Source organism: Hyla sarda, chromosome 4, assembly GCF_029499605.1.
Source record: "Hyla sarda isolate aHylSar1 chromosome 4, aHylSar1.hap1, whole genome shotgun sequence".
NCBI classification, from domain to species: domain Eukaryota; kingdom Metazoa; phylum Chordata; class Amphibia; order Anura; family Hylidae; genus Hyla; species Hyla sarda.
The window spans coordinates 305,123,585-305,195,673 of record NC_079192.1 but is presented as its reverse complement, the minus strand read 5'-3'; positions in this window follow the sequence as shown (position 1 = coordinate 305,195,673).

The following is a 72,089-nucleotide window of genomic DNA, read 5'->3' as shown; positions in this document are numbered from 1 at the left end:
AACGTAGTGTGAACCCAGCCTTACTTGTCAGAAGTCATGGCAGCCACTACTGCTTACTGAATTAAAGTATCTGCCAGGTAAAGATCAGGCTGCATGGGATGTGGGAACTTAAGAACAATGACCAGTAGCTGCTACAGTGGGCAAGTGGGTCAGTTCCACAAGACACATGGAGACGGCCACTGACACACTAAAGCATTGCAGCACATAGTTTGGAAAGCTCTGTGTTAGAGTAATGGCCCACACAAGAATTCTCTGGTACTCTGATAGACCAGCCTTCTCTTGCTCAGGGATGAGCACGGAGGTTGCAGTACCAATGCTTCTCAAACTGTAACAAGATCTTATTGTTGACATCTGCCATTTGTGATATGGAACAGCTGTAGTAAGCACCCACTAATTGCTCTTGCTGCACAGTCCTTTTCTCATAGCTGTTTCTTAAGAAAAGCACTGTACAAGAAACGAGTTACCTGTGAGCAGCAACACTGTGAATGGATCATACAATAATAATAACTCTTTATTTATATAGCGCACACAGATTGCGCAACACTGCACACTCAGATTGGTCCCTGTCCCCATTGGGGTTCACAATCTAAACCTATCAGTATGTTTTGAATTGGAGGAAACCAGAGTACCTGGAGGAAACCCAAACATGGACAGAACATACAAACTCTTTGCAGATGTTGTCTTTGAAACCCAGGACCCCAGCCCTGCAAGGCAACAGTGCTAATCACTGAGCCACTGTGCTGCCCATGTAAGCCAACTAACAGTAAAACCTCTCTAAAATACCACTTCCCTTATACAAACCATGAGATCACCTCCTTATTTAGACCAAATTTCATTTGACTGAAGTTCAGTCCATTTTAGTCAGTGTCTGTCACATGGCTTCTTATCCTGTATTCGTGTATCTAGATTTTAGCCTTGTTATGTTTGTACTTTGTTCTAAATTTTAGAGTTATTTTTTGTATATTTGTAGTGTACCTTGTTTAGACCCATGTTCACATTGTATTCTGTTATCAGTCCTGTTTAGTTTTTGTCGTCAGTCCTGGGATTGCTACAAGTTTATACTTAGTCTGCGGTTCTCCTGCGGTTTTATCCTGCGTTTATTTTATTTCATTTTATTATTTAAACATTTTATATCCTGCTTCCAACATTGCTAAAAAAGATCATATACTGGCCACATTCAGATCCAAAGGTCTGTCTATATATATTAGATTAAGGACTAGAACTGCCAGCAGACCTTTACAATTCACTGAATCCAGAACGTGAATCATAAGATCACGACCGGACCTTACACTATCCTGAATCTCCCGCTAAGTGGATTTAAAACCTCCGAGGCATATTGGGACTCTATACAGCCGAGGTCAGCTGACCTGCAATCAGCTGACCGATTGCATCACACGCCGCCGATACTACTTGCCGCTTCTATCGGGCGCCATTTACCTGCATATCGGAGCAAACATCCACGACATCTACGGCAATCACCGGCGGGCAGTGTTTTAGGCTGCAAGAAGGGGCTAGACCCTGACATCAGGTGTCGCCACCTCCAGCCAGACGATTACCATCCCGGAGAATCATCAATTCCACTAAAGGGCGGTGAGTGGCACAGTGTGCCGAAACTTCTCCCCTAATAGGACTCTTACCAACATAGATATACTACATAGGTCCTGCTTGGCTTGAATCATATTGCAAAAATTGTATCACTTGATCAAGTATATTGTAACAATTTGATTGACAGATACAACGGCAGTGTTTGAAGAGATTTATACCCTTTTAGGATCTATAAATCAAATTGGATTTATTTACAGGATATATTTTGGACTAGTATACATTTCCATTGGACTTACCAATATTATTTCTTTTTAAAGATCTGGACTTTGTTTTGCAGGATATTTCTACTATAAAATCTTTTATAGGTTATTTTTTGCCAAATTATTATTTTTTTGCTACATTACCCTTTGTTACAGGACAATTTTTTACAGCGTTTATCATAATTTTTTCTGCTGCAGGATCATCACAGGATTATTTCATATACATTGTAATTAATACGACTATAGAGGTGAACCGCATTATTATATGGTCTTAATTTTTACTGTTTCTTTTATCTATTCTCTGAAGCGAGCCTACACACTGCAAGGGCCCTGCGGAGGCAGACTTCTAGATATATTTTTAGAACTGTGTAATAAATATTATGTAATTTTGAATACTAACTGGCTTTATAAGAATTAATTATCACCAGATATCCATTACACACTCATTTGTGAGTGGAACACTGAGGACTGATCTTTTTACATTTTTCTCCCTATCCTTTGAGTGAAGGAAATCAGTTAACCTCGTGTTCCTTAGTGTGAGCTCCACGTCTCTTTTAACCATTGTGTCTATTTTAAGTCAGACTTCTCTGCACTCGGTGCTGGTTATTGAGTATGTCTGTGTGTGCAATACACTTCCAAGTTTGCTTGAGCATTAGCTGAGTTTTAGCCATGGTTAAATAGTCTTGTTTATTGTTGATTTTAGTCTGTGTTATATTAGTCGGTTTTAGTATTATGTCTGTTCAGCTTTGTAGGTGTTCACACTATGTCTGAGTTTGCTTGTTACCTGTGCTCTGTATTTTATATTCCTGTTTGGTATCCTGATTCTGTGTCCCAGTGTGAACAGTGTATTATATTTATATCCTGTTTGGGTGATCCGATCCTTTGTACTTGTACCTGCTTGTGATAGTTCTTAGTAACTTGTTGTGTTTAGTGTTTTGGTTCTCAGTTCTCCTGCTATCCCCTTCATCTCCTGGATTCTGCTATATACTCCTATCATGCCTAGTCTTGTTCATTTTATCATGTCTGCCATAAATCTGATATCTGGTTTAGTGACCTGTTTGTTTATTCACTATATTCTGCTCTGTTTGTGAGTTTATATTCTGCCCTCTTAGTATTTGTATTGTCTAGTAGGTTTCTGTTTCTGACCTGTGACCGACTATGTTTATTATTTGTTTTTACGCCACAACACTTTAGCGCAGGAAGGGACCGGCACCCAGATGTCGACTCACTGTTTAGGGTGAATGGGCAAGTAGGCAGGGTGAGATGTTTTAGGATCAGTTTAGGGCTCACTCTCCCTGTCTCCCCGGTCGGTCCCTGACAACTTCCTTTTTTTTAAACAAAGTACATTATTTACCATAAGTAGTGCAATAGCAAAAAAACATTTTTTATGAGAGTGCCCATTTAAATAATGGAAGACAAAATGATGTGGTCATTCACATTAGGCACTCAAATCTCAAAACAAAAAGGTTTACAGGATTATGTAAGTACAAGTTATAAGAAGCTTGTGTTTGTAAATGACATACTAGTTCCTAGTTTAACATTATATCCAGTTCTTGTTGTCATAATCATATTCACTTCTGTAAAAATAATATTCATTTAGATACTGAAACCTTGTGGATATTTACGTATGCACATTTCAATTTTTTCAGCCATTATACTTTGCTGTTCTTTTTAACACTTTTATTCTTATATCACTAAAGAGGCAAGAAAGAATTTGTTGTTTAAGAATGTTCGACCTATGAAAGAATGATTGTATGTCAATATAATGGGAGAGATTTACTTAGGTTTTCATTTGCCAGCCTTATTTAAAACTCTGCCCATGTTCACTGCACTAGATTTACTTAGATGCCAGGCACAGCTGGAGCTGGCATAGTTTTCTGCAACAAGTTATGCCTTTGTTGAAACCAACCATATTCTACCTTTTACTAGATACTCTCACTTGCACCTGACAGTTAAATTAGATTGGTTAACATGGGTGACAACATGGTTCTTGTTTATATTCATTTTTACGAATCCCTAAATGTGCAAGTGCCATAGAGTCATTTTCAGTTTCATAATCCTGCATTATAACCTGCAGTAACATCAACACCAACATTACTGGGAATAAATTAGTAGAAGAGGTTAAAAGAACATATAGGATCCGTGATTACATACTCATCAGATCTGGTGGAAGCTACGGCAGACAAGATCCAGAGAAGAGGAGGCATTAGTACCCTTAGGTTCCAAGGAGTGATGATCAACTAGAAAACTGCCCTGAATCTAAATTAACCCCTAGATTTCTATTTTGACTGCCACAATTGCAAATGGACTTGCTAAGTTTAGCTTACAAGTAGCAGCTTTGCAGATATTCACTTGCATACAGGGAATACGTTGGCTGAGCCAGACGTGTTTGACAGACAGCTCAGTCCACTCTCTTAAAAGGTAACCTGTCACCATGAAAATGCTATCTAAGGCTACATTCACACTAAATTTGCAGCTTACGGCTGCCGAGTCTGACTGGAAATTTTCAAAACCGGGCGCTCCCATATCCCAGCCAGACCTGCGCAGCTTCTCATTCACTTGTATGAGCTGACTGGAGTCAGATAGTGACTCCGGTTGGCTCATTTTTGCCCCATATTCGGTTTTGTGACCGGACCTAAAACCATGGTACAGTGAGGGGGGGGGGGGGGAGTATGTAGTCAGCCACCAATTGTGCAAGTTTTCCCACTTAAAAAGATGAGAGAGGCCTGTAATTGTCATCATAGGTACACTTCAACTATGAGAGACAGAATGGGGGGGGGGGGGAGGAATACAGGAAATCACATTGTAGGATTTCTAATGAATTAATTGATAAATTCTTTGGTAAAATAAGTATTTGGTCACCTAAAAACAAGCAAGATTTCTGGCACTCACAGACATTTAACTTCTTCTTTAAGAGTCCCCTCTGTCCTGTTTGAACTTGTTATCAGTATAAAAGACACCTGTCCACAACCTCAAACAGTCACACTCCAAACTCCACTATGACCAAGACCAAAGAACAGTTGAAGGACACCAGAAACAAAAATGTAGACCTGCACCAGGCTGGGAAGGCTGAATCTGCAATAGGCAAGCAGCTTGGTGTTAAGAAATCAACTGTGGGAGCAACTATTAGAAAATGGAAGCCATACAAGACCACTGATAACCTCCCTCGATCTGGGGCTCCACGCAAGATCTCACCCCGTGGTGTCAAAATGATCACAAGAACGGTGAGCAAAAATCCCAGAACCACACGGGGGACCTAGTGAATGACCTGTAGAGAGTTGGGACCAAAGTAACAAAGGCTACCATCAGTAACACACTACGCCGCCAGGGACTCAAATCATGCAGTGCCAAATGGTCCCCCTGCTTAAGCCAGTACATATCCGGGCCCGTCTGAAGTTTTCTAGAGAGCATTTGGATGATCCAGAGAAGAGGATTGGGATAATGTCATATGGTCAGATGAAACCAAAGTAGAACTTTTTGGTAAAAACTTAACTCGTCGTGTTTGGAGGAGAAAGAATGCTGAGTTGCATCCAAAGAATACGATACCTCCTGTGAAGCATGGGGGTGGAAACATCATGCTTTGGGGCTGTTTTTCAGCAAAGGGACCAGGATGACTGATCCGTGTAAAGGAAAGAATGAATGGGGCCATGTATCGTGAGATTTTGAGTGAAAACCTCCTTCTATCAGCAAGGGCATTAAATGAAAGGCATTAAATGAAACGTGGCTGGGTCTTTTAGCATGACAATGATCCCAAACACACCGCCCGGCCAATGAAGGAGTGGCTTCGTAAGAAGCATTTCAAGGTCCTGGAGTGGCATAGCCAGTCTCCAGATCTCAACCTCATAGAAAACCGTTGTTGCCCAGCGACAGCCCCAAAATATCACTGTTCTAGAGGAGATCTGCATGGAGGAATGGGTCAAAATACCAGCAACAGTGTGTGAAAACCTTGTGGAGACTTACAGAAAACGTTTGACCTCTGTCATTGCCAACAAAGGATATATAACAAAGTATTGAGATGAACTTTTGTTATTGATCAAATACTTATTTTCCACCATAATTTGCAAATAAATTCTTTAAAAATCAGACAATGTGATTTTATGGATTTTTTTTCTCATTCTGTCCCTCATAGTTGAGGTGTCAAGGATAATTTTTTTTGGCATAATATCTCCTTTCTCTCAGCATACTCACTAAGGAGCTGCCCCAAGTAGTTTTAATCCATTTAATCCAGGAAGTTCAGTTGGTTTTAACATTGTACTTCTTATACAATCTGCATCTTCCTCAAATGTTCTTTGTTCCAAGGTTACTTAGTCACGAGCAGAATGCAAACTCAGGAACATGGTGCATAGTTTCGGACTACACATTTCGGAGGGGCTCCCTCCTTCCTCAGGTCCAGAATTTGGACCTGATGAAGGAGGGAGTCCCTTCGAAATGCAAATTCTTTATGTATTACACTTTTTATGCTAATAACAAAAAGTTTGATGGAAGCTACTCCTGAATCCCGTGTCATCACGACGTCGGTGTATCGCACACAGTGCCGAAGTCGGTTTTTGCTCAAAGACCAAGGTAATCCCTGCCAGGATTTTCATCCTCCACATCTGTATCCCTGCATTCTCTACCATCCTCGACGGGACCGACGGCCAGCTGCTACTGACGGACCTGCTAAAAGAACCTGCTCAAAGCGCTTCTGTTACGCCTAGCGCTCCGGGTCCCCGCTCCTCCCCGGAGCGCTCACGGCGCCTTTCTCCCTGCAGCTCCCCGGTCAGCGCTGACCGGGAGCACTGCCCTGTCATGGCCGTTGGGGATGCGATTCGCACAACGGGACGCGCCCGCTCGCGAATCGCATCCCAGGTCACTTACCCGTTCCCGTCTCCTGCGGTCATGTGCTGGCGCGCGCGGCTCCGCTCTCTAGGGCGCGCGCGCGCCAGCTCCCTGAGACTTAAAGGGCCAGTGCACCAATGATTGGTGCCTGGCCCAATTAGCTTAATTGGTTCCCATCTGTTTCCTGGCTATATCTAGTCTCCTCCCTTGCACTTCCTTGCCGGATCTTGTTGCCCTTGAGCCTAGTGAAAGCGTTTTTGTGTGTTTATACCCTGTGTACCAGAACTTTGCTATCTCCCCTGACTACGAACCTTGCCGCCTGCCCCCGACCTTCTGCTACGTCCGACTTTGCTTCTGCCTACTCCCTTGTACCTCGCCTATCTTCAGCAGCCAGAGAGGTGAGCCGTTGCTAGTGGATACGACCTGGTCACTACCGCCGCAGCAAGACCATCCCGCTTTGCGGCGGGCTCTGGTGAAAACCTGTAGTGTCTTAGAACCGGTCCACTAGCACGGTCCTCGCTATCCCTCTCTGGCACAGAGGATCCACTACCTGCCAGCCGGCATCGTGACAGTAGATCCGGCCATGGATCCCGCTGAAGTTCCTCTGCCTGTTGTCGCCGACCTCCCCACACTGGTCGCCCAGCAAGCCCGACAGATTGCCCAACAAGATCACCAGCTGTCGTACTTGACCACCATGACTCAGCAACTCCAGTCGCAGCTACAGCAGATTCAGTCTCAGCTACAGCAGCAGCAACCATCTCCTCCGCCAGCTCCTGCACCTCTTCCGCAGCGAGTGGCCACTCCTAGCCTCCGCCTGTCTTTGCCGGACAAATTTAATGGGGACTCTAAGTTTTGCCGTGGCTTTCTTTCCCAATGTTCCCTGCATCTGGAGATGATGTCGGATCAGTTTCCTACTGAAAGGTCTAAGGTGGCTTTCGTAGTCAGCCTTCTGTCTGGAAAAGCCCTGTCATGGGCCACACCGCTCTGGGACCGCGATGACCCCGTCACTGCCTCTGTACACTCCTTCTTCTCGGAAATTCGAAGTGTCTTTGAGGAACCTGCCCGAGCCTCTTCTGCTGAGACTGCCCTGCTGAACCTGGTCCAGGGTAATTCCTCCGTTGACGAGTACGCCATACAATTCCGTACTCTTGCTTCTGAACTATCCTGGAATAATGAGGCTCTCTGCGCGACCTTTAAAAAAGGCCTATCCAGCAACATTAAGGATGTTCTGGCCGCACGAGAGACTCCTGCTAACCTGCATGAACTCATTCATCTAGCCACTCGCATTGACATGCGTTTTTCTGAGAGGCATCAAGAGCTCCGCCAGGAAAAGGACTTAGATCTCTGGACACCTCTCCCACAGTCTCCACTGCAATCTACGCCTAGGCCTCCCGCCGAGGAGGCCATGCAAGTGGATCGGTCTCGCCTGACCCTGGAAGAGAGGAATCGCCGTAAGGAAGAGAATCTTTGTCTGTACTGTGCCAGTACTGAACATTTTTTGGTGGATTGCCCAATCCGTCCTCCACGTCTGGGAAACGCACGCTCGCACTCAGCTCTCGTGGGTGTGGCGTCTCTTGATGCCAAGTCGGCTTCTCCACGTCTCACGGTACCTGTTCGGATTTCCACTTCAGCCAGCTCTCCCCTCTCAGCCGTGGCCTGTCTGGACTCTGGAGCTTCTGGGAATTTTATTCGGGAGTCCTTTGTGAATAAATTCCATATTCCGGTGACCCGTCTTGTCAAGCCACTCCACATTTCCGCGGTCAACGGAGCCAGGTTGGACTGTACCATACGTTTCCGCACGGAGCCCCTTCTTATGAGCATCGGATCTCATCACGAGAGGATTGAACTTTTGGTCCTCCCCAATTTCACCTCGGAAATTCTCCTTGGACTTCCCTGGCTTCAACTTCATTCCCCAACCCTGGATTGGTCCACTGGGGAGATCAAGAGTTGGGGGTCCTCTTGTGCCAAGAACTGTCTAAAACCGGTTCCCAGTAACCCTTGCCGTAACTCTGTGGTTCCTCCTGTATCCGGTCCCCCTAAGGTCATTAAGGACTCTGCCTGCCACAGGAAATGCCCCTCCCCCCCTCCCAGTTCCATCAGGCAAGCTTCTGTGTCCCCTCATGGCCCTCGTCCTGGTGTCACACTGCCCCGTGCCAGGTCTCGCCCTCTGCCCTCTCTCCCCATTCCTACTCCTGCGGTTCTGCCTGCCGTTGAGGAATCCCTCCATCCTTTCCCGGTGTCCTCATCCCAGGGGAGGCAGTTACCCGATAAAGAGAAGGGGAGACCTAAGGGGGGGGGTACTGTTACGCCTAGCGCTCCGGGTCCCCGCTCCTCCCCGGAGCGCTCACGGCGCCTTTCTCCCTGCAGCTCCCCGGTCAGCGCTGACCGGGAGCACTGCCCTGTCATGGCCGTTGGGGATGCGATTCGCACAACGGGACGCGCCCGCTCGCGAATCGCATCCCAGGTCACTTACCCGTTCCCGTCTCCTGCGGTCATGTGCTGGCGCGCGCGGCTCCGCTCTCTAGGGCGCGCGCGCGCCAGCTCCCTGAGACTTAAAGGGCCAGTGCACCAATGATTGGTGCCTGGCCCAATTAGCTTAATTGGTTCCCATCTGTTTCCTGGCTATATCTAGTCTCCTCCCTTGCACTTCCTTGCCGGATCTTGTTGCCCTTGAGCCTAGTGAAAGCGTTTTTGTGTGTTTATACCCTGTGTACCAGAACTTTGCTATCTCCCCTGACTACGAACCTTGCCGCCTGCCCCCGACCTTCTGCTACGTCCGACTTTGCTTCTGCCTACTCCCTTGTACCTCGCCTATCTTCAGCAGCCAGAGAGGTGAGCCGTTGCTAGTGGATACGACCTGGTCACTACCGCCGCAGCAAGACCATCCCGCTTTGCGGCGGGCTCTGGTGAAAACCTGTAGTGTCTTAGAACCGGTCCACTAGCACGGTCCTCGCTATCCCTCTCTGGCACAGAGGATCCACTACCTGCCAGCCGGCATCGTGACAGCTTCACAGTGTTGCGCCTGCACAGCGCAACCTGCAAAGGTAAGCGGATTCCCTACCTACTATCCTAAACTCCCGGTAATCCAGGATAATCAGCACTATATAGCGCCATCTCTGTCCCCCCCCCCCCCCCCTCCTTTTTTCTTTTCTTATCGTACTACTCTCAAACATTGACATTGCTGTGCTGCTGATTCTTGTTACTCCGCATATTAGTGGGATCCTGGAAAAGTGCCTTAAGACCATGTTCACACAATAGAAATTGTGAGTGAAATCTGGCAGAAAAATTCTGCTTGGAAATTCTGTTGCAGCAGAGTCTCATTGTTTTCAACTGGATTCTGCTGCACCGTGCACACTGTGGAATTTTGATTCCATTCTCCACGAAAGAATGAACATGTTTATTCTCTCAGTGAAATCTACTCGGAAATTAATTGCTGCCTAGGGAGACAACGAATTTCCAAGCAGTCCTAGCCTTTGCAGAATATGCTATTTGCGGAATGCCCGCCCATGTTTTCCGGGCAAACATTCCTCAAAAATTTTCGCCGTGTGAACATTGCCTAAGGGTAAAAAAATGAACAGACAGAAAAAAACACTAACTTAGTCAGGGTGACTAGAATAACATGGGCTGAATTTGTAGAATACTTGCCAACCAGCTGCCAGTACTCGAACGTTTTAGTTGTAATCACCAATGCTGGACATTAGCTCATTTTGAGATGACCTCCGTATTCCCTTTGAGATACAGAGATGAGAACATTCCCCATGCTGTGGTCCTGTTGTTCTAAGAACTAATCCAGCCCTGCGGTAAGAAATGCCAGCTGAATAGTTGTGTCTATCCTCACTGGATACCAGGGTGCAGATACATTGTAATGCTGTCACATTGAAGCAGGTAGACAGACACCAATGTGGCGTGTATGAGAGCTTTATTGATCAACATCGCTGTGTTCAGAGTTTAGTGGGAAATGACCTGGATCACAATGGACTTGTAATGTAAATGGTGACTGCATGTAATTCTAATAAATTTCACTAGGGGAATTAAATGCATAACTCATGAATTTTGGAAGATTTCCTAACAAAGATCTATTTTGTATGGTTTATACTTTCAACTGTACTGTTAGACTTCATGCATTATATTTTGGTTATAAAGCCTTTATGGCTATATTTATTAAGTTTAAAGAAGTTTATCCCTAAACCAACATCATTTGAGTTGTTGTGTAGGGGTGAGACCACCACGAGAGGGTTGATATCCTACATTTACAATATTTTACATTCTTTCATATATCAAGATAATTGGAAACACCCCTACATGACAAAATGGGAAGAATATTTAGGCTATGAAATTCCAAGAGCCACATGGCAAACTATATGGGATAGAGCAGCGAAGTCTTCTTCCTGAGTAATACATAAAGAAAATCAATACAAAATTCTCTTTCAGTGGTATCACACACCGGAAGTATTAAACAAACTTTATCCACAAAATAATTCTAGTTGCTGGAGGTGTAGTATGGAGTTAGGTACACTACCACACATATTTTGGGATTGTCCCTCCCTGCGTCATTTTTGGTTGGAAGTGCAGTCTTTAATAGGGAAGATACTGAAACTGAAGATACATCTGAACCCAATCAATTATCTCTTAAATGTGCCCCCCCCTGGTATTAGAAAAAATAAACTCAGATTATTCCATTCCATACTCACGGCTGCAAAGTGTTTGATAGCCAAAGAATGGAAAAAGCCTACCCCTCCATCCGTACAAGCCCTAACCAATAGGATTCTGGAAGTTAGGTGGATGGAATATCTCTCTGCAATGACAGATAACAGGCTTTCTCATTTCTACGAAACTTGGAAGGAATGGGATGATTATATAGAAGACGATAACCAACACTGAATGGAGGAGAGTCGGAAGAGGTCGCATAGGCATGGACTTATTCTATAGTTCACATCTTGGTCAAACAGGTACTTTATTTTTATTATTTTTATCTTTTACTTATTTTTTCTTTCTTTTCCGTCTTCTTTTCATTTTCTTTATTCCGTTTCTGGAATCTAACCAAAATAATATAGATTGCTATGTTCCTACCTAATACACACTCACGGATTTGAATGTATTGTAGATAATCTATAAATCGGCAACTCAATTCCTATAGAAACATGGCAATTGCTTCAAGCTACCTAGTTGTAGTGTTCTTGTTACAATATTGCATATATGCTTTGACAATGAACTCTATTCTTGCTGCTGCAAGATTTTTCTTTCTTTGTTATTTTTATTTTTCTACTTTACTGAATTGAAAATTGTATTGATAAAACGATAAATAAACAGTTAAATAAAAAAAAAAAGTTTAAAGAAGTTTGCTTATAATCAAAACTACTTACCTATCCACAGGACAGTTGGCAGGTGTCTAATCAGTAGGGATTTGACAGAACACAAGAACAATGGTCTCATGTCCCCATAGACACATGGATCTACAGTTCAGGATGTGCACTGCCACTCAATTCAAATGCTAAATGAGAGAAGGGCTGTACTTGGCTATTTTCAGCAGTACCATAGTCTTGTAGTGACATGTAGAGACAGACTCATGACCTATGTTTTTTTTGTGAATAGTGTTTGGACCCCCACAGATCAGATATTTTTATGTACATTGTTAATAGAATATACCGTATTTTTCACCGTATAAGACGCACTTTTTCTTCCCCAAAACTGTGGGGGAAAAGTTGGTGCGTCTTATACGGCAAATACACATTAAAACCCGGTCCTATCGCGGCGGTCCCTGCCGCCATCAACGGCCGGGACCCGCGGCTAATACAAGACATCTCCGATCGCGATGATGCCCTGTATTAACCCTTCAGATGCAGCGATCAAAGCTTACCGCCGTGTCTGAAACGGAAGTGACACTAAGCTCAGTCGGGCTGTTTGGGACCGCCGCGGTGAAATCGCGGCGTCCCAAACAGCTTACAGGACACTGTGAGGGACCTTACCTGCCTCCTTGGTGTCTGCTCCGTGCCAGGATCCCCTGCATGGCCGGCGCTCTCCTTCGTCGTCATCACGTCGTTGCGCACGCCGTCTCATCATCCAATAGGAGTGGCGTGCATAGCGACGTGATGGCGGCGACGGAAAGCGAGGATACCGGGCAGGAGAGACGTTCCGGAGTGGCGGGTATACCCCGGGGACGCGGCGACAGCGATGGAGGGCCACATCCAGGGCAGCGGTGACCGGTCCGGAGCGGCGGGGACATGTGAGTATTGCCTCCTATACCAGTGGTCTTCAACCTGCGGACCTCCAGATGTTGCAAAACTACAACTCCTGGCATGCCCGGACAGCCAACGGCTGTCCAGGCATGCTGGGAGTTGTAGTTTTGCAACATCTGGAGGTCTGCAGGTTGAAGATCACTGTCCAATACTTTACATTGTATTTGGTTCAGAATCTTTTTTTTATAGATTTTCATCCTTTAAAATTGTGTGCGTCCTATGTGCCGGAGCGTCTTATATGGCGAAAAATACGGTAAGTTTTGGTTTTAGGAAAGCCTTATGTAGAGTAATAAAAAACTGCTGTTAGAACAAAATAATTTAGCATGTACAGAATTATCAGAATATATATTTAGAATATTCATATACTGAAGAACTATCATCAGAAAATATAACTAGTGGCACTATTGTTATGAAGTAGTCAGGGTCACTGGGCTGCGGTACCTCTCTCACAGTGGGAGACCGAAGTCCTGAGTATGCGGCTCTGGCGGTGCTGGGAACCAGAAAGAACTAAGGGGGAGATTCATCAAGACCTGTGCTGAGGAAAAGCTGACCAGTTGCCCATAGAAACCAATCAGGTCACTCCTTTAAATTTTCAGAGGCCTTTTTTAAAGATGAAAGAAGTAATCTCATTGGTTGCTATGGGCAACTAGTGGACTTTTCCTCTGCACAGGTTTTGATGAATCTCCCCTTAAGTCACTAAATACAAATAGCATAGAAGAGACAGGGTTGCCTGGGCAGTCAAGGCATGCTGAGAGTTGTAGTTTGGCAACATCTGGAGGGCTACTGTTTGGGCACCACTGTAACAGTGGTCTCCAAACTGTGACCCTCCAGATGTTGCAAAACTACAACTCCCAGCATGCCCAGACAGCCTTTGGCTGTCTGGGCATGCTGGGAGTTGCAGTTTGGCCCCCTAGTGGTTGCCACAGTAAAGATTGATTTACTTTCACTTTCAATCCCCCCCCCCCCCCCCCCCCCACTGTCGATTCCCTATCTAATCAGGATCCTGCAGGCTCCAGCGAAGATCCCAGGTCCCCAGGCATCTTCTCCTGCAGGTACGGCCTCCATCTTCTTCCGAGAGCCCCTCGACATCCAGGGGCGGGCAGAACGGGGGGTTGCCATGGCAACCCCCTGTCCTGCGCTGCCATTGGTCAGAACTCCGATGGCAGGGGATAGGAGTAGATCGCAGCTTTGCGAACTCACTCCTATCCTTTAGGATGATCGGGGCTGTTGCTGACAGCTCCGATCAGCCCTATTTTCCGGGTGATCGGGTCACCAGAGACCCGATCAGCCCGGAATTGGAGAAAATCGCATGTCTGAATTGACATGCGATTTTCTCCGATCGCCGACATGGGGGGGTCTCAGGACCCCCCTGGGCGATGTGCCAGGGTGCCTGCTGAATGATTTCAGCAGGCATCCGGCTCCGGTCCCCAACCGGCTAGCGGTGGGGACCGGATTTCCCACGGGCGTATGGATACGCCCTCGGTCCTTAAGGACTCGAAATGCAGGGCGTATCCATACGCCCTGTGTCCTGAAGAGGTTAAAGATTCAAATTATGCAATGATCACTGAAACCCAAAATGGGTCAATGTTTGTTTGCTCTGTGCCCAATGAAAAAAACGCAAAAATTTAGATACATAAATTTATACTGCATGATTTGCTGCTGGACATTGTATTTGTTTTCCAAATATTCAAATGACTGCCTAACCTATATGTCATGGAATGAAAAGAAACACATTAAAATATCGTAGCAAATACTTCTGCACTGGTTAAAATATGTGACTTTTAAGAGGTTATTAAATTATTTTGATGTACAGATTTACTGCTTATGACAGGCAGTAAAATGCTCATTTCATGGTTATTGGCCTTCATATGCTTGGTCAATACTTGTGTTTTTATTGCATTTAGAAATGGTCATGAAAACAGGCGGTTTTCTTTTTGTTGACTACCAGGAAGTTTTTTGGGTAGTAGACAACTGGAGCATTTGTCAGACCTTGTGGTTATTACAGAATGACCTTTTACAACATCTGGCAAAGTACCACAGGGTGATAAGTGTAGAATATTGTTGGTGTTAGTACTTGAGTCACTTGGAGTAGAATAATGTTGGTGTTAGGTACTTGAGTCTCTTGGAGTAGAATATTGTTGGTGTTAGGTACTTGAGTAACTTGGAGTAGAATATTGTTGGTGTTAGGTACTTGAGTAACTTGAAGTAGAATATTGTTGGTGTTAGGTACTTGAGTCACTTGGAGTAGAATATTGTTGGTGTTAGGTACTTGAGTCACTTGGAGTAGAATATTGTTGGTGTTAGGTACTTGAGTCTCTTGGAGTAGAATATTGTTGGTGTTAGGTACTTGAGTCTCTTGGAGTAGAATATTGTTGGTGTTAGGTACTTGAGTCTCTTGGAGTAGAATATTGTTGGTGTTAGGTACTTGAGTCTCTTGGAGTAGAATATTGTTGGTGTTAGGTACTTGAGTCTCTTGGAGTAGAATATTGTTGGTGTTAGGTACTTGAGTAACTTGGAGTAGAATATTGTTGGTGTTAGGTACTTGAGTAACTTGAAGTAGAATATTGTTGGTGTTAGGTACTTGAGTCACTTGGAGTAGAATATTGTTGGTGTTAGGTACTTGAATCTCTTGGAGTAGAATATTGTTGGTGTTAGGTACTTGAATCACTTGGAGTAGAATATTGTTGGTGTTAGGTACTTGAGTCTCTTGGAGTAGAATATTGTTGGTGTTAGGTACTTGAGTCACTTGGAGTAGAATATTGTTGGTGTTAGGTACTTGAGTCTCTTGGAGTAGAATATTGTTGGTGTTAGGTACTTGAGTCTCTTGGAGTAGAATATTGTTGGTGTTAGGTACTTGAGTCACTTGGAGTAGAATATTGTTGGTGTTAGGTACTTGAGTCACTTGGAGTAGAATATTGTTGGTGTTAGGTACTTGAGTCACTTGGAGTAAAGATTTACTTGGAGTAAATATGTATGCGCATGTCTTTTACTACAAGGACATGTTAAAAATACTGTATACTACAAAAAACTACCATTGTCATCCAAAATGTCATCTTTTCTAGTTGGTATAAGCTTAAAGGAAATATGTCATCAAAGTGACCTATTGCTTAAATCAAGGTTTTATGTTAACCATATGTCATGTCAGGCAGGGAATAATAAGGCCTTGCTTTCACCCAGACCACTGTACCTGCCTACTTGACAATCTGCCGTAAGTAGCAGACTCTCAACTGGGCAATGTTCCTTGCGCTGGACTAAAGTGCAGAAGCGTCACAAGTCAAAATAATCAAGCAAACACAGTACATAGGTCAGGGAACACAAAGGGTTATCCAAAGCAAAAAAACAGGAAGCAAAACACAGGCAATAACTAAACTGACAAACAAATAAAGAGTAGTCAAAACAGGTCAGGTCCAAAACGAGATAGACACAAGAGAATAGTCAAGTCACAAGCAGAGGAAATCAAAGCAGATAAATAGGAGATCACAGATATAAAGCCACTAGGCTTTAAAACTAAGCTGAGACTTTCTGTTCTGGACAGATGACATCCCAGTAATTCTTCTCTTTTCACCACCAGACCGGATTACAGAGAAAGGTGACACCAGTAGAGAATAACACTGGATCCACCACCATTTACAGCAGACATCAGCACCGCCTTTTATAGAATTGTTGTCTATGGTCCATGGGTTCTGCTGTAAAACATATATGGAAATGCTGTTAAAACAGCTTAGGCAAGATAATGTACAAAAAATGAAATTAAAATATGACAGTCATAAAATAAAAACTGATTTGAAATAAAAGAACATGTTTCAGTATCTGTCTCTAATCAGGAAAAATAATTCTAGGCTACACATTCCCTTTAAGTTGTCTCAATATACAAGTTACTTACCCCCAGTTAACATCAATGATGTCAAAGCATCAAGAATGGCCATATCTGTTATGGACGGAGATAACAGAGGTGACAGGAAAAACTGTGGAATTATAAAAATTAGCAATGGTGAAAATACATGTTTAATTTGCACAGTGATCCCTGACCATATGAACAGTTACTTTTGTTTAGTATTTTACAAGGTGTTCTTTAAAGTTGTAACATGTTTGGGCACAGCATTACCTTAAAGGGGTACTCCAGCGCTAAGACATGTTATTCCCTCTCCAAAGGATAGGGGATAAGATGCCTGATCGCGGGGGTCCCACCGCTGGGGACCCCCGTGATCTTTCACGCATCACCCCGTTACCATCTGCCCCCGGAGCATGTTTGCTCCGAGTCTGATGACTGCCGATCACGGGGCCGGAGTATTGTGATGTTACGGCCCTGCCCCCGTGTGACATCACGCTCCGCCCCTCAATGCAAGCCTATGGGAGGGGGCTGATGGTAACGGGATGCTGCGTGAAAGATCACGGGGGGTCCCAGGGGCGGGACCCCCGCGATCAGGCATCTTATCCCCTATCCTTTGGATAGGGGATAAGATAGCGCCGGAGTACCCCTTTAAAAGGATACTCCAGTGGATAAAAACATTTTTAAAAATCAACTGGTGCCAAAAAGTTAAACAGATTTGCAAATGACTTCTATTTGACAATCTTAATCTTTCCAGTACTTATCAGCTGCTGTATACTACAGTGGAAGTTGTATAGTTCTTTTCTGTCTGACCACAGTGCTCTGAACAGTTCCTGACGTGGACAATTTACAAATCTGTTCAACTTTCTGTCACCAGTTGATTAGAAAAAAAATAGTTTTCCTCCAGAATACCCCTTTATGTTGTATGTGATCAGCCTCAGTGGTTTTGGACACTGATCTATTCAGTGAAATGGTGCAGGTGGCATTGCTGACCATGTTGCATGAGGGCGGTGCTGTGGACATCACCTTTCATTGTATGAGTTGTTTAACTTTCTGGAGAAAATTGATATAAAAAAAAGTTTTTTCCTGGATAACCCCTTTAAGGTTGTTCTTTTCTGTCTAAGTGCTCTCTGATGACACGTATCTCGGGAACTGCCCAGTTTAGAAGCAAATCCTCATAGCAAACCTCTTCTAAACTGGGCAGTTCCCGAGACACGTGTCATCAGAGAGCACTTAGACAGAAAAGAACAACCTTAACTTCAGAAGCTCATAAGTACTGAAAGGATTAAGATTTTTTAATAGAAGTAATTTACAAAACTTTCTGGAGCCAGTTGATACATATAAAAAAAATAGTTTTTTCCTGGATAACCCCTTTAAAAGAAGAAAAACTACCACAAGAGGACATAGTTTTAAATTAGAGGGGCAAAGGTTTAAAAGTAATATGAGGAAGTATTACTTTACTGAGAGAGTAGTGGATGCATGGACTAGCATTCCTGCAGAAGGGGTCGCTGCAAATACAGTGAAGGAGTTTAAACATGCATGGGATAGATATAAGGCTATCCTTCATATAAGATAGGGCCAGGGAATATTGATAGCAGTCAGATTATTGGGCAGACTAGATGGGCCAAATGGTTCTTATCTGCCGACACATTCTATGTTTCTATGTTTTTTTTAGCTGTAACATCACTAGTTTTTTTAGGCATCAAGAAGTTTAAGTGACATCTGAACAGGAATATTAACATTCAACATCACAAATGCTAGTATTGAGCATTGAGAATTGACAAGGTCCATGCTTGATGGGTTAAAAGGGTACACCACTAAAAAAAAAAAAAAAAAAAAAATTTAATCAACTGGTGCCAGAAAGTTAAACAGATTTGTAAATTGTTACGTTATGAGCTCCGGCCGCACACGCTCGCTGTGAGCGCATGGTCCCATTACCTGCTGCCAGGACTGGGATTCACATCGCGGGACATGCCTGCATGCGAGTCCCAGTCCGTCACTCACCAGGTGCTTCTCCTGCCCCTGCCTCAGCCTTTCTGCTCCGGCATGCGTGCGGCACACGCCAGAGCTTTAAGATTTAGTACACCTGTGGCTCATTGATAAATTCCTCTTCCTCCCAAACTTCCCTGCCAGATCTTTGTTGCCTTGTGCCTGAGAGAAAGCATACCTGAGAGTTGCCTTGCCGTGTATCTGATCCTTTGCTCAGTGACCTGACCTTGCTCCTCTGCCGCCTGCCTACTGACCTCCTGCTACGTCCTGCCTACGCTACTGTGCCACCTGCCTTGACCTACTGCTATCCTGACTACGAGCTGCCTTATCCCTCCTGTGCCTCGCATCTCCTCAGCCACAAGTGTGGTCGAGCCATGCCAGGGGTAGCGACCTGGGTGCCGCCTGCCACAGCAAGTCCATCCCGCTTTGCGGCAGGCTCTGGTGAAAACCAGTGGCACCTTAGACTCTGCTCCCTAGTACGGTCCGAGTCATCTGCCACACTGGCCCAGCGGATCCATATCCACCAATGTTCCTGTCTTCTGAAACGTGAGTGTTACATAAGTGACTTCTATTTAAAAATCTTAATACTTCCAGTACTTATCAGCTGTTGTGTGATCCACAGGAAGTTCTTTTTACATTTCCTTTCTGTGTGACCACAGTGCTCTCTGCTGACACCCCTGTCCATTTTAGGAACTGTCCAGAGTAGGAGCAAATCCACATAGAAAACCTATCCTGCTCTGGACAGTTCCTGACATGGACAGAGGTGTCAGCAGAGAGCACTGTGGTCAGACAGAAAGGAAATTCAAAAATAAAAGAACTTCTTGTACTGGAAGGATTAAGATTTTTTTTAATAGAAGTAATTTACAAATCTTTTTAACTTTCTGGCACCAGTTGATTTAAAAGAAAATGTTTTCCTTTGGAGTACCCCTTTTAGGCCACATGGTGAGGCCTCAATGAAGCTATTCTGTGGCAAAAAAAAACATGACGGCAAACGAGAGGAACACATACTTTATACACTTTGTTGACAGTAGGTATGTTGCATGCTTTGGGTGTCCTGGCATTACATATGTTGGCTGTATATAAATAAATGAACACCATGCATGAATATTGCATAGCATACAAGGTGTCCCTGGTAGCAGGTGTGTTTAACCCTTGGGAATGCTGTTCTCTGGATGTTTTTGCAGCCTTATTTGTGTCTTTGTCCTGGCAGATTGACAGATTGCTCTTACCAGAATTATTTAACAATTGAGACATAGGCTGCATTCACACCATGTTTTTGCAATACAGTTCCCGTATACGTTTTCAATTTTAAAACCGTAAGAAACAATATTGAAAACCGTATGCATTGACTCTCCATTGAAAACCGTATGCCAAACAATGCATCCAGTTGTGTACTCTTTGCATCTTGTATGGTTTTGTCCGTTTCTTTCCTGTACCCAAAACTGTAGCCTACCACGGTTTTTGGTCAGGATGAAAAACCGTATTTAAACTGTATATAGTTCTTTTAACATGGGAGTCAATGTGAACTGTAGAGAACCGTATGTGCGTACCGTTCCATCCGATTTGCACCATATGTTTTTTTTTATTTGCACATGCGCTGTGCACGCCGAAAGTTTGTTTTGGAATTTCATTCAAACAAGTAAAACTTTATTCATAATGGAGTGAAAAGTTAAAAACGTATGCATTTTTTTCTTATAAAACGGATGCAACCAGACATTATTTTTCAAACCGTATACAGGTTAATTTTTGCACACACGTTTTGATACAGTTGAGTCTGGTTTGGTGGAATCCGTTTTTCATCAAAAACCTGATACAGGAACTGTATTGCAATAACGTGGTGTGAATGCAGCCTTAGACACTGTTTTACTATACTTCCTGACGTGTAATAATATACACTGGGGGAAATTTATCAAAACTTGTCTATAGGAATCCATTAGATTGCTTCTTTCATTTTTGAAAAAGACCTCTGAAAAATGAAAGAAGCAATGTGATGATAGGTTGCTATGGTCAACTCAGCAGCTTTTCTTCTGAACGGGTTTTGACAAATCTCCCCCTTGGTGTCTACCTTGCTGTTGGTGGTTCCAGCATTAGAGCCAAAGGAGCATTAGAACCAATAGGAGCCATGATGTCAGTAGTACGGTACATGACCGCTGATTAGTTTCGGCGTTCCCTTTATGCCTGCTCCAAAAGGAAGACCATCCTGGAGCTCAAATTAGTGAGAATCTGAGTAACTTTTGGTTTGTTGTTGTTAATGCGTTTGGGGACCTTTTACATAAAAATATATTAATAAATAAAAATTTGGACCCCTGCGATCTCCTGTACGGGGCCCCCGGCAGTCTGCGGGAAGGGGCGTGTCGACCACCTCACAAAGCAGCAGCTGACAGAATATACCTCCCAGCATACCCTTACGGTGAGGGCATGCTGGGAGTTGTAGTCTTGTAGCAGGCGGGAAATGTGCGGCATGGGCGGGAGACAGGGGGGGATGCAGGGGGGAGGCAGTGTAGGGGTGATAGCATCAGATGGAGCCCGGGTGGCTGCAGAGTGATGCCAGCCCGGGCTCTACACCGGCGCCGGCGAGTATCTCTATCCATATGTAATTCCCCATTTCCCGCTGGGTCCCGTGATTGTCAATCACGCTGAGGGGGCATCATTACTGCCGATGCAATGGGACCAGGTAAGTATAGCTCCCTACAAAGGGGACTACTTATGGGGCAGCCGGGGAGATTTTAAATTCATATCCTCACGATCCCTAGGGGCTCCCAGGGAATGTCTCGCAGGGATGGTGAGGATAAAGGTTTTACCATATTTAGCGTGTTGCCAAGCTTTAAATGTGGTAAAATCTAGTGCTTGGTTACCTTCAATGCTAAATACTTCATACAAATGACTGGGTAGAATATATGTAAACTCCTTACCTTTGTGGGGTATCAATATAAAAACAAAACAAAAAAGCATGATCAAAGACAATATACAATCAGCAGCATATTAATATATACCTAGTGAATAATTATCCAACATTTATACCATTAGTAAAATTAGTACTGATTGAGCATTGTTTAAATGTAACATCCTACTTGAGTATTGTTGTTGACCATGTCCATTCCATGACCACAGTGGGCCCATCTTCTGATGGCTCCTTCCAGCAGGATAATGCACCATGTCACAAAGCTCACAACATTCCAAACTGGTTTCTTAAACATGACAATGAGTTCACTGTATTCCAATGGCCTCCACAGCCACCCGATCTCAATCCAATAGATCATCTTTGGGATGTGGTGGAATGGGAGATATACATCATGGATGTGCAGCCGACAAATCTACAGCAACTGTATGATGTTATCATGTCCATATGGTCGAAATATGAGGAATGTTTCTGGCACATTGTAGAATGTATGCCACGAAAAAAGGAAATGCAGAGAGAGACTTTGACGGGGGTGCCGGCTTTGACGGGGGTGCCTGATGAAGCTGCAGATGCAGTGAAACGCATTGCATGCTGGGAGAATAAACTACCCTTGCTTTTACCTACCTTGATTGTCCTGTGACCTGCGCCTACTAAAGCTGGCACCCCCGTCGAAGTCTCTCTCTGCATTACCTCTTGTTCTGCCGGCCTGGCTGCGGACACTTTATACGCTCACCATTGTTGTGTATGGGGGTACACAACAACACCAGGTGAGCCTCCTTGTTAGTATATACTTCTCCACCTCACAGGTCTCCCATTTATTACACTATGGAGCGCTGTATCTTTTGTCTTTTCTAGTTACGAAAAAAGGAAGGCAGTTCTGAAGGTAAAAGGAGGTCCAACCTTGTACTAGTAAGGTGTACCTAATAAAGTTAGCATATCAACAAATGCAGATTTGACAACAGATCTACACTTTAACAAAACCTTAATAGACTCTACTGTACAAACTTTTGGAAGGATTAAAACAGAAAATGTTTATTATGGAGTCATACTTAAAAAATAAGTTGAATCTAATAATTCTTTAATCTTTGTTTCCTTTACAGAGGATGTTGATCAATTGGGGCATAGGAAAATGTAAGAGGAGCTGATGTTGTGCATCTAACTTCTGTTTTAGCTGAATGCCCATTAATATGATGAAAGTGTTATCAGATTGTCATGTACTTTTCCCACTGGCAGCCCTGTAGAGAAAATGGTATTTTAATAGAAGATTTAGCAACTGAGAACAATCTGGAAACATCTGGCCAGTTGCAAATGTCACCGATTCCCGACCAGTAAGTCTATAATGTTAATAAACTGTTAATGAACTTAGACGCTCAATGTTTGCTAAAATATTGACTTTTTCTTTATCCTTGAGACACCTTGAGTGCAGTAGGTGTGTGGTTACTGAACAGACATACCGGCACCAATGCCGATAATGCAAGGGTTACAATAAAGTAATAAACAACTTCTAGCACGTGTAAATGGAACACTAGGTGAGAGATAGCAAAACCTAAGCAACACCTACACTGCACTGATGATGATGATATCCACTGCATCAGCCAAATGGTGACTTGGCAGTAGTATTTATTTTTTTTATTTTTTTTTTTAATAAATATTTTTATTGAAATTTGATTTCAAATTTTACAATCTATTGAAACAATTACTGAACAATCTAAAACCGCTCTTTCCTTCCCCCAGTCCCCCTTTTACAACTATGTGTATATGTATGTGTATATATATATATATATATATACACACATATATATATATATATATATATATATATATATATATATATATATATACACACATATATATATATATATATATATATATATATATATATATATATATTTATTGGCTGGGGTCTCAACCTCCATAATCAATACTTGATCAATTCTCAGAAGGGAAGAAAAGGGGGGGGGGGGGACTAAAAAAACAAAACAAAAAACAAAGAGAGAACAACACTATGGCCTTCGTCTCTTCCCCTCTTCCTTCCCAGAAAAAAAATATATTTATATATTTTTCCTCAAACACCGTATTGCTTACACTGGTGAAAATGTAGTTTACTTTCTTTTCTCCATCTTTATGGATCCTTTTTGCTTGAACTTTCTCTGTCTTGCTGAAAAAAGCAGGTACCTTTTTCCAGCCCTGGTTTCTCAAACTACCTCACCACTTACCTGGGCTAAGTATATAACCTACCTCAAGGATCGAGTGTGGAGGAACCACATCAAAACCATTTTTACAGCTTACCACCCAACTTTCCCTTACTTAGGGTTAAAGGAGTAGTCCTTATCCTAAGGGGATAAGTGATTTTTATTAGGGAAGAGGTTAAATCACATTTATTAACTTTTTTTTACCTTTTTTTAAGCAGTGTTATAGCCCCTCTAGGGGCTATAATATAGCATACACTGATTGCAGGCACTGTACAATGCATTGCCATAGGAATGCATTGATCAGTGTTTTTTGCGCTTGATTGCTCAAGCCTGGATTTCAGGCTTGGAGCAATCAAATGCCGATTGGACAGCCAGGGAGAAGATAAGACACCTCCCGCTGTCCTCTCAGCTATTCGGGACGCCGTGATTTCACCGCGGCGGTCTCGGACAGCTCCACTGAGCTAACCGGCAGTGTATTCTCCCGTTTTAGATGCAGCGATCAACTTTGGTCGCAGCATCTAAAGGGTTAATACCGGACATCAGCCTGATCGGGGATGTCCGGTATTAGCCGCGGGTCCTGGTTGCTGATAGCAACTGGGACCCCGCAGATACAAAAAAGCGCTCAGCTTCTGAGCGTGCTTCACAGATCGGTAGCCGGCCACGGACGTAAATATATGTCCGTGGTCGTTAAGGGGTTAAATAAAAGTATTCCTCCATTTACATCTTATCCTTACTATATTAGGGCACTTACAAAGAAAAGGAGGGACATTTATCAAGGTTTGCTTATGTATTCTTTTTTTTAGTAATTTTTTCCTTACTTTTTTTTTGCTTATGTGTGACTTATTTATCAACTGGTTTCAGCCTGTTGATAATTTTCTTTCACGTAAGCAATTTTTCCTTTTTTACTTTGGTAGTAGCTTTTTCTGCTCCATGTTTGAGCTGGAGTAAATTTAGTCAATTTTTAACCCTGTTGCGATTTTTTTTTGCGCAGTTGCGACTGTCGCAGTTAGTAAATACCTGACTACCCATAGTCCATTTTAAAATTATTACTACGTAGTTAATTTTTGGAAAACTTGCTTTTCTCGCTTTCCAGTCAAAATGTTGCATGAAAAATCGCGTAGTCGCAGTTGCGACAATTATAGTAAAGAAAACCTGACTAAACCCGTTGATAAATGTTCATAACGGTTGTTTGCAATATTGTGTCCTTTAGGTAATAATCATAACCAGACAGAGCAGTGTGACCAATGATGTAACTTTTAGGCTTTCATACTTACCAGAAGCCTCAGTCTCTACTGGTAGCTATGCAGCAAAAGCTTTTGGGTGGGTATAGATGCTAAGTTGATAAACCTTCCCATACGGCACCGTGCTCAGTGCTTGGACTTCTATTATATGGAAGAGTGGCATGGACTTCTATCATACGGAACAGTGGCATGGACTTCTATTTTATGGAAGAGTGGCATGGACTTCTATTATACGGAAAAGTGGCATGGACTTCTATTATACTGAACAGTGGCATGGACTTCTATTATATGGAAGAGTGGCATGGACTTCTAAGGCTCATTTCACACTGTGTGTAAGAAATGTCCTTTGGACATATGCATTGGGATACTCCCCATTGTATTGGGCCAACATATACCTATGATGGATGCCAATTAGTAGTATCCATCATATATAGGGTTTCTTGTTATGATCCAGCTCAATAGAATAGTGTAGAGGTCTGTGCTATTTTGTCCAGCTAACTGCAAAAGATATGACCCAAACAGAGGCCAAAATGACGAACTTGTGGCCACCTAAAGGTAATAGGGATATATGGATCTGTTTAATGTAAGGTTTTAGCATTTGTATTAAATGGACAATGCCTAATTCAGTGTGAGAACAGCCTTACACTGCAGAAAGATTTTTGTAATTGCTATAACATGGTAAAAGTTACTTGTAATAAGACATGGACAGAGCCCATGCTCCATCTTTATGTAAAATTATATTATTTTAAGGCATCTGTTACCTAGTCAGTTAGGATCAATTAACACCCCTAAAATGTATAAATCAATAAATATGTACAGAAAAGAAATGAGTGTAGAGGCACTATTAGCAGTAATGTGTATAAGAGGTGTTATTGTGACAATATTGAGTGATTCAGTACCTACAGTACCATACCATGATAAGCAGTAAATCATAGTCGGAGTGTGATAATTACTTTATATTAATCCTTGTCAAACCTTGTCCAAGATTGGCAACAGTGTTTATTGTTGAGTCCAAAAACTCCCACCACTGTGCATACAGCGACTATAAACTAAACAAAATATAATAAATTCCAGAACACCTCCTAATCGAGCTTTACATTATCACTTTTCATTTACACAGGAATGTTAGAATACAATTTATTCCCAGGTAATTGCTTTGTTTTATTGGACTGCACTTGCCAGGTCTTTTTTATGGAGGTTGGATGAGTTTTGATTTGATTTGTTGAAGTTAAAGATCCTTTGTATAATTGAAGGTCAGGTTTATTTGCACAGACTGACCAAAGCCTGCACTTATCCTGGTTAAGGATTTAAAGCTATAGTCATGGGCAAATATAACAGGGTCCATAAATCTACGAAAAAGGTAAAATGGCAACTGTCTAACAATAGACTTGTTTATACCTCTCCCTGCATCATCAAATCATAGCACAATGAAACAACTGTTAAAACACTATATCTATAATGTTAATAGTTAAGGTAATTAACAACCAGGCACCATTACCACCATAACAAGATAAAACCTACCAATATTTCCCCAATCATCCAAATTAGACCCCAGATAACCTAGCTCTTTCCAGACCAGACTGCCTACCCTCACTCAACCACTAAGACACAAGGTTTCTAGGTTCAAGGTCGAGCTGCCAGAATAAGTTGTCACAAAGTACATAATGACTTTGCCACACTAAACATCAAGTAATAGGAAATAAGAAGACTTGCTTGTCTAATGTGATCCTTCAGTGTTCCTATAGAGCTCTGAGAATACAAAGGACATAATTTTGGACCACAGAAGGAATATATTTTATATTTTTATGGCCAACCAACAATGATCATGCTCATAATTATATACAGTATTAGAAAGTGTGAGATGGACCAGTTAGAGTGTGTGAGAGCGATAACACCAAATTTAAGACACCTGCTCCCCATTCACACCTATGACCTTGTAATACTGGCAAGTCACGTGACACTGTGAAGGGAAAATTGCTTAATCGGCCCAATTAAGACAGTTCCATTTAGGGGTGTACTTACTTTTGTTTCAAAGGTTTAGACGTTAGTGGCTGTGTGTTGAGTTATTTTGAAGGAACACAACTGTCACGATGCCGGCTGGCAGGTAGTGGATCCTCTGTGCCAGAGAGGGATGGCGAGGACCGCGCTAGTGGACCGGTTCTAAGCCACTACAGGTTTTCACCAGAGCCCGCCGCAAAGCGGGATGGTCTTGCTGCGGCGGTAGTGACCAGGTCGTATCCACTAGCAACGGCTCACCTCTCTGACTGCTGAAGATAGGCGAGGTACAAGGGAGTAGGCAGAAGCAAAGTCGGACGTAGCAGAAGGTCGGGGGCAGGCGGCAAGGTTCGTAGTCAGGGGAGATAGCAGAAGTTCTGGTACACAGGCTTTAAACACACAAAACGCTTTCACTAGGCACAAGGGCAACAAGATCCGGCAAGGGAGTGCAAGGGAGGAGACCAGATATAGCCAGGGAGCAGGTGGGAGCCAATTAAGCTAATTGGGCCAGGCACCAATCATTGGTGCACTGGCCCTTTAAGTCTCAGGGAGCTGGCGCGCGCGCGCCCTAGAGAGCGGAGCCGCGCGCGCCAGCACATGACAGCAGGGGACGGGAACGGGTAAGTGACCTGGGATGCGATTCGCGAGCGGGCGCGTCCCGCTGTGCGAATCGCATCCCCAACGGCCATGACAGAGCAGCGCTCCCGGTCAGCGGGACTGACCGGGGAGCTGCAGGGAGAAAGACGCCGTGAGCGCTCCGGGGAGGAGCGGGGGCCCGGAGCGCTAGGCGTAACAACAACATTTACAAAAATGTGAGGGGTGGGCTCACTTTATGACAGATACTGTAGGTGTTTAGTTTTAGTAAGAAATCTTCTGTACAGTAGGAAGTGACATGTCGTCCTGGTGTTGAGATTTTATTTATTTTAAATCCAAACACTTGAGAAAATACTGTGTGTGCTCTGATGAGCAGTGATGCATTGTTACTTGTCCACAGACAGGGTTCAAGGGCGGGGGTCACAACATACCATGCCCTTGTTGCTGCCAAGCCTTTCAACGCTACTGGTGATGAGAGTATGTTCAAACAATGTTTAAGATGTCTGTTTAGTGCATACATTAGGAAAGTGCCCAATTCTGGAAATGTCCAAATTCTTACTTTGCCCAGTGGAAGCCAAAATGAAAGACCTTTTGGCCTGTGTCTGGCCAGTATATGTCAGTATACCACAAACAAAGTATCCAATAAACAGATACCATATTTGCCTATGAGTGATGGAAAGTAATGTATGGCATCTATCACAGACATCCACTCAGCAGATACCTGTATGTCATAAACTTTTTTGCAGTTTTTCGTAACGTATGGCTGTGGTTCGTGGATGTCAGAGTAAGGCTGGGTTCACACCACGTTTTGTTAAATACGGTTCCCGTATACGGCTGGGAGGAGGGGACGGGGCTTAATCGCGGCGCTCGCACTCAGCCGTATTCGGAAACCGTATTTAATGTATGTCTATGAGCCGACCGGAGTGAACCACAGCCTCCGGTCGGGTTCGTTTTCGGCCGTATGCGGTTTCCCGACCGTAGGTAAAAACGCGGTCGACCACGTTTTTGCCTGCGGTCGGGAAACCGCATACGGCCGAAAATGAAGCCGACTGGAGGCTGCGGTTCACTCCGGTCGGCTCATAGACATACATTAAATACGGTTCCCGAATACGGCTGAGTGGGGGTGCCGCGATTAAGCCCCGCCGCCCTCCTCCCAGCCGTATACGGGAACCGTATTTAACAAAACGTGGTGTGAACCCAGCCTAAGGCAGCTGTGACAAACTCAGTGAAGTCTTTCTCGTTTTTGTGAGTGCATCTCCACATGTCTACAAGATCTTTTTCAGCAAACCATAGGTAAAGGTGAAATAGAGAGTGTTTCGGAGACAAACTTGCATCCACACTGAGATCACTTATTGTGTTTAGATTACCACACATTGGTTTAACCTACATATCAGGAGTTTTTTCTGATGTATACACTAAATTGAGAGGAAAAACATGTGAAGCCACTGTAACAGATGCCGCTCAAAGATCTTGCAATATAACAAATTCAATAGGGTTACACATGCATTGCCATTACCTATATAATTTAAGTTACATTACAACTTAATAATTATATAATTGACTTTTGTAATAGATACTTATAACACATGCACACTGTCCTAGTATATTCAGAATGTATTATGTCTCTGATGAAGCTGACATGTATCTGATTTCATCTGCAGAAAGATGCTTGGGCTTACTAAGTGTCAATGTGTCCCTAAGGATCATTAGTATTACTGGAGATTACATTAATGCTCCACTCTTTGGTAGGTGAAAGGTTACACTATTACACTATGACACAGTACTACGACACAATTTAAGCATCCCCAAGTAAGTACAATGTGACACAATATTTTGCCCATTCTAGGCTTCTAGTGTCAGCCACTACAAAGGTTATCTCTGCGTTGGCCATATGTAGTGGAGGAAGCAAAGAATGTCTATTTAGAAAAAAAAAAACAATGGCACAAATATAATAAACAGAAAGGACAAGAATTATGGCTCAGATTGTGTCAAAAATGTGTTCTGTATGCCAGTTTTATCTTTTCACTGCCTTCTAATATGTACCTTGTTTTTAAATGGGCACTATCATTAAAACTATTCTTTGCTAGTGCACTCCTTATGGTAAATAAAAAATCTTTCTAATATAACTTTGTATATATACTTTATATATATATATAGTTTTCTATGTTTTATGTTTAAAAAAATGTCAAGAGCACATCTCCCTCCCCCCCCAATCTCTTGCACAGACTTTGGACTCCTGCTGGCCTGGCAGAAGTCCAAAATCAGGAAATGCAGTCTGGAGTGCTGGGGGGGAGGGGGGGGGGGGTGGGGGGGGGGTGCAGCCTTACCCAATCATAGCTCATCTCACACTGAACTGCTCTGGGCTATGTGTAGCAGAGTATGGGAGGAAGTTATCCCCTGTATAGCTTCAGATGATGTCACGCCTGCTGGGTAACGCCCCTTCCCAGTCTGTGAATCTGACTGAAACTGAGCAGAAAATACAGAGCAATATCAAGGTAGAAAACTAAAAAAAATTATAAAAAGAAAGGCAGGGGGTGGTTTATTATGATGGGGGCAGTGAACTGGGAGGATTATATAATTTAACAAGATCATGATAGGTACTCTTTAACAACATACAGCTTCTACACTACTTTATGCGCATTGGGGTATCCAGATTCTGTGTGTGCAAAGACCTAAGCAGTGCAATACAGTCTTAACCCCTTGGGTACGCAGGGAGTATGCATATGCCCTGCATCCCCGATCCTTAAGGACTCAGGGCATACCTGTACGCACTGAGTGTCTCCAGTCCCTGCTGCTCATCGGGGGTGGGGACCTGACAGGGATGCCTGCTGAAATCATTCAACAGGCATCACATGACAATGCCTGGGGGGCTCCCAGGCCCCCCCCCCATGTTGGCAATCAATCACCGTAAATCGTCGATCAATTCAGATCAGAAAGTTGCGGTAATTCCGGGTCAATCGGGTCCCCGGTGACGGCACCTATCATCCTTTAGCAGCAGGAGTGAGGTGGCACTGGTGCCACCTCACGATCGTCCTGATTCATCGCCCGTTTCCTTTTCGTGAGAGCAGGTGCCGGAAGTATGTACCTGAGGCTGGGGCCCCTGACCCAGGTGGCATCGGGGGCCCCAGGAGCGGAGTCATCGGCGGTGACGGCAGGCGGATCATCTGAGCGCAGCAGCAGGAGGTAAAGCAACAAATACCAGCATGCACACAAGGGCATGCTAGTAGTTGTAGTTATGCAACAGCAGAAGGCACAACTACAACTCCCAGCATGCCCTTTGGTAGTTTGTACATGCTGGGAGTTGTAGTTATCCAACAGCTGGAGGCACACTGGTTGAAAAACACTGAGTTAAGTGACAAACTCCCAGTGTTTTGTAACCAGTGTGCCTCCAGTTGTTGCATAACTACAACCCCCAGCATGCACGAACAACCAAAGGGAATGCTCTGTGAAAATGAAAAATTTAATTTTTCATTTGCACAGCCCATGGTTCCAAAGATCTGTCAAACGCCAGTGGGGTGTAAATGCTCACTGCACCCCTTATTACATTACGTGAGGGGTGTAGTTTCCAAAATGGGGTCACATGTGGGGGGTCCATTGTTTTGGCACCATGGGGGCTTTGTAAATGCACGTGGCCCTCGACTTCCATTCCAAACAAATTCTCTCTCCAAAAGCTCAGTGGCACTCCTTCTCTTCTGAGCATTGTAGTTCGCCCGCAAAGCACTTTACATCCACATATGGGGTATTTCCATACTCAGAACAAATGGTGTTAAATGGAATCTACACATCCGACTTTAACGAAAAGTCGTCAAAAACCTGTGGGGTGTTAAGGCTCACTGTACCCCTTGTTAAATTCCCTGAGGGGTGTGGTTTCTAAAATAGTATGCCATGTGTTTTTTTTTTTGCTATTCTGGCACCATAGGGGCTTCCTAATTGCGATATGCCCCCAAAAAAACATTTCAGCAAAATTTGCTTTCCAAAAGCCAAATGTGACTCCTTCCCTTCTGAGCATTATAGTGCACCAGCAGAGCACTTGATGCCCACACCCGGGGTATTTCCATACTCAGAAGAAATGGGGTTACAAATTTGGGGGGGGGGGATTTTCTCCTATTACCCCTTGTAAAAGTGTAACATTTGGGTGAAAAAACGGCATTTTAGTGAAAATGTTTTTTTTTTCATTTACAGATCTGACTTTAATGAAAAGTCGTCAAACACCTGTGGGGTGTTAAGGCTCACTGGACCCCTTGTAAGGTTCCTTGAGTGTAGTTTCCAAAATAGTATGCCATGCGTTTGTTTGTTTTTTTTGCTGTTCTGGCACCATAGGAGCTTCCTAAATGCGACATGCCCCCCAAAAACCATTTCAGCAAAATTCACTCTCCATAATCCCATTGTTGTTCCTTCCCTTCTGAGCCCCCTAGTATGGTGGTAAACATGCCCAATCCCCACGGGCTGCCAGGGCCCCGTACAGGAGATCGTGGCGGCCCCAAGCTGTCGGACCCCCCGTGATCTGAAACTTATACCCTATCCTTAGAATAGGGGATACGTTTTTCACCACTGAATATCTCCTTTAACAAACTTTCTAAATGTCATTTTCAATATGTTGAGGGGTGTAGTTTCTATAATGGGGTCATTTATGGGGTATTTCTCAAAGAAAAGCCCCTCAAATTCAGATTTTGAATTTTTCGTGAAAAATTTGAAAATTGATGCTATACTTTGAAGCCCTCTAATGTCTTCAAAAAGTTAAAACATTTCAACTTTATTATGTCAACATAAGGTAGACATATTGAATCAATATATAATTTATTTGGAATGTCCATTTTCTGTTCAAGCAGAAAGTTTCAAAGTTTCATCATTTTCATGAAATTTGGGGATTTTTCACCTAGAAGGGATGCAAGTAATGACGAAAATTTACCAGTATGTTAAAGTAGAATATGTCCCAAAAAAACATTCTCGGAATCAGAATAAAAGGTAAAAGCATCTCAGAGTTATTAATGCAAAAAGTGAGAGTGGCAGAATTGCAAAAAAAGGGCTGAGTCCTTAAGGTAAAAATGTCCCTAAGGGGTTAAACATTACATCACTATTACAATTAAGACTTTGTTCACACACTGTATTTTGATCTGCTTTTTGAGAAGTCTGACTGCCCACAGACAGATGGATTCTGGCTCAAAAAATTGACCAAATTCCTTTTTTTTTTTTTAAATATGGATTTCAATAAAGTTGACAGAGTCCCATTAATTAAATGTCTGGTAAATCCAATTCAGTTAAATTATATAGCAATAATTATATAGCAAATAAGTACATGGTCCTTTTTTGGCCCAAAAACAGGTTGGTTTCAAAATTGCACAATAGCTAATTACCAATGAGGCGATGTTCACACAGTATTGTGTTCTGCTTTTTGAGCTAGAATAACGGCCCAAAAATAAATGGTTTCCCACTCAAAACGGATCAAAAAACAGACTTTTATATGTTGTGTTTAATTTTACTCTTCTTTCATCTCTGTCGACAATTCTACATGTGCTTTTCGTTTAGCTAATGGTTTGTAACTAACATCTTATACAATCCAAACGTCTTACTCCTTTTTTAAGACATTGCTCGTGCGGCACCAGTTCTCTACAGTACAATGCCACAAACCCTCAGACCCCAGATACCCAACAGTCACAGTTTCAAATGTGCCCTTAAGGCACATCTCTTCAAGCTGGGGTCTACTATTTGGTCTTTCCTACTAATATTCAGCAGTGTCTCCCTACACTCTATGCATTTTCTTTTTTTTTTTTTTTTGCACTTAGCATTTTGAAAACTCAGAGGCCCTGATTTACTATTGTTAAACCGACATGTTTTGTTGGGTTGTGCACCAGAATCAGGCACATTGCGCCAGAAATTCTGTCTGTGCCAGAATTTGCACCAGAATTCTGTCTGTGCCAGAATTAAAAACCGGCCAAGTCTCCATTTTACTGAGAAAACCCAAAAAAGTGGCGTGTCTGTTGGGAATAGGGGCATGGTCACATAAAAGGGGCGTGTTTCTGACATTTTCACAAAAACCCTACATAGTTACTAAGGTTTCCACAGAAAATGTGGTGGATTTGAGCTGAGGAAAACCCTACAGATCAGAGCATGTGTAAAAAAATAAAAGTAAAAAAATGTAGGGAAAAGTGCAAAATGTAGGGAAAGCTTAGTAAATACTTTGGAAAAAAATTGTAGGGAATTAAAACCCACAAAGAAACCTATACTCCACTCTTAGCAAATCAGGGCCAGAGACTGTCTGGTAATTTATCTTATTTATAAAACATGGCTGGACCATTGTACCAATAAAACACTTGCTACCTTTTGTTCCAACCCCATTCCTCATAGACTATAAGCTCTCACGATCAGGGCCCTATCCTGTTTAACCCCTTAAGGACGCAGGACGTAAATGTACGTCCTGGTGAGGTGGTACTTAACGCACCAGGACGTACATTTACGCCCTAAGCATAACCGCGGGCATCGGAGCGATGCCCGTGTCATGCGCGGCTGATCCCGGCTGCTAATCGCAGCCAGGGACCCGCCGGCAATGGCCGACTCCCGCGATCTCGCGGGCGTTCGCCATTAACCCCTCAGGTGCCGGGATCAATACAGATTTAAATGAACGATCGGATCGCCCGCAGCGCTGCTGTGGGGATCCGATCATTCAGAACGCCGCACGGAGGTCCCCTCTCCTTCCTCCGTGCGGCTCCCGGCATCTCCTGCTCTGGTCTGAGATCGAGCAGACCAGAGCAGGAGATGACCGATAATACTGATCTGTTCTATGTCCTATACATAGAACAGATCAGTATTAGCAATCATGGTATTGCTATGAATAGTCCTCTATGGGGACTATTCAAGTGTAAAAAAAAATGTAAAAAAATGTATAAGTAAAAGTAAAAAAAAAGTGAAAAATCCCCTCCCCCAATAAAAAAGTAAAACGTCAGTTTTTTCCTATTTTACCCCCAAAAAGCGTAAAAAAATTTTTTTATAGACATATTTGGTATCGCCGCGTGCGTAAGTGTCCGAACTATTAAAATAAAATGTTAATGATCCCGTACGGTGAACAGCGTGAACGAAAAAAAATAAAAAAAGTCCAAAATTCCTACTTTTTTAATACATTTTATTTAAAAAAAAATTATAAAAAATTTATTAAAAGTTTTTTATATGCAAATGTGGTATAAAAAAAAAGTACAGATCATGGCGCAAAAAATGAGCCCCCATACCGCCACTTATACGGAAAAATAAAAAAGTTAGAGGTCATCAAAATAAAGGGATTATAAACATACTAATTTGGTTAAAAAGTTTGAAATTTTTTTTAAGCGCAACAATAATATAAAAGTATATAATAATGGGTATCATTTTAATCGTATTGACCCTCAGAATAAAGAACACATGTCATTTTTACCATAAATTGTATGGCGGGAAAACAAAACCTTCCAAAATTAGCAAAATTGCGTTTTTCGTTTTAATTTCCCCACAAAAATAGTGTTTTTTGGTTGCGCCATACATTTTATGATATAATGAGTGATGTCATTACAAAGGACAACTGGTCGCGCAAAAAACAAGCCCTCATACTAGTCTGTGGATGAAAATATAAAAGAGTTATGATTTTTAGAAGGCGAGGAGGAAAAAATGAAAACGTAAAAATTAAATTGTCTGAGTCCTTAAGGCCAAAATGGGCTGAGTCCTTAAGGGGTTAAATTTGTTTTTTAATATTGTAATGTCAAATTTTGTCTTTATTTGTACCCTTAAAGGAAAACTGTCACATGTGTGCTCCTGCACTAACCACAGGTACTGATGGATAGTGCGGGAGATGCTGATTCCTATGATCCCTACCTTGGCCTGGATCTGTCCAGCTGTTCGCCCGCAATCTCAGTTTTATTACATCTGGAAATATGGCTGTAACTGGCACGGGCGGGGTTTCTGTAGCTTAACTTGCACTGACGTCAGCACCGCCCGTCCGAAGCGCCGCCCGGTTATGAATATTCATCACCCCTCCCTCCAGCTCTCCCTCTCTTCGCCGATCATAACTGGACTTCAATGCGCATGTCAGTAAGCAGCGCATGCGCAGTGAAGACCAGTTAGGAGCGGCGAAGAGAGGGAGAGCTGGAGGGAGGGGGGATGAATATTCATAAGCGGGCGGCGCTGCGGACGGGCGGCGCTGACGTCAGTGCAGAAACCCCGCCGTGCCAGTTACAGCCGTATTTCCAGATGTAATAAAACTAAGATTGCGGGTGAACGGCCGGGCGGATCCGGTCAAGGTAGGGTTCATAGGAATCAGCGTCTCCGGTACTATCCATCAGTACCTGTGGTTAGTGCAGGAGCAAACATGTGACAGTTTTCCTTTAAAAACATAAAGTTCTATGGAATTTGTTGGCGCTATATACATAAATATTATCACTCAGTGAAAAAATGTCTGGTAGTTTTCATTTAGCAAAATTTTACAGCCATAATGATATGATCATAAAATAAAGTGCAAGGCCCCTTATTTTATTTTATTTTTTTCCACCCATTTACAGGTTTAAAAAGTTGTGTTTTTTGGAATGTTTTTTTTTCTGGGCATGTCTTTTATTGTCTCCAAAAATGGCTGGCTTGAAGGCGCATACAAGCATATGCTGTAGCCCCAAAAAACTTCAACACAGTAACACAGTTCTCAACAGTGCATGACAACATAACATAAAAACTTAGAGAGGAGGCGAATATAGGTGCTTGCAAATGACCCCCTTAAAAACTTTTGTCTTCACATGGTACTTAATCCTGTGTAAATTTAAGACATTATTTGGAAACCCCAATGGAAAGATGAATAGATACAGTAGATAGATAGATAAATAGATAGATATGAGATTGATGGTAGATATATAAATATGTAGATAGACAAAAAGATCGCTGCACTTCAGGAATAGTGAAAGAAGTGGTTTGCATTACAAAAATGCAATGTTTCAGCTCACTAAGCCTTTGTCAAGCCTTAGATAAATAGATAGATATGAGATTAAAAAAAAAGTGCAAGGGCAGGATAAGGAACACGTAAGGTAAGGCTATTTTTATATAGCTCGTGTCACTTAAAGAGTACCTGTCATTAAACCATATTCTCTAAACAAACTCAGACTATGTTCCCTAACTACTCCTTACACCCCTCCTGCCCTTAAATTTTTTTTCCAAGCTTTAATAAAACTCTGTATCATACCTTTCTCCTTGCTCACATTGTTAGAGCTCCCGGCATGAGAAAGTTGGCGTTCTCCAGCATTACCAAAGACTGTGAGAGCTGTGCCTTGCCATGCCCACACGCACTTCCTAAGTTTGGTCTCCTGTCAGGCCGGAAGGAGACCAAACTAATTGTTTGATTTGCAGCAGAGAACAGAACAGAGCCACCTAGTGGCCGTTTTTTCAATCACATTAAAAACACATAAAAGGTTGAGAATTTGAACAGCATGTAACTAGCAAAGTGTCTTATAATTACATCAGGAACAATATATTAAAAGTTTAGTTTGGTGGCAGGTACTCTTTAATTCTTGAGCCGTGGCCCTGTTGACAAATGGTTGATGTGTGTGAGGGTAAAACACTTTAGGGTAAAACAACCTAAAGCTGAGAATGTAAATGCAACCCCAATAGCAGCTGTATGAAAGTAAAGCTCTGATTGCAAACATTCAAAAATCATGCAAATTGTGTTCAACGCTACTGCAAAATCCGGAAAAACAAGTATTTTACATTTTGTCCTTACAGTAATACTGAAAGAACTTTGACATTGAAATGTTAACTCTTCAGACACTTGACATTGTGTGATTTTTGTATGCAAGAATGATAAGAAATCCATTTTGTCATTAAAAATGTCAAAAGTTTTGATCAGTTGGGGGTCTCAGAGAAAAGATCCCACCAATCACAAGAATCAGAGGGAAAAAGCATGTACTTAAGCACTTCATTCCCTGTATCGCATAGATATGTGCCTAGCTTCTCTGAATGGCCCTATTATAAGTTTATTGGGCAATGCAGAGTAGTTGGACAAAGATCACTGCGAGTCACTGCGAGTGAAGTCCTTAAGTGTGAGCTTCCCCCTGCTTGTTCTACTGATCAGTGAGTGTCTCAGCACAGAGATCCCAACCATTGAAAACTCATCTTTTTTTAATGACGTTGTTCACGTGCAGGTTCATTAACATTATTATTATGATTGGGCCATTCAACTTGGGGCGATACCAAATATGTTTATTTTTGTTTAGAAGAGGAAATGGGGTGGTTAGAATTTTTAATAGGGGATGGACTTTTTATATTTTTAACCCCTTAAGGATCAAGCCCAGTTTGGCCTTAAGGACTAGGCCAATTTTTGTTTTTGTACATTCGTTTTTTTTGCTCCTCACCTTCTAAAAATCATAACGCTTTCAGTTTTCCACCTACAGACCCATATAGGGGCTTGTCTTTTGTGTCACCAATTGTACTTTGTAATGACAACAATCAATTCATAACAAAATCTATGGCAAAACAAAGAATATATATTTGTGTGGGGTGAAAATGAAGAAAAAAAAACGCATTTTGGTAATTTTGGGGGCTCCCGTTTCTATGCAGTGCACTTTTCAGTTAAAATGACACCTTATCTTTATTCTGTAGGTTCATATGGTTACGTGATTTATGAAGGTTTTATTTTATTACCTTAAAAAAATGATAAGTACATGCACCACCAAGATTAGTATGCTTAAAAATTTCCTCTTCTGACCCCTGTAGCCTGCCATAGCTCGTTGGAGCTTTTGGGCACCGATCAGACAGCGAGGAGGCTGGTAAAGGCACTCCTGCCGTCGAAGGGGTTAATGCTGGGAAATGGCCCAATCCGCAATGCCCAGCATTAACCATGGGTCCTGGCTGCTGATAGCAACTGCAACCCATTGAGTATGAAGCGTGCTTGGTCCATAAGTACCATAAGCCCTGCATTCTTAACAGGTTAAAACATTTTTTATTCTTGTTTACACTTTTTAAGTTCCCATAATATAATGTTATTGCACATTAATGAACATTAATCAGTAAAATCAGCACTTTGCATGTACATTCTGCCTGAGGCAAACCCACGCGAAACCCCTGGCAACTGTCTCCTGTGAAACCATGGCAACTGTCATTTGTCCTTGTGTGGTCACTGAAGTTGATCATTAACGGTGAGCACTGACTGCTGATAGCATCGTGCTCTTACCATCTATAATGCGAGCATCTCTCATGATCTGAGGTCAAGACGGGTTCTTTTTTACACTATTCCTAATGTTCTAGGTCAGTTAAGGGAAGAGTAGAGGGTAAATGTTAGCATCCCTGGTGGTCTAGGGCAGTAAAAACGTTATTGATACTAGTGCAGGAGGTCTATGGCAGTGAAAGGGGTCAGTCTTTCATACTGGGGTCCAGTGGGTTAATTAACAATTATGGCTCCTGTGTTGACCTGGATGTAAAAGAAGACTGAACACTGAGTGGTCAGCTTCCAGTTTTCTTGGTGCAATAGTCGGTGCTGCAATAGAATAGAAGACAGTGCAGTTGTAACTATAAAGCCACACAGTTCTCTCCATGATTGGGCAAATAAGCTAGACTCAAGGAGTTTGCAGAGGTGCAAATTTTTCCTGACCATGGGGCAGTTTTTCAGCTGCCTGACTTTTGTGCTGTGCAGCTTAAAGTAGATGTCTAGCCAAAAGTGGTAAAAATAAACACTCAAATAAATTGGAAATATATGCTCACCATAACTCCACAAGGCATCCCAGCTGATTTGTTTCAAAATTGGACCTTATAGCCCACATAAATAGCCTTTAAAATCCAGGTACTTCCTGGTTTATGCAGGTAGCTGAGAGCTGCAGAAGACTACACAGATCATGCGCCCCAGCGTTGTTTCCTGTGTGAGCTGCTGGCAGTGCTGAGCAGGTCACAAGGCTAGAGAAACAGTGAATATAGAGAAGGGAGGTGTGTGCAGTAAATAACAGCCCCTCACACACAATGAAGCGTTCTTGGCTCTCTAAGAGCTGAAGAGTTGGGAATGTGACATTGCAAAATGTTGTGGAGTTTACTGTAGACGACAGTCATAATGTGTGCTAAGAACTAGTGGACTTCCTGTCTAGAGGAAAAGCTGAGAGAAACAGGGTATTGCACTCAGCAAAGATGACATTTGTACAAAGCTATATGTATGTATTCTGATGTATGCACAGGTGTTTGCAAAGGTCCAAGATATAAATGGGTTTACCGCAGGTTGTTTTACTCTCTGGATCCACTAATAATAAGCATCTAGGTGGTTGTCTGCCAGATAATTGTCATGTCAAGGTTTCAATCAACACCCTTGTGACAAAATCACAGTGTGCATATCAGTTGTCTCCATGGCTGCCATGTAAAATCTTCTATTACACCCTGCCATATGCAGGCAGTATTAGTTAGTTCAGTAGTAGTATTGCAGATACTGTATAAGAAATCAAATAATCCTTCATATAAGTCCCCTATGGCAACAAAAAAAAAGTGTTAGGAAAGGGAAAAAAGTTTGTTTCCTATAAGAAAAACACAAACAAACAAACATCTAAACTACAAAAAATAACAAATTTCAAAGCAATGCGTGTGAAAAATAAAGTGGGGATCAAAAGTTTGGGCACCCCAGGTAAACATTTATATTAATGTGCATAAAGAAGCCAAGGAAAGATGGAAAAATCTCCAAAAGGCATCAAATTACAGATAAGAAATTCTTATATGTCAACAAAAGTTAGATTTTATTTTCTTCATTTACACTTTCAAAATAATAGAAAACAAAAAAATGGTGTCTGCAAAAGTTTGGGCACCATGCAGAATTTATAGCATGCACTGCCCCCTTTGCAACGCTGAGACCTGCCAGTGTCATGGATTGTTCTCAATCATCATCTGGGAAGACAAGGTGATGTCAATCTCAAAGGTTTTAAATGCCCAGACTCATCTGACCTTGCCCCAACAATCAACACCATGGGTTCTTAAGCAGTTGTCTAGAAATCTGAAACTGAAAATAGTTGACGCTCACAAAGCTGGAGAAGGTTATAAGAAGATAGCAAAAAGGTTTTCAGATGTCAATATCCTCTGTTCGGAATGTAATTAAGAAATGGAAGTCATCAGGAACAGTGGAAGTTAAATCAAGATCTGGAAGACCAAGAAAAATATCAGAAAAGCTCGCAGGATTGTGAGAAAAACTATTCAAAACCCACGTTTGGCTGCACAATCCCTCCAGAAAGATCTGGCAAACACTGGAGTTGTGGTACACTATTCCACTATAAAGAGATACTTGTACAAATATGGTCTTCATGGAAGAGTCATCAGAAGAAAACCTCTTCTACGTCCTCACTGTAAAAATCACATCAAGAGGCGTAAACTGAAGGTTGTGCCATGGACTTCACAATCTCCTGACCTCAACACAATTGAAAATCTATAGATAGACCTTAAAAGAGCAGTGCATGACAGACAGCCCAGAAATCTCAAAGAATTGGAAGACTTTTGTAAGGAAGAATGGGCAAAGATACCTCAAATAAGAATTAAAAGACTCTTGGCTGGCTACAAAAAGCGTTTACAAGCTGTGATACTTGCCAAAGGGGGCAGTACAAGATATTAAAGGGGTACTCTGCCCCTAGACATCTTATCCCCTATCCAAAGGATAGGGGATAAGATGTCAGATCGCCGCGGTCCCGCTGCTGGGGAGCCCCGGAATCCCCGCTGCGGCACCCCACTATCATTACAGCAAAGAGCGAGTTCGCTCTGTGCGTAATGATGGGCGATATGGGGGACGGAGCAGCGTGACGTCATGGCTCCGCCCCTCGTGACATCACGACCCGTCCCCTTAATGCAAGTCTATGGGAGGGGGCTTGAGGACCGCCACACCCCCTCCCATAGACTTGTATTGAAAGGGACGGGCCGTGACATCATGAGGGGCGGAGCCATGACATAATGATGCTCCAGCCCCTGTATTGCCCGTCATTACGCGCAGAGTGAACTCGCTCTGTGCTGTAATGATAGCGCGGTGCCGCAGCGGGGATCCCAGGGCTCCCCAGCAGCGGGACCGCGGCGATCTGACATCTTATCCCCTATGCTTTGGATAGGGGATAAGATGTCTAGGGGCGGAGTACTCCTTTAACTCTGCAGGGTGCCCAAACTTTTGCAGATGCCATTTTTTTGTTTTCTGTTATTTTGAAAGTGTAAATTATTGAAATAAAATCGAACTTTTGTTGACATATTATAAGAACGTCTAATCTGTGTTTTGATACCTTTTAGAGATTTTTCCTTGGCTTCTTTATGCACATTAATACAATTTTTTTCCTGGGGCGCCCAAACTTTTGATCCCCACTGTAAAACATATATATAGCAAAAAGTTAACCTGTCATTTTTACCGTGCATAGTAACTTATTTGCTGTTGTACTTTTGCTCTGGGTTCTTTTCTCTCTTCTTTGAACACACAAATAACTATTATACATTTCAATTCTCCAGTTATACCATTTTAGCAGGTTTGTAAATTTTTTCTATATGCCCCAATGATGTGAAGCTGTTTTAATAGATACCGATAAATGAAAAAGGTTTTATTGCGGTAAGAGTGCTGGATTTGCATTTTTTCCATATTCTTCAGTTATACCCCTTATAAAGCTGTACTGACAATATACTAGCCACCTACTCGGATACAATTAAAAAGACTCTTTGCTACGTTAAATGTTTTATATTTGTAACTTTATTCCTATGAGGCTGACTTAACATATATTTTGGTATTTAAGTGGCATCTTATCCATTACAAGCGTATGCTTTTCTCCTAAATAAAATATAAAAGGCAAGGGCATTAGATAAGGAAAAGATAAAGTGCAGATTAGGTTTCATTTACATAGCAATATTTGCAGTCTCTTGTAAGGCACGGTTTCATTAATGATTTAACAAATCATAATGTCCTTTTCTATTTGTATTTTTTGTTTCAGAAAGATATGTTTCCTTTCATACATAAAAAACACAAATAAAGATGGTTTATATAGATAACACAAAATAAAGAGGAATGCAATAGCTTGGATAAGAAAAGGAAGGAACATATAATATAAAAGTGAGAATTATGGTAGTATTGGCTATCACTGCCATAAAGCAAATATTGTAAAGGAATTCAATGGCCATATAAGAGCTCAAGGCTACATATAGTTAGATAAGTTAGAGATAGATAAATAGATTAAATTTTTTTTATGTTTATCCTATGAAGGATGGGGTTCCCAGTAGCAGCAGTACAGTATGTAGCGTAATGAACACCACAAGAGAGCTCTGTCAGCACCCGAGTCTTTTTAGAGTGGCGCCACATATCTGCCACAGCCAATCAGTGACTTTAGCGGTCTCATTCTATACTGCGGGCATTATGGCTCCCATCATAAGTGGTGATGCCTGGAGTAGGGCATGTGACCACTGTGGCCACTGAAAAAATAAGACTGGGTACTGAAGGAAGCCTGAATAAGGGATCAGGGCAGGATCAGATTGGTGAGTAACTGTCTGTGTGCTATATTCATGCATTTGGGGCCCTATAAAACATTTTTTTTAGTCTGGTTAAACCATTGAATTGGTTGGATGACTATTCAATATCCTTCTGTTACATAGAAATGTATGAAAAACACAGGAATGTCCAGCGCAAACCTCATGCAAGGTAATTCTTTTTAGCTCAAAGCCAAAGTCAGGATACATCTGTAACGCGTTTCAGGTGCATTTTCCATACCCTTAATCCTACATGTATGTCATGTACAATTAAGGGTGCAGAAAATGCACCTGACATGCGTTACAGATGTATCCTGACTTTGGCTTTTAATAAATAAGGAATTACCTTGCATGAGGTCTGTGCTGGACATTCCCGTGTTCCCGACATTCCTTTTGTTGTGAGCATGCTGCCTTGCACAGTCACGGAGAGGCTACTGGGGTGAGCTGGCGTGCTGTCCATTTGCTTTTATAGCAAAGTATGACCATCTTAACCAGTGCAGTCATGTTTCATCATATAAATCCCTGACCCTTTCCCTTGCATAGAGCAAAAGGCAATACTTTACATTTATTTCTAAGTTATACGTTTTTTCCTTCTGGTGAATCATAAAAGCAAATTAATCACCTGTACACTGTGATACTATTGTACTGTATTGCATTATATTGTTACCTAGGACAGCCATCTTTCCGCAGGATGTACTAGCATAAACAAGATGGTAGACCTTGAGGAAGTTCAAAAGTCCCTTGGCTGCCATCTTAACTACTCGATAGCCCTTTATTGGGGGGATGTTCAGAAGATACAGGGGGCTGCCACCTGGTTTTTAATGGATGCTATTGACCGCAGTATCTAGGGGCTTGAATGTTTGGGATTTGAGGAATCTCTAATCCTGGCCCCTGCTGGCGGCTGTCAGTTGTGATACACAGGTGGCATCTGCCATGTATGAAGCAGACTCAGCTCATACAATTCCATACACTACACCTTTCCAGCAATTACCATGATTTACATTTATGCCAAATGTTGGAAATGGATTCCAACCAGGATAAGAAGATCCCACAAAACTGCATTTGAAAGTGGTCTTCTATGGTAATGGTCTCTCAAAGAAAATGGGCACTATGCATAATGTAGAGTAGAATCAAAATTTGCAGAGTTAAAAAGATAAAATCTGACTAAAGGGATGGTCTTTTGGTGAGGTTTTACTGTATTACAATTTATATAAAGATCCAAAACATTTTAGTTTATTATGCCCTAATGGGGACATCTGAAAAGGAGCAAATCCTTTTATTTTGTACAGCACTGTGTCTTGGTCTCCAACACTGTAACGTGTTCTGCATGATAAAACTACTTACAGTGTTCATGAAGATTATTAACCAGCTTTTCACTGATTCATAAACATGACAGACATTTTCTGGAGACCAAATTAATTTGCTTATGTCCATATCCCCAGCATCCGATCTTGCCAACAGCCTGTTATAAGAGCGAGTGTGAACCTCATTAGCCTCCATCCACATAGCTCCCGCTTCATTAAAACTTCAGATGCCATGTTAATGTGCTCAGAGTTAAGCAGTTAATAACATATACACTTATGTTGGTACAAAAAGACAACCCTAAATTTAATGGCAGTAATTTGTAAATCGTGATATTGTACTTCCTTTAAAGCTGAATCTTCATTGTATGTCAATGTTCACTTATAAGTTAAAACATGTGCATTTTTGGTTAGTTAAAGAACATTTTTTTCAACAAGGAAATAAAGGCACCCGAGGTGCGTTAACAAAAAATGAATTATGGTATAACCCACTTTTGCAGGTTTATTAAATTGCACCAATTCATTTGAAATACATATATATATAACAAATCATTTATATATTTTTAAAATATCATACTGTTTTCTGTATCGACTCCTGTGCAGACCTACAGAAACTTATAAGAGTGAAGGATTAACCCCACATTAGAGTTGATCACTGTGCATAGGTAGAAATTTGTCACTTACCAACAGGTGGGTGGAGACAGCAGCAGCCATGACTCCTTTCAGGCAGCACTGGCTACACAATGCATGCTTTCAGGTTAAGGTTCTCATAATCTACAGTACATTATGGCATAAGGGACAGACTGTCTATGTGACAGGTTCCCTTTGAGAATAATTAAAAAGAGTCCATATGCATTCATTTCAAATTCAAACGAAAGCCATCAATAAGGTCTGCTCTAACTAATGAACCTGAGGAGGCACAAAATAACATATATTTTACCCCCCTGTTTTCAAACAAAGTGGGTCACCTATCAAGCTTCAGAGAGGGGAAGTTTTCCAGGATGCTTAGCATCCCTTGTTAATTCCTTAAATTCTGGGCCGGCACAGAGTGCTCACCCCAACATTTGGGGACACAATCCAGCAATGTATAGACATTACTGAATAGTCTCCCCAAAGGGTTGGGAGGAATGCAACAGTTCCTACTTAACTCTATCCTGGCTAGAAAGGAGGTATACATGTATGAAGGTTCACCAGCCTGGTGTTTCTTGAAAGCCATCCTGCACAAATCTGTACACAGCAGGGCTTTCAACTGTTGCACACAAATATACACAGACATTTATCATGAGGCACAGCTTCTTGATCAATGCCATCCATGGCTGTGTACCAAGTGCAAAGCAGAAGCGCGAAAATGAAAAACATGTAGGAGTTGGTATATGACCACCAATGAGTCATATGACCTGTCACATGAAGTCATACACCTGTATTGAAAGGCCTGCAAGTCTGTAACAACATGAAGACCAAGGAGCTCTCCATACAGGTCAGAAACAAAGTTGTAGAGAAGTATATACAAGATTGGGTTATAAGAAAATATTCTAAACATCTACAAACCTGCCAAGGCTGTCTACTAAAACTAACAGCGGGCAAAGAGGGCAGTAGCCAGCCATTTAACACAGATATTAACAGGAGCAGGGCCAGATTAAGGCTGTCTGGAAGACGGAGCACTTCATTATGATGGGGCCCCCCCACCCCAACATTTCCCCCACATTAGGTGCAGTATAGTTCCCCCACATTAGGGGTGCAATACAGTTCCCGCGCATCAGGGGTTCAGTACAGTTCCCCGCACATCAGGGGTGCAGTACAGTTCCCCGCACATCAGGGGTGCAGTACAGTTCCCCGCACATCAGGGGTGCAGTACAGTTCCCCGCAAATTAGGGGTGCAGTACAGTTCCCCGCACATTAGGGGTGCAGTACAGTTCCCTGGAACATTAGGGGTGCAGTACAGTCCCTGCAAATTAGGTGTGCAGTACAGTTCCCCACACATTAGGGGGGCAGTACAGTTCCCCACACATTAGGGGTGCAGTACAGTTCCCCACACATTAGGGGTGCAGTACAGTTCCCCGCACATTAGGGGTGCAGTACAGTTCACCAACATTAGGGGTGCAGTATAGTTCCCCCACATTAGGAGGTGTACAGAGTGGTCAGAGATTGCCAAAGGGGATCTGGAGGAGAACAGAGAGGTCAGTGATGGACAAGGAGACCTGGGGGGGTACAGAGGGGTCCGGGTTAGACAAAGGGGTCTGGAGAAATACAGAGAGGTCAGGAATGGAAAGAGGTGTCTGGAGAAGTACAGAGAGGTCAGAGATAGACAGAGGGGTCTGGTGGAGTAGAGAGGGTTCAGGGATGGACAGAGGGGTCTGGAGTGGAAAAGGGGGCTTGGGGAAGCGAACAAAATGGTTTAGAAGGGACATAGTAGTGCATGACATATAAATAGCCCTATAAGTTTAAACTCTCTGGCTACTCCTATCATGCTGTGTAAGGGTTAAACTTGCTATAATAAACAGACCTTACTGATAAAAAGACAGGAGCAGCCAAAGAAGTGATTCAAGTCCTGGGTCCTGATGATTTGGCCTCACATCCAGAGTTCTTCTCCATGAGGATAGATAAGGTGTCATAACTTACAGCTTCCTCAGCGGCGGGCAGTGTCAGCTCCGAGCTCAGACAAGGGAGGAGATTAGTCTGTCTCCCTCACTCTGCTGTGCGCTCCACAGCGTTTACAGGCCGCAGCTGCTCAGTATCCAGGGCAGGCAGGGGGATAGACCGACCTAGAGATGGCCCGGCACATAAGAGACAGTAGTAGATACTACTAGGGTATGTAGTATGAGCCAGGCCAGCCAGGGCAAGGTCTGTGTTAATAGTTGTGTTTTTATTTTTACAGTCTGCCCTTACTGTTCTCCGGCCATCTGCTCTACAATATGGAGGGAGGAGTTTGTGCAAAGGCACTGGAGGCTTACCTGCTGAACACACTGGGGAGGACGCACTTATCCTAAAAAGTCAGAAAGGATCACATTGTAAAGCTGAAGTGCTCCTTTCTCCCCTGCGCTCCGGGGGCCTGGCAGGGACATACTAGATGTGCCTGGGCACGGCACTCTCCCAGTCCCAACAGTCTCTTCTCTTAAAGTGGCAGAGGGGCTGATGTTCTTGCAGCATCAGGGCCATATGATCACGTCTGCAGACCAGATGAAGTCCGGCAGGGGATGATACTGTTACCATCGGTCCCCCCACATGAATTTCTGCGGGGGATCTGTCCCCCCCGGTTCCTACGCCCATGAGGGACACAGGGATGTCCCGAATGTGACGGGGCCCCCCTGCGGGCACGGGGCCTGGAGCAGGCGCTCCATGAGCGCCAATGATGATCAGGCCCTGAACAGGAGCTCCAAAAAGTCACAACACAAGTGGAGGTTATCTATTTATAAGATAATTAAAAGCTATTAATAGGATCATCAAATAGACTCAATGGAGTGGGGCTTTATGGAAGAATGGTTGGAAAAAAACAAACATTGCCTAGAAAAAAAAACTGAATTAACATTCACCAATCAGCATGCTAAAGACTCTACAAACACATGGAAGACGTTCTCCTGGTCAGATCAGATGAAACCCAACACTTCTTGTAACTCCTTGAACCAGGGCCACCATCATAAATGTCAGGGCCCCATTCAGCCATAGCATCTGGGCCCCTCCCCTTAATAAAAGCAATAATCCAAAAGGCTTTTAGTTCAACTTAAGAGGTACTCTGCCCCTAGACATCTTATCCCCTATCCAAAGGATGCAGCAGCCGAGATTGCGGGGGTCCGCAGCGGCGGGACCTCCGCAATCAGACATCTTATCCCCTATCCTTTGGATAGGGGATAAGATGTCTAGGGATGGAGTAGCCCTTTAAGATGTATCTTTGGCTATTTACATTCCAAAATTCATCATGGATTACAAGCCAAATATGCCATATTTTTAAGTCTTTAAAAATGCTTGTTTTAATGCAAATACATTTGAAAAACTGTTTTCTTTCATGCATGAAAAACAGTTGGTTTTCTTAAGCATTATTGGTACTGGTATTTAAATTAACTATTGAAATGTCTCACAAACATTTCATAGGTTAGTATAGGTCGTGATAACACGGATGACTTCCCAGCTTGGCACACAGTCCGGCTGATTAGGAGATGGGTTCCATGGACATATAATGGAGCCTATCTCTTGTAATGAGTCAGACCATGCACCAAACCAGAGAGTGACGTGCGCTACTATGAGCTTTACCTAGCTATAACCAATATTTCGATTTGGTTACAGCACTAAGACCATGACTGATCTAAACTCTTGAAATGTCTGTGCGCCATGTCAATAGTTGACATAAATGAGAGAAACACTCTAAAGGCGGGAAATACTGACCAAAAACATAATTTTTTTTATTGAAATAAGATGTGTACACTAATGGCTGTCTTAATATCAAATAACAATATTTCTAAAATAATGGATTATTTTGGGCTGCTTTTGAGCCATAATACATGCATTTTAGGACATTTGCTGTATTTTTCTTTAAAACAGCAAAGAAGCAAGAGAATGTTGTTCACATATACTCTGGAGATTTTTTGCAGCAGGTTTGTGCCCTGAAAATCTGCAGTGTATAACAGTACCAGAAAAATAAATTGTATACATATATACTGTACGGGTGCATTCACATACACACACATAGGATCTGCTGCAGGATTGATTCCTTGTATAATTATTTAGTTTACATTAAAGTCTGCAGCAGATCTGGTTTGTGTAAATTCACCCTAAACCTGTAGTCATACAGTTACCAAATGCCAGTATACAAGGTGCAAGAACTTCCACTTTATATATTACTATCATACTGTTAATGAACAAAGCCAGTACACTAATATCAACATTACCACTACAAAAGGTACAAATATCAAGCCACATCATGGTCGTGTATTACCACCACACAGTGACTGAACAATACCACCATATACTCATAACGAATCAAACCCAGTATCACCAAGACCATTATTACCAAAAGTACCTCGATACAGGGAACAAATAATTGGCTACACCATGACAGCATATTACCACCTCTGAATGACTGAAAAATACCACAAAACACAACAAGACGCCCCTGAGGAAGCATTTGAAGCGAAACGATCGTTGGGGTCTGGTGGGTAAGGTCTGGCACCCTCAATAATGGTCTATTAATGGTTTACTGCACCCCTATTTTATATCCTTTGCTCGTGCTTATGCTTGAACCACTAGTTATGTACTACAGTTCACACTATGCCATGTATGTTATATGATGCTCAGTACCTCTAGGACCTCAACCCACCTATTTTTTGTTGTATTCTGGTTGTCACGATTCGGCTGGCAGGAGGTGGATCCTCTGTGCCAGAGAGGGATTGGCGTGGACCGTGCTAGTGGACCGGTTCTAAGTTGCTACTGGTATTCACCAGAGCCCGCCGCAAAGCGGGATGGTCTTGCAGCGGCGGTAGCAACCAGGTCGTATCCACTAGCAATGGCTCAACCTCTCTGACTGCTGAAGATAGGCGCGGTACAAGGGAATAGACAAGAGCAAGGTCGGACGTAGCAGAAGGTCGGGGCAGGCAGCAAGGATCGTAGTCAGGGGCAACGGCAGGAGGTCTGGAACACAGGCTAGGAACACACAAGGAAACGCTTTCACTGGCACAATGGCAACAAGATCCGGCGAGGGAGTGCAGGGGAAGTGAGGTATAAATAGGGAGTGCACAGGTGAACACACTAATTAAGCCAACTGCGCCAATCAGTGGCGCAGTGGCCCTTTAAATCGCAGAGACCCGGCGTGCGCGCGCCCTAAGGAGCGGGGCCGCGCGCGCCGGGACAGGACCGACGGAGAGCGAGTCAGGTACGGGAGCCGGGGTGCGCATCGCGAGCGGGCGCCACTCGCATCGCGAATCGCATCCCGGCTGGGAGAGGTATAGCAGCGCACCCCGTCAGCAGATCTGACCGGGGCGCTGCAATTGCGAGGATGTTGCGAGCGCTCCGGGGAGGAGCGGGGACCCGGAGCGCTCGGCGTAACAGTACCCCCCCCCCTTGGGTCTCCCCCTCTTCTTGGAGCCTGAGAACCTGAGGACCAGACTTTTGTCTAGGATGTTGTCCTCAGGTTCCCAGGATCTCTCTTCTGGACCACAGCCCTCCCAATCTACCAAGAAAATTCTTTTTCCTTTGACCGTCTTGGAGGCCAATATCTCCTTCACGGAGAAGATGTCAGAAGAACCGGAAACAGGAGTGGGAGAAACAAGTTTGGGAGAGAAACGGTTGATGATGAGTGGTTTAAGGAGAGAGACATGGAAGGCATTGGGAATACGAAGAGAAGGAGGAAGAAGAAGTTTGTAAGAGACAGGATTAATCTGGCACAAGACTTTGAAGGACCAAGATAGCGTGGTCCCAGTTTGTAACTGGGGACACGAAAGTGGACATATTTAGCGGAGAGCCATACCTTGTCTCCGGGAGCAAAAATGGGGGGAGTTCTTCTTTTCTTATCGGCAAACCTTTTCATGCGAGATGAAGCCTGTAAAAGAGAATTTTGGGTCTCTTTCCATATGGTGGAAAGATCACGAGTCACTTCATCCACAGGGGGCAAACCAGAGTGCAAGGGAGTAGGGAGGGGGGGGAAGAGGGTGACGGCCGTACACCACGAAAAATGGGGATTTAGCAGAAGATTCAGAGACTCTGAAGTTGTATGAGAATTCGGCCCATGGTAGAAGATCTGCCCAGTCATCCTGGCGGGAGGAAACAAAATGACGTAAATAGTCACCCAGGACCTGGTTAATTCTTTCTACTTGCCCATTGGATTGAGGATGATAAGCAGAAGAGAAGTTTAATTTAATCTTGAGTTGTTTGCAGAGAGCCCTCCAGAATTTAGACACGAATTGGACGCCTCTATCCGAGACGATCTGCGTGGGCAAACCGTGAAGACGAAAAATGTGTACAAAAAATTGTTTTGCCAACGGAGGCGCTTAAGGAAGACCAGGAAGAGGAATAAAATGTGCCATCTTGGAAAATCGATCAACGACCACCCAAACAACAGTGTTGCCACGGGATGGGGGTAGGTCTGTAATAAAGTCCATACCAATCAGAGACCAAGGCTGTTCGGGGACAGGCAGAGGATGAAGGAGACCAGCAGGCTTCTGGCGAGGAGTCTTATCCCGGGCACAGACAGTACAGGCCCGCACAAAATCAACAACATCCGTCTCCAGAGTCGGCCACCAATAGAAACGAGAGATGAGTTGCAAGGACTTTTTGATGCCCGCATGGCCTGCGAGGTGGGAGGAGTGACCCCATTTGAGAATCCCGAGATGTTGGCGTGGAGAAACGAAGGTCTTCTCTGGAGGAGTTTGCCTGATGGAGGCTGGAGAAGTGGAGATCAGACAGTCAGGAGGAATGATGTGTTGCGGAGAGACCTCTACTTCCGAGGCATCCGAGGAACGAGAGAGAGCATCGGCCCTAATGTTCTTGTCGGCAGGGCGAAAATGAATTTCAAAGTTAAAACGGGCAAAGAACAACGACCACCTGGCCTGGCGAGGGTTCAGCCGTTGGGCAGACTGGAGATAGGAGAAATTCTTGTGATCGGTGTAAATGATAACTGGAAATTTTGATCCCTCCAGCAGATGCCTCCATTCCTCAAGTGCCAATTTAATGGCCAGTAGTTCTCGATCCCCGATGGAGTAGTTTCTCTCCGCCGGAGAGAAGGTCCTAGAAAAAAAACCACAAGTAACAGCATGCCCGGAAGAATTTTTTTGTAGAAGGACCGCTCCAGCTCCCACTGAGGAGGCATCTACCTCCAATAGGAAGGGTTTAGATGGGTCAGGTCTGGAGAGCACGGGAGCAGAAGAAAAGGCAGACTTGAGCCGTTTAAATGCGTCTTCCGCTTGGGGAGACCAGGACTTGGGATTGGCATTCTTCTTGGTTAAAGCCACGATAGGAGCCACAATAGTGGAAAAGTGTGGAATAAATTGTCTGTAATAATTGGCAAACCCCAAAAAACGTTGGATAGCACGGAGTCCGGAGGGGCGTGGCCAATCTAAGACGGCAGAGAGTTTATCCGGGTCCATTTGTAATCCCTGGCCAGAGACCAAGTATCCTAGGAAAGGAAGAGATTGACATTCAAACAGACATTTCTCCATTTTGGCATAAAGTTGATTGTCTCGAAGTCTCTGAAGAACCATGCGGACATGCTGGCGGTGTTCTTCTAAGTTGGCAGAAAAAATCAGAATATCGTCCAGATACACAACAACACAGGAATACAAGAGATCACGAAAAATTTCATTAACAAAGTCTTGGAAGACGGCAGGGGCGTTGCACAGGCCAAAGGGCATGACCAGATACTCAAAGTGTCCATCTCTGGTGTTAAATGCAGTTTTCCATTCGTCCCCCTCCCTGATGCGGATGAGATTATAAGCACCTCTTAAGTCCAGTTTGGTAAAGATGTGGGCACCTTGAAGGCGATCAAAGAGTTCTGAGATAAGAGGCAGGGGGTAGCGTTTTTTTACCGTGATTTTATTAAGTCCGCGGTAATCAATGCAAGGACGTAGGGAGCCATCTTTTTTGGACACAAAAAAAAATCCAGCTCCGGCAGGAGAGGAGGATTTGCGGATAAACCCCTTTTTTTTAATTTTCCTGGATGTATTCAGACATAGCAAGAGTCTCTGGGGTGGACAGAGGATAAATTCTGCCCCGGGGTGGAGTAGTGCCCGGGAGGAGGTCAATAGGACAGTCATAAGGCCTGTGAGGAGGTAAAGTCTCAGCTTGCTTTTTGCAAAACACGTCAGCATAGTCCATATAAGCCTTAGGGAGTCCGGTTACAGGGGGAACCACAGGGTCACGGCAGGGAGTACTGGGAACCGGTTTAAGACAGTCCTTGAAACAAGAAGTACCCCAGCTCTTGATCTCTCCTGTGGACCAATCAAGGGTTGGGGAATGGCGTTGAAGCCACGGTAATCCAAGGAGAATTTCGGAAGTGCAATTGGAGAGGACCAAAAACTCAATTTTTTCGTGATGAGGTCCGATGCACATTAGGAGGGGTTCCGTGCGGTAACGCATGGTACAGTCCAATCTTTCATTGTTAACACAATTGATGTAGAGGGGTCTGGCGAGACTGGTCACCGGGATGTTGAACCTGTTGATGAGAGAGGCCAAAATAAAATTTCCTGCAGATCCGGAATCCAAGAAGGCCATAGTAGAGAAGGAGAAGGTAGAGGCAGATATCCGCACAGGCACAGTAAGGCGTGGAGAAGCAGAGTTGACATCAAGAACTGTCTCACCTTTGTGCGGAGTCAGCGTACGTCTTTCCAGGCGGGGAGGACGGATAGGACAATCCTTCAGGAAGTGTTCGGTACTGGCACAGTACAGGCAAAGATTCTCCATGCGGCGTCGTGTCCTCTCTTGAGGTGTCAAGCGAGACCGGTCAACTTGCATAGCCTCCACGGCGGGAGGCACAGGAACGGATTGCAGAGGACCAGAGGAGAGAGGAGCCGGGGAGAAAAAACGCCTCGTGCGAACAAAGTCCATATCCTGGCGGAGCTCCTGACGCCTTTCGGAAAAACGCATGTCAATGCGAGTGGCTAGATGAATAAGTTCATGCAGGTTAGCAGGAATTTCTCGTGCGGCCAGAACATCTTTAATGTTGCTGGATAGGCCTTTTTTAAAGGTCGCGCAGAGGGCCTCATTATTCCAGGATAATTCGGAAGCAAGAGTACGGAATTGTATGGCGTACTCGCCAACGGAAGAATTACCCTGGACCAGGTTCAGCAGGGCAGTCTCAGCAGAAGAGGCTCGGGCAGGTTCCTCAAAGACACTTCGAATTTCCGAGAAGAAGGAGTGTACAGAGGCAGTGACGGGGTCATTGCGGTCCCAGAGCGGTGTGGCCCATGACAGAGCTTTCCCAGACAGAAGGCTGACTATGAAAGCCACCTTAGACCTTTCAGTAGGAAACTGGTCCGACATCATCTCCAAGTGCAGGGAACATTGTGAAAGAAAGCCACGGCAAAACTTAGAGTCCCCATCAAATTTATCCGGCAAGGATAGTCGTAGGCCGGAAGCGGCCACTCGCTGCGGAGGAGGTGCAGGAGCTGGCGGAGGAAATGATTGCTGAAGCTGTGGTAGTAGCTGCTGTAGCATCACGGTCAGTTGAGACAGCTGGTGGCCTTGTTGCGCTATCTGTTGCAACTGTTGGGCGACCACCGTGGTGAGGTCGGCGACAACTGGCAGTGGAACTTCAGCGGGATCCATGGCCGGATCTACTGTCACGATTCGGCTGGCAGGAGGTGGATCCTCTGTGCCAGAGAGGGATTGGCGTGGACCGTGCTAGTGGACCGGTTCTAAGTTGCTACTGGTATTCACCAGAGCCCGCCGCAAAGCGGGATGGTCTTGCAGCGGCGGTAGCAACCAGGTCGTATCCACTAGCAACGGCTCAACCTCTCTGACTGCTGAAGATAGGCACTGTACAAGGGAATAGACAAGAGCAAGGTCGGACGTAGCAGAAGGTCGGGGCAGGCAGCAAGGATCGTAGTCAGGGGCAACGGCAGGAGGTCTGGAACACAGGCTAGGAACACACAAGGAAACGCTTTCACTGGCACAATGGCAACAAGATCCGGCGAGGGAGTGCAGGGGAAGTGAGGTATAAATAGGGAGTGCACAGGTGAACACACTAATTAAGCCAACTGCGCCAATCAGTGGCGCAGTGGCCCTTTAAATCGCAGAGACCCGGCGCGCGCGCGCCCTAAGGAGCGGGGCCGCGCGCGCCGGGACAGGACCGACGGAGAGCGAGTCAGGTACGGGAGCCGGGGTGCGCATCGCGAATCGCATCCCGGCTGGGAGAGGTATCGCAGCGCACCCGGTCAGCAGATCTGACCGGGGCGCTGCAATTGCGAGGATGTTGCGAGCGCTCCGGGGAGGAGCGGGGACCCGGAGCGCTCGGCGTAACACTGGTGCCTCTATTTTCGGCCCTTTTGTCTATTTTTTATTGTGATTTTATCCTTTTTTTTTCAATAAAGTTTGTGTATTTTAACCTCACCATTGTTGTTTCTGTGCACGATGTGATCATTCTATTGGCGACATCACAAAACACAACATTACCACCATATAGTGATCACATACTGACTACAATGCAATTACATTCAGTTATATTCAGTGACTCACAAGTGACAAAGTTGTTCAATCAGGGTCGCCATTAGGGGGTACAATCTGTACCACAGTAAGGGGCCCGGACCCCTTTTCTTTTTATAAATGTCACGCAAGTCAGTGAATCACTCACTGACCGCTGGAGCCACAACTTTAAACAGACTGACTGTACTCAGTACAGTCAGTTACACACTCACCAGGTCGCACATACCTCTGGGACTGGAGGCCGCTGCGACTTAAAAAAAACCTTTTTTAGGTACATTTTCTATTTTATGTACATTTACTACCAGTCTTATCGTGGTAAGTCTGATGAAAGGGCCTTAAAAGGACACCACAAGTGTCACGATTCGGCTGACTGGAGGTGGATCCTCTGTGCCAGAGAGGGATTGGCGTGGACCGTGTCGGTGAACCGGTTCTAAGTTGCTACTGGTATTCACCAGAGCCCGCCGCAAAGCGGGATGGTCTTGCAGTGGCGGTAGCAACCAGGTCGTATCCACCGGCAACGGCTCAACCTCTCTGACTGCTGAGATAAGCGCGGTACAAGGGAGTAGACAAGAGCAAGGTCGGATGTAGCAGAAGGTCATGGCAGGCAGCAAGGATCGTAGTCAGGGGCAACGGCAGGAGGTCTGGAACACAGGCTAGGAACACACAAGGAAACGCTTTCACTGGCACAATGGCAACAAGATCCGGCGAGGGAGTGCAGGGGAAGTGAGGTATAAGTAGGGAAGTGCACAGGTGAAGGTACTGATTAAAACCTGCTGTGCCAATCAGTGGCGCACCGGCCCTTTAAATCGCAAAGACCCGGCGCGCGCGCGCCCTAAGGAGCGGGGCCGCGCGCGCTGGGACAGCACAGACGGGGAACGGGTCTGGTAAGGGAATCGAGATGCGCATCCCGGCTGGGAGCAATATCGCAGCGCACCCGGTCGGCAGGTCTGACCGGGGCGCTATGAATAAGAGAACGCTGTGAGCGCTCCGGGGAGGAGCAGGGACCCGGAGCGCTCGGCGTAACAACAAGAAATCACTATTGTTGTATGAATAAGTTTTTTTATTCAATCCAACTCACTGAATCTACAATATATTATATTTAGACACCTATACATTGGTTTTAATCAATCCCAGACTTGAGGAAAGTGTACCCCCACTACATACATTGTTTGCAGGTTGTATGGGATACACAATTTTTCACATTAGTACTCGTCTGGCAACAATACTATTGTCCCTATTGTCTGGTTGTAGCTACCTACACACGTTTTAGTTAAAAAAAAAAACAGTAGCAGTCGGGAGAAATGAGCGCAACGAACATGCCGTGTGCAGGCACGTCTGCTGCGCTATCATCCAGCGTGCCATCCCTGACAGCAACTTAGCGGAGGAAGCAATGTGGCGGAGCAGAGCTGCAAAGAGGAGAAGGAGAACTGTCGGACATCAGGAAAAGGCTCAGAGAGGAGAACGGTGCCCACAGAGAAGAGCCTGCCCTGAGTGGCTAAAGGAAAAGGTTACTGTCACAGTGGAGAAAAAAATATCACTGAGGGCCTGGGCCAGACCTTGAGCTGTGTAAGAGGCCCGGAAATTTCTAATTGCATCCCTATGTTCAATTATCTTTTCGTTTTCTTCAGGCCTGATAGAAAGATGGATGGCAGTAAATACAAGGTAATTCCTTTTGACATGTCACACGAATGTTTTAAAAGTTTTGATTGGTATTTAAACTAGAAGACTGCTGTGCACCCAGTTTGCCTTAAAGGATGGACAAACATCCCAGTGTCTAGTTATGCAAAGTTAATGGAGACATATCTTACATCTGTCATTTAAGTAAAAAATGACTCCACAAAGTACAGGGTGGGTCATTAATATGGACACACCTTAATAAAATGGGAATGGTTGGTGATATTAACTTCCTGTTTGTGGCACATTAGTATATGTGAGGGGGGAAACTTTTCAAGATGGGTGGTGACCATGGTGGCCATTTTGAATCCAACTTTTGTTTTTTCAACAGGAAGAGGGTCATGTGACACATGGAACTTATTGGGAATTTCACAACAAAAACAATGATGTGCTTGGTTTTAACGTAACAGTTATTTACAAGTTTCTGACCACTTATAAAATGTGTTCAATGTGCTGCCCATTGTGTTGAATTGTCAATGCAACCCTCTTCTTCCACTCTTCACACACTGATAGCAACACCACAGGAGAAATGCTAGCACAGGCTTCCAGTATCACCACCGTAATTTCAGGTGCTGCAGAATGGGCAAAACAAAAAATTGGAACAGGACCCTCAGTTTACGCAGAAGATTTTGTTCAGTGATGAGGCAAACTTTTATGTGAATGGTGAAGTTAACAAACAAAACCACCGCTATTGGTCTGACACTAACCCACATTGGATAGATCCCTCCAAGACTGTTGGAACACAAAAATGTATGGTATAGTGTGGTATATGGGGTACAAAGATAGTGGGGCCATTCTTCATTAATGGAAACCTCAAGGCCACTGGATATGCGAAAATGCTACATGATGATGTGTTTCCCTCTTTATACACTGAAGCTGGCACGTTCCCTGAGTTTTTCCAACAAGAACGTGCACCACCACATTATGGGTGTCAGGTCCGAGCATTCCTAGATGAACAGTTTCCTGGAAAGTGGATTGGTCATCGTGTACCAGTTGAATGGCCCCCAAGGTCTCCCGATCTGACCCCCTTAGACTTTTATCTTTGGGGTCATCTGAAGGCAATTGTCTATGCTGTGAAGATACAAGATGTGCAGCACCTGAAACTACGGATACTGGAAGCCTGTGCTAGCATTTCTCCTGCGGTGTTGCTATCAGTGTGTGAAGAGTGGGAGAAGAGGGTTGCATTGACAATCCAACACAATGGGCAGCACATTGAACACATTTTATAAGTGGTCAGAAACTTGTAAATAACTCATGAAAGAATAAAGCTATGTTAAAACCAAACACATCATTGTTTTTCTTGTGAAATTCCCAATAAGTTTGATATGTCACATGACCCTCTTCCTATTGAAAAAACCAAAGTTGGATTCAAAATGGCCAACTTCAAAATGGCTGCCATGAACACCACCCATCTTGAAAAGTTTCCCCCCTCACATATACGAATGTGCCACAAACAGGAAGTTAATATCACCAACCATTCCCATTTTATTAAGGTGTATCCATATAAATGGCCCACCCTGTATTTTCAAGGGGTGTCGGTGCAAAAATATTTTGCACCTTCAAAGTGGTAGGCAATTTATCAAAACTCTATTTTAATTCTAGATTAGAATACAACAAAACAGAAAAAAAACACCAAGGGGGTGAGTACATCATAACAGATCAAGCCGTTTTATGGTGGAAGCCAATGGGGATCTCCTTAGATACCTTTCTGAATTCAGTACAGGAATTTGTTGATTTCATTATTGTATGGTTATAGAGACATGAGATACAGCACACAGCACAAAGCAATACCGATATTGATGCATAGGCCAATCACAACAGGTCCGAACATGACTAGTGTTGTGGAACGAAGGCTATATATTTGCTGATACAGTACGTGCCAAACACTCTAATACCTAATATACCCCTGCAAGTACTGAAGAATTATCTCACACAATGTTTGCTGAATATTTACTTCAACCCCTTAAAGGAGTAGTCCAGTGGTGAACCCAGTGGTGAACAACTTATCCCCTATCCTAAGGATAGGGGATAAGTTTGAGATCGCGGGGGGGGGGGGGGGGGAGTGGGGGTCCGACCGCTGGGGCCCCCTGCGATCTCCTGTACGGAGCCCCGACATCCCGCAGGAAGGGGGCGGGTCGACCGCCGTGCGAAGCGGTGGCCGACACGCCCCCTCAATACAACTCTATGGCAGAGCCGAAGCGCTGCCTTCGGCAATCTCCGGCTCTGCCATAGAGATGTATTGAGGGGGCGTGTCGGCCGCCGCTTCGTGCGGAGGTCGACACCCGCTATCTGGCCGGAGAGCCTGGCCCCCGTACAGAGAGATCTCAGGGGGCCCCAGCGGTCAGACCCCCCACGATCTCAAACTTATCCCCTATCCTTAGGATAGGGGATACGTTTTTCACCACTGGACTACCCTTTAAGGACGCAGCCCTTTTTCACCTTAAGGACTGAGCCCTTTTTCGCAATTCTGACCACCGTCACTTTATGCATTAATAACTCTAAAACGCTTTTACCGAATATTATGATTCTGAGATTGTTTTTTCGTGACATATTCTACTTTCTTTTGGTGGTAAATTTTCGGCGTTACTTGCATCCTTTTTTGGTGAAAAATCTCCAAATTTCATGAAAATATTGAAAATTTAGCATTTTTCTAACTTTGAAGCTTCTCTACATGTAAGGAAAATGGATATTCCAAATAAATTTTATTTTTCTTCACAAATACAATATGTCCACTTTAGGTAAATGGACATATTTTTACTTTTTGAAAAAATTAGAGGGCTTCAAAGTAGAGCAGCAATTTTCAAAAATGTTATAAAAATTGCAAAATCTGAAGGGACAGATGTTACAGAACTACAACTCCCAGCATGCCTGGGCAGTCTAGGCATGCTGAGAGTTGTAGTTTGGCAACATCTGGAGGGCTATTGTTTGGGCACCACTGTAACAGTGGTCTCCAAACTGTGACCCTCCAGATATTGCAAAGCTACAACTCCCAGCATGCCCAGGGCATGCTGGGAGTTGCAGTTCGGCCTTCCTAGTGGTTGCCACAGTAAGGATCGCTTTACTTTCACTTTCATTCCCCCCCCCCCCAGTCGTTTCCCTACCTGAGCCGGGATCTCGACAGTCTCCACGATGATCGCCGGTCCCCACGCCATCTTCAGGTAAGGTACCGGTCTCCATCTTCTCCCCCCGTTCTGCCCGCCATCCAGGGGTGGGCAGAATGTGGGGTTTCCATGGAAACCCCCTGTCCTGCGCTGCCATTGGTCAGGTCTCAGGACCCCCCTCGGCAATGTGCCGGGATGCCTGCTGAATGATTTCAGCAGGCATCCCGGTCCCCAACCGGCTAGCGGCGGGGACCGGAATACCCACGGGGGTATCCATACGCCCTCAGTCCTTAAAGACTTTAAAACGGGGGCGTATGGATATGCCCGCTGTCCTTAACAGGCTAAAAATTTTGTTAATTACATTTACAATTCTGTTCACTAAATTTACCGCTGTTCTTTTGTTACTCCTTTTTACATTTCCTAGTGATATTGCCTCCAACATCCAGGCTATTTACAGTGTAACCCACTTATATTTGTTTACCTCCTTTATAAGCAACATGATGCCACATTTATGACAACACTCTGCTGCTTTTAACTCCCCAGCATAAAGATAGGAGGGTGATATTCAAGATAGAGGGTTCAAAGGTTATTATTGTGTTTACTGAGACAAGAGATAACAGATTACATTTCCCACAGGCTATGGATGAGAAAACTTTAGAATATGACAGATTTTCCAGGCTCATGTGTATTAATGTTTGTCTTTCTTAATGTATATTTGCATGGGAAGAGATGTTTCTGTATTGAGTTGAAAGTGGTATTCCAGCCCTTAAAAATTATCCCTAATTTACAGTATTGGGGATAAATGTCTGGGGGGGGGGGGGTGGACAAACTCTGGGACCAGTGGAACAATGAATGGAACTGTAAACACTACTCGCTACATTCACTTTTTATTAGGGGCGGGCACCAGGTATCCCCGTCACTCCTATAGACAATAAATGGAGCATGTGCCATCATCACTTCCTTCAGTGAGGAAATAGGGGGCTCTGTTCTAGAAAACATGGGGGGTCTCAGAGGTCATACATCAGTATCAGACACTTCTCTCCTATCTACAAGATAGATATGGTTGTTTTTTAAGTCTGGAGTACCCCTTTAAAGCTGTATGTTATTAAAGGTATTGATTGGCTTTCCCAGTGAGTAATTTATCATTAGTTAAACTCCTTGTTTATTTCATGGTCTGTGCGCGATAGTACATAAACCATTACAATGGAAAAGAAGTCCAGTGCAGGCTTGATGAGATATTCTTTATTTATGGACAGTGTGACGCGTTTTGGCCACGGTATGCAGCCTTAGTCATACAACAAACTGGTGTGAATAGTTCTCTTTTATATGGAAAGGGAGAGGAGAAGCAAGGGAGGAAATCCTGGATAGGTAACAAGAGACATGTGTTCCAGACCCATCCTTAACCCTCTACCTACCCACACATAGAGAACCAGAAACAATCTCATAAAAACTTCTTAATAAAAGATAAATATTAAAACACTGGGAATGACATTTACCGCTTCAGATAAACCATATCAAATGGTGTCAAATTACAAGATTTATATACACTGACATAATAAGACATCCTATAAGAGTCATGTAGATTACATACATGAAACTGCAGCATATAATTTTTATAATTACTTATGTATATATATACACACACAAATTATTTTTTTCCTGTAAATCATCAAATGTACAGTCATGTAAACCATTCAATACATCGCCCCTTGATTTAAAGGGGTACTCTGCCCCTAGACATCTTATCCCCTATCCAAAAGATAGGGCATAAGATGTCAGATCACGGGGGTCCCGCCGCTGGGGACTCCCGGGATGTCGGCTGCAGCACCCACCTGTTGCGGCTTCCAGAAACGCTGGAGGCTTCGGCTTCCGACCACGGTGACGTGAGATCGTGACATCACAACTGCGTCCCCGTGTGACGTCACGCCCCGCTCCGCCCAGTGACTGATGTCACACAGGGGCGGAGTCATGATGTCACGATCTCCCGTCACCGTGATCGTGAGGCGTTAGGATGAGAACCTCCAGCATTTCCGGAAGCCGCAACAGGTGGGTGCTGCAGCCGACATCCCGGGGGCCCCCAGCGGCGGGACCCCCGCGATCTGACATCTTATCCCCTATCCTTTCGATAGGGGATAAGATGTCTAGGGGCGGAGTACCCCTTTCAGCTTAAAGGGAACCAATCATCAGATTTTACCCTATATAACGCTTGGCAAAGTGTTATATAGGGTAAAATCTTTATCCTCACCATACCCAGGGGACGCTCCTGCCCCCAAGGATGGTAAGGATATGAACTTATAAACTGCTCCCCGCCGGACCCGTAAGTAGTCTCCTGAGCGGGGAGCTCCTCTCACCTAGTCCGCTTGATTGACGGGCCGCGTCATTGCTCTGCTCACTGAACAAACAGAGCAGAGCAATGAGGCGGCCCGTCAATCAAGCCTAGGGGGTGTCGCTGCCAGCAGAAGATACGGGACTAGGTGAGAGGAGCTCGCATCCAGGGGACTACTTAGGGGCACAGTGGGGAGCAGTTTATAAGTTCATATCATCACCATCCTCACAGACAGGAGTGTCCCCCGTGGATGGTGAAGATAAAGATTTTACCCTATATAACGCTTTGCCAAACGTTATATAGGGTAAAATCTGATGATTGGTTCCATATAAATTGGCACTGTAAGATTCAAAAACATTTTATATGTTGTACATATTGGTAAAACATTAACCTTTCTAAAATACTTCATAATAAAATGTGATTTCCTTTTCATAGAAATCATGGCTTATAAAATCATGGTTTTGCCCAAATTGAAGCACAGGCATGGACAAAGTCCAGTGAGGGTGGGCTAGCACTCCTCTGTGCTCTCTCCTGTCTGATAGTACTCCTCTGTGCTCTCTCCTGTCTGATAGGACTCCTCTGTGCTCTCTCCTGTCTGATAGGACTCCTCTGTGCTCTCTCCTGTCTGATAGCACTCCTCTGTGCTCTCTCCTGTCTGATAGCACTCCTCTGTGCTCGGTCTGATAGTACTCCTCTGTGCTCTCTCCTGTCTGATAGGACTCCTCTGTGCTCTCTCCTGTCTGATAGGACTCCTCTGTGCTCTCTCCTGTCTGATGATTCTCCTCTGTGATCTCTACTGTCTGATAGTACTCCTCTGTGCTCTCTCCTGTCTGATAGCACTCCTCTGTGCTCTCTCCTGTCTGATAGCACTCCTCTGTGCTATCTCCTGTCTGATAGCACCCCTCTGTGCTCTCTCCTGTCTGATAGCACTCCTCTGTGGTTTTTCCTCTCTGATAGCACTCCTCTGTGCTCCCTCCGGTCTGATAGTACTCATCTGTTCTCTCTCCTGTCTGACAGCACTCCCCTGTGCTGTCTCCTGTCTGATAGTACTCCTCTGGGATCTCTACTGTCTGATAGTACTCCTCTGGGATCTCTCCTGTCTGATAGTACTCCTCTGGGATCTCTCTTGTCTGATGGTACTCCTCTCTGCTCTTTCCTACCTGATAGTACTCCTCTGTTCTCTCTCCTGTCTGATAGCACTCCCCTGTGCTGTCTCCTGTCTGATAGGACAGGAGAGAACACAGAGGAATACTATCAGACAGGAGACAGCACAGGGGAGTGCTATCAGACAGGAGAGAGAACAGAGGAGTACTATCAGGTAGGAAAGAGCAGAGAGGAGTACCATCAGACAAGAGAGAACACAGAGGAATACTATCAGACAGGAGAGAGCACAGAGGAGTACTATCAGACAGGAGATCCCAGAGGAGTACTATCAGACAGGAGAGAGCACAGAGGAGTACTATCAGACAGGAGACAGCACAGGGGAGTGCTGTCAGACAGGAGAGAGAACAGATGAGTACTATCAGACCGGAGGGAGCACAGAGGAGTGCTATCAGAGAGGAAAAACCACAGAGGAATGCTATCAGACAGGAGAGAGCACAGAGGAGTGCTATCAGACAGGAGAGAGCACAGAGGAGTACTATCAGACAGGCGAGAGCATAGAGGAGTGCTAGCCCACCCTCATGGCTTTGCCATTATTTTATAAGCCATGATTTCTATGAAAAGGAAATACAATTTTCTTATGAAGTATAATAGAAAGGTTAATGTTTTACCAAGATGTACAACATATAAAAAGTTTTTGTATCTGACAGTGCCCAATTAAATATTATAAACTGCACCCTGAGTGGCATCAGAATCCATTTTTTTTTGTGGTAAAAGTCACATTTCAGCACATAATGCAGACCCTGTCTAATAGTGAAAGTCAGCATGAGTTGGTATGAATGCTAATTTTTGTGCACTTTGCAACAATTCAAGGCAAAATACACAGTGTATATAAATGAAAACTCCTCCCCCCCATTGAGTATATTACATGATTAGGGTAAGTGCACCAATAGTAGAATAACACAATGCTAATTGAATTGCTATGGGCTGAATAAGTAATGCACATATGTCACTTTCTCTGCTGCCTGATGTATGAGGGCTCCTAACCCGTTTTGACACAGATTTTTATAGTATGTTATATAAACATGGATTTGGTAGTCAGACAACTACTTTAAATGGTGTACCACATGGCTCCCTTTGGAAGTACCTTAAGGAAGGAGCAATAGATATGCATGATAATCTTGTTTTCCCCTACTAAAAGAAAAACACCCAGCCATTGGGAAAGTAAATCAAAAGGACAGAACAAAAATCACAATGTATTAACCAGACATTATAGCAAATTAAATTGCATGCTACGTTTTCAGCAAATGATTAGAAAAAAAGGTTATATTCTGAGCTATTTTCTGTTTGTATACACATGTATACACAACTTAGAAAATAAATACACTGCGAAAATAAAGGCAGTATAACAAAAACAACACAAATAGAGAAACATAGCCGCACATCCACCATTTGTATTTTGATCTACTTGCTTCTCAGCATAATTTAAAAAACTAACAGGTTGTTCGTATACATTTTGATCAAAAAGCAAGGCCACCTAGTCAGAGTGGGTCCCTAACAAAACACTGGCGTAGCACCGGACGGCGACCACTGCCTCTATGGCACCATGCCCACAGGGGGAACAACCCAATGGCCGGGCAGCCCCCCTGGCTCTGGGCCACACTACCTCACAGACAAAGCATCACAGAAACAATGGCATCCACAGAGCACCACACCAGTGTGAAACCTACCATGTGCTCCCTGCCAGAGGGCTGGGAGAATGCTAGGAGAAAACCCATATGCAGTCCCCTGCTAATTAAAAATGCCTGGGCCAAACGTGTGGAGTGGAGTGGAGTGCTGGCCGTGGATGAAGGGAGAGACTACAAATGTACAACACAAATAGATAAACATAGCCTCACATCCACCATTTGTAATTTGATCTACTTGCTTCTCAGCATCATTTAAAAAAGTAACAGGTTGTTATTATACATTTTGATCAAAAAGTAGAAGCCCATTCACCACATCAAGGCCACCTAGTCAGAGTGGGTCACTAACCTAATACTGGTGTAGCGCCAGGTGGTGACCAGTGCCTCCGAGACACCATGGCCACAGGGGGAACGACCCAATGGCCGGGCAGCCCCACTGCTGCCCAACCAAGCCCCTGGCTCTGGGCCGCACCACCCCACAGACAAAGCATCATAGAAACAATGGCTGCCACAGAGCACCACACCAGTGTGAACACCTACCATGTGCTCCCTGCCAGAGGGCTGGGAGAATGTTAGGAGGAAACCCTTTGCAGTCTCCTTCTAATCAAAAACGCCTGGGCCGAACGGGTGGAGTGGAGTGCTGGCCATGGAAGAAGAGAGAGACTACAAATGTACAACAAAATAGAGAAACACAGCCGCACATCCACCATTTGTATTTTGATCCCTGAGGTGCCACTGCCAGCACCTTTATTTTATTTATTTTCCTCAAGCTCTTTCATACCTAGAGTATAGTATTTGGGGGTACTGGAAAGCACTGTAGGTACGGTAGGTCAATGATAAAATAATCATCAAGAAAGCATGCAACGGAAGAGTAGCAGAAAACTAGAAGCAGAAACAGAAAATCAGTTACAGAAAATCACGGGGGTGGATTTGACTGCAAAATCACAGCATGTTTCCCACTGCGAGTTTGAATGCGGATGGGCTCTTAGCGGGCTCCGCTGCTGAAAATCTGCCGTGATCAGCCTGTGGAGAGCCCGCCCCCATTCAAACTCACAGTGGGAAACGCGCTGCTAACTCACAATGAAATCTGCCCATGTGAACGAGTCTTAAGTGGACATTCACAAGTGTGTATTTTCTGCTTCAGATCTGCTGCAGATTTGCTTCAGCAGATTTTGCTGCCCATTAACTTCAATAGGTAGCAAAACCTGCTACAGTAAATCTGAGGGTCACTCATGCCATATTTTGCTGCATATTTGCAGCTGCGTATTTTCCTACCAATTGAAGTAAATGGGTAGCAAAATATGCAGTTGATTTTTCTACCCATTGACTTCAATAGGTAGGACAATACACAGCAGTAAATACGCAGCAAAATACATCACTTGTGAACCTACCCTTAGGGTACATTTCCATATGTGTAATTTTTTATGTTTATTTTATTATTGACTAACCTGCAGGAAATAAGCAGCAAAAAAACAGAGGCAGAAAAACAGCAGCAAAATACACGTGTGAATGTACCCTAATAGGTTGCTACTTGGCAGTTTTTTGTGAAACTGTCATTGCAGTGGCTTCAAAATAAATAAGAAAAATAAAGGAAGGACTTTAACGTCTCCATCTTGCTGGATCCACTTCATTTAGGCTCAGAAACTGCAGTGGCACCTTTCAGAAAAAAACTACCAAGTGAAAACAGCCCCAAATGACCAAAATTGGCTAAGTATAAATGCAATGTTTTTAGGACTGCTGATCTTTATGACAACAATTCATGCCCTTTGTCCACGTAGTCTGTATTCCGTTTGAACACTTCTAAAATACTGTGTAGAATGTTTCTAGTATCTTGGGTTTTTTGCAGAATTCTTGTGAGCAATAAAGGTCATTTAGGAACACTGAAATGTATAATAGCAGTAAAAATGCTGACATTTAAGTAATTGCTTCTAGTTTTCCACCTAAATGCGTAGATCTGCAGGTCCAGATAGAAGTATTTCCAGGTCACAATAGCAGTTCGTTAGACTAACATCGGATTTAGTGATGAATGAATCAGCTAAACCTATGCACTATGTATAATGCAACATCTTTTGGCCACTCTCCGATTCAAAAACTTTTTATATGTTGTACATTTTGGCAAAACATTAACTTTGCTAATATATTTCATAAGTAAATTTTCTTTTCTTTTCATAGAAATCATGGCTTATATAAACATCCCATACCAGAACTTTCATCTTCATTCAAGCTGAAGCACAGGAAGTGAGGGTGGGACTTGCACTCATTTGGGCATACTCCTGTCCTATCAGACTGCAGCATGCAAAAAAGGGAGGAGGAGATACAGAGCAGCCTGCAATAATAGCATGAAGAGACTCAGCACTCAGGGAGGAAGATGGCTCATCTTCCTCCCTGAGTGCTGAGTCTCTTCATCCAATCACTGCAGGCTGCTCTGTATCTCCTCCTCCCTTTTTTGCATGCTGCAGTCTGGTATGCAGAGTGAGGACACGCCCCCTTCAAAGCACAGAATGACAAAGCAAGTGAGTAAAAGAAAGTATTTGTGAGAGAAATATAGGTGCTAGACACATGAAAAGTACAAGGTACTGAGTAACATATAACTTTATTTTATTTTGTGGGATATGACAGGTACACTTTAAAGTACTTTGGAGTATTTTACCAGGAAAATGCCAAATATTGTGCACGATTGGATAAGCCTAATTTGCACTATTAAAGGGTCACTGTGATTGGCTTTTTATTTACTGGTGAAACCTATTCTGTTACGTGGACACAGTGGCAGACTATGTGTTATATAAGCAATGTGGCCATCACTGTACATGGAGCACAATGGTGGACAATGAATTAGGAAGTATGTAAAACATTTGCTGTGATGCCCTTCAGGAATCTACATGTATGGGTAAGTGAATAGAAGTAGCATATTTAGATCTCTGCTAAGAAAACTATTCTTTAGCGAGATTAAATCACTTATATGAATAAATAATTGCAATCTTTAAGTTTTCACAGGAGTTTCCCTTTAGGGTATGTTTACTCATAGCAATAGTTTTGGCAGAAAGCTAAACCCTTACTGCATTGCAATAAAGAAGCTGTTTTGCAATGACCAGCTGTTGCAATTTACTTGAAATATTTCTTGGGAATGTTCCTGAGGCCCTTTTTACACAACTACCAAAACCTACATCTGTAGTTCTATCAGATTTTAAAGGAAGAAAAAGTAGTGCATGCTGCACTATACTTTTTCAAAGCAATAGACACTATGACAGAATACGAGCGACCCCAAGTTTATTGGGCATAGTTGTGTGGTCCAGCATTGCTGTTATAGTTTACATTATAATGGAAGCCTTGATGCCAGTCTGAGTAATAGCTTCTGGGCCCCAATTCGAAATCTGTAAGATGGCTCAATGTCTACCATGTGTCATTATTTATAATTGGTGATTTCTAATGGATCAGAGGTGCCTTGGGGCCCTCTTAGGCACTAGGGCCCTAGTGCAACTGCTACCTCTGCACACTACACGCTTGGTTTGAAAAGAGCTTAACCGCTAAGTGACATTGGGCGTAACTGTAGGCCCTTGTCGTCTGGGACCTAATCACTTAAGAACCAAGGGCATACAGGTATGCCCTGACGTCCTGGTACTTGAGGACCAAGGGCGTACCTGTACGCCCATGGGAATTCCAGTCCCTGCAGCTTGCCGGGCAGGGACCGGATGCCTGCTGAAATCATTCAGCAGGCACCCCGTGCAAACCCCTGGGGGGGGGGGGGGCTGAGACCAATTTGCTGCAATTTCGGGTCTATCGGGTCTCAGGTGACCCGGAAAAAAAGGGTGAATGGGACTATCCGAGACAGCCCCATTCACCCTTACCCAGGGTGCTACCTCTGCACAATACACGCTTGGTTTGAAAAGAGCTTAACCGCTAAGTGACATTGGGCGTAACTGTAGGCCCTTGTCGTCTGGGACCTAATCACTTAAGAACCAAGGGCATACAGGTACGCCCTTACGTTCCGGTGCTTGCGGACCAAGGGCGTACCTGTATGCCCGTGGGAATTCTTGTCCCTGCCGCTCACCGGGCGGGGACCGGATGCCTGCTGAAATCATTCAGCAGGCACCCCGTGCAAACCCCTAGGGGGGGGGGGGGGGGCTGAGACCAATTTGCTGTGATTCCGGGTCAATCGGGTCTCAGGTGACCCGGAAAAAAAGGGTGAATCGGACTGTCCGAGACAGCCCCATTCACCCTTACCCAGCAGGAGTGAGGTGGCATGGGTGCCACCTCACGATCACATGATTGATCGGTCGGAACGACTAACCAATCACTACCCTGCTGGGCGGTGATCGGGGCAGCAAACGGGGCTGGCAGGGGTCTCCTACCTTTCCCTGGCCTGGCGAGGGTCCCCTCAGGAGCAGCGGACAGGAGCAGCAGGATTGGTGGCAGTGGCGGTGCAGACAGCAGGATTCAGCAGGTGAGGCCTGTTCACCTCCTGCTGTTGCTTAGCCACAACTCTCAGCATGCACAGCCAGAGGGCATGCTGGGAGTTGTAGTTTTGCATCAGCTGGAGTTCCAACTACAACTCCCAGCATGTCTATAAAAAAAGTGTGCATCCAGCTGTTGCATAACTACAACTCCCAGCATGCATGGACAGCCAAAGGGCATGCTTAGAGTTGTAGCAGTGTGCCTCCAGCTGTTGCAAAACTACAACTCTCAGTATGTCCATCGGCTGTCAATGCATGCTGAGAGTTGCAGTTTTACAACAGCTGGAGGCACTTTGGTTGTAAAACAGAGTTTGTGTCCTAACTCAGTGTTTTGCAACCAGTGTGCCTCCAACTGTTGCAAAAATACAACTTCCAGCATGCACTAAGAGACCGTACATGCTGGGAGTTCTAGTTTTGCAACAGCTGGAGGCACACTGGTGGCAAAACACTGAGTTAAGTTACACATTCTCAGTTTTTCGCAACCAATATGCCTCCAGCTGTTGCATAACTACAACTCCCAGCATGTATGGTCTGTCAGTGCATGTTGGAAGTTGTAGTTTTGCAACAGCTGAAACTCAATGTACCCTAAATACACTACACTACACTACACCTACACAAAAAAAGGGTAAAACACTACATATACATATATCCTTACACAGTCCCCCCCCCCCCCTCCCAATAATAATAAAAAAAAAATGACTTCTACAACACTGTTTCCAAAACGAAGCCTCCAGCTGTTGAAAAACAACAACTCCCAGTATTGTCGGACAGCCACTGACTGTCAAGGCATGCTGGGAGTTTTGTAACAGCTGGAGGCACCCTGTTTAGGAAACACTGCCATAGGGTATTTTGGTGGCAGATGCAAATCCCCAACCTAGGCCTCAAATGCGCATGGTGCTCTCTCGCTTTGGAGCCCTGTCGTATTTCAAGGCAACAGTTTAGTGCCACATATGGGGTATTTCTGTACTCGGGAGAAATTGTGTTACAAATTTTGGGGGGGGCTTTTTCTCCTTTTACCCCTTATGTGACCCCACATGTGACCCCATTTTGGAAACTACACCCCTCACATAATGTAATAAGGGGTACAGTGAGCATTTACACTCCACAGGTGTCTGACAGATTTTTGGAACAGTGGTCCGTGAAAATGAAAAATTAAATTTTTCATTTGCACAGCCACTGTTCCAAAGATCTGTCAAATGACAGTGGGGTGTAAGTGCTCACTGCACCCCTTATTAAATTCTGTTCTGGCACCACGGAGGTTTTGAAAACGCACGTGGCCCCCGACTTCTATTCCAACCAAATTCTCTCTCCAATATCTCAATGGCACTCCTTCTCTTCTGAGCATTGTAGTTCGCCCACAGTGATAGCAATGCCATGTGTTTATTTTTTTTATTTTTTATTTTTTTTATTTTTTGCTGTTCTGGCACCATAGGGGCTTCCTAAATGTGACATGCCCCCCAAAAACCATTTCAGCAACATTTTCTTTCCAAAAGCCAAATGGCACTCCTTCTCTTCTGAGCATTGTAGTGCGCCAGCAGAGCACTTTACGTCCACATATGGGGTATTTCCATACTCCATAAGAAATGGGGTTACATATTTTGGGAGACTTTTTCTTCTATTACCCTTTGTGAAAATTCAAAATTTGGGGTAACACCAGCGTCAAATTTTTTATTTCACGTCCAACTTAAGTGGAAATTTGTCAAACACCTCTGGGGTGTTAAGGCTCACTGTACCCCTTGTTACGTTCTGTGAGGTATGTAGTTTCCAAAATAGTATGCCATGTGTTGTTTTTTTTTTTTTTTTTTTTTTTTTGCTGTTCTGGCACCATAGGGGCTTCCGAAATGTGACATGCGCCCCAAAAACCATTTCAGCAAAATTTGCTTTCCAAAAGCCAAATGTGACTCCTTCTCTTCTGAGCATTGTAGTGCGCCTGCAGTGCACTTGACGTCCACATATGGGGTATTTCCATTGTCAGAAGAGATGGGGTTACAAATTTAGGGGGGCATTTTCTCCTATTACCCCTTGTAAAAAGGTAAAATTTGGGGGAAAACCAGCATTTTAGTGGAAATAAAATCATGTACACATCTGACTTCAACGAAAAGTCGTCAAACACCTGTGGGGTGTTAAGGTTTACTGTACCCCTTGTTACATTACTTGAGGGGTGTAGTTTCCAAAATAGTATGCCTTTGTGTTTTTTTTGTGCTGTTCTGGCACCATAGGGGCTTCCTAAATGCGACATACCACCCAAAAACTATTTCAGCTAAATTTACTTTCCAAATGCGTAATGTGACTCCTCTTC